Source organism: Triticum dicoccoides, chromosome 1B (assembly GCF_002162155.2).
Source record: "Triticum dicoccoides isolate Atlit2015 ecotype Zavitan chromosome 1B, WEW_v2.0, whole genome shotgun sequence".
Lineage (NCBI taxonomy): Eukaryota > Viridiplantae > Streptophyta > Magnoliopsida > Poales > Poaceae > Triticum > Triticum dicoccoides.
In genome coordinates, this window is record NC_041381.1 from 659,215,860 (window position 1) to 659,281,239 (window position 65,380).

General features: G+C 42.9%; 1 protein-coding gene and 1 long non-coding RNA gene across 2 annotated transcripts; both read right to left on the reverse strand.

Annotated features, from left to right (window-relative positions):
- Positions 1-34,515: 34,515 nt before the first annotated feature.
- Positions 34,516-35,634, reverse strand: LOC119350822 (BTB/POZ and MATH domain-containing protein 2-like). The gene has a single exon (XM_037618470.1). The coding sequence runs from the start codon at positions 35,632-35,634 to the stop codon at positions 34,516-34,518; it is 1,119 nt and encodes a 372-aa protein (XP_037474367.1).
- Positions 35,635-38,735: 3,101 nt separating this feature from the next.
- LOC119311484 lies at positions 38,736-59,982 on the reverse strand. The gene is made up of 9 exons (XR_005151083.1): positions 58,323-59,982; positions 58,162-58,227; positions 58,000-58,080; positions 56,903-57,025; positions 56,752-56,822; positions 56,368-56,465; positions 39,398-39,460; positions 39,142-39,285; positions 38,736-38,859 (listed from the first exon to the last, which is right to left on the reverse strand). It is a non-coding gene; the product is annotated as an uncharacterized LOC119311484 (long non-coding RNA).
- Between the last annotated feature and the right edge of the window lie 5,398 nt (positions 59,983-65,380).

The window sequence follows — 65,380 nt, forward strand, 5'->3', positions numbered from 1 at the left end:
GAAAATTGTATTGAAAGATGTTAGTAGCAATGATACGGATTGGATCCGTGATCTGAGGTTTATCCTCATTGCTACACAGAAGAATTATGTCCTTGATGCACCGCTAGGTGACAGACCTATTGCAGGAGCAGATGCAGACGTTATGAACATTTGGCTAGCTCAATATGATGACTACTTGATAGTTTTGTGCACCATGCTTTATGACTTAGAATCGGGACTTCAAAGACGTTTTGAACGTCATGGACCATATGAGATGTTCCAAGAATTGAAGTTAATATTTCAAGCAAATACCTGAGTTGAGAGATATGAAGTCTCCAACTAGTTCTATAGCTAAAAGATGGAGGAGAATCGCTCAACTAGTGAGCATGTGCTCAGATTGTCTGGGTACTACAATCGCTTGAATCAAGTGGGAGTTAATCTTCCAGATAAAATAGTGATTGACAGAATTCTCTAGTCACCATCACCAAGTTAGTAGAACTTCGTGATGAACTATAATACGCAAGGGATGACGAAAGTGATTCCCAAGCTCTTCGTGATGTTGAAATCGACGAAGGTAGAAATCAAGAAAGAGCATCAAGTGTTGATGATTGACAAGATCACTAGTTTCAAGAAAAGGGCAAAGGGAAAGAAAGGGAAACTTCAAGTAGAATGGCAAACAAGTTGTCACTCCCGTGAAAAAGCCCAAAGCTGGACCTAAGCCTGAAACTAAGTGCTTCTACTGCAAAGGAAATGGTCACTGGAAGTGGAACTACTCCAAATATTTGGTGGATAAGAAGGATGGCAAAGTGAACAAGGGTATATTTGATATACAGGTTATTGATGTGTGCCTTACTAGTGTTTATAGTAGCCCCTGAGTATTTGATACTTGTTCGGTTACTAAGATTAGTAACTCGAAACAGGAGTTACAGAATAAACAGAGACTAGTTGAAGGGGAAGTGACGATGAGTGTTGGAAGTAGTTCCAAGATTGATATGATCATCATTGCACACTCCCTATACTTTCAGGATTAGTGTTAAACCTAAATAAATGTTATTTGGCATTTCCGTTGAGCATGAACATGATTTGATCGTGTTTATTGCGATACGGTTATTCATTTAAAGTTAGAGAATAATTGTTATTCTGTTTACATGAATAAGACCTTCGATGGTTACACACCCAATGAAAATAGTTTGTTGGATCTCGATCATAGTGATACACATATTCATAATATTGATGCCAAAAGATGCAAAGATAATAATGATAGTGCAACTTATTTGTGGCACTGTCGTTTAGGTCATATCGGTGTAAAGCGCATGAAGAAACTCCATACTGATGGGCTTTTGGAATCACTTGATTATGAATCACTTGGTACTTGCGAACCGTGCCTCATGGGCAAGATGACTAAAACGCCGTTCTCCGGAACTATGGAGCGAGCAACTGATTTGTTGGAAATCATACATACTGATGTTTGTGGTCCAAAATGTTGAGGCTCGCGGCGGGTATCGTTATTTTCTCACATTCTCAGATGATTTGAGCAGATATGGGTATATCTACTTGATGAAACATGAGTCTGAAATAATTGAAAGGTTCAAAGAATTTTAGAGTGAAGTGGAAAAATCATCGTAACAAGAAAATAAAGTTTCTATGATCTGATTGCGGAGACGAATATTTGAGTTACGAGTTTGGTCTTCAATTAAAACAATGTGGAATAGTTTCACAGCTCACGCTACCTGGAACACCACAACGTTATGGTGTGTCCGAACGTCGTAACCGCACTTTATTGGATATGGTGCGATCTATGATGTCTCTTATCGGTTTTACCACTATCGTTTTGGGGTTGTGCATTAGAGATAGCTGCATTCACGTTTAAAAGGGCACCATCTAAATCCATTGAGACGACACCGTATGAACTATGGTTTAGCAGTAAACCTAAGCTGTCGTTTCTTAAAGTTTGGAGTTACGATGCTTATATGAAAAAAAGTTTCAACCTGATAAGCTCAAACACAAATCGGAGAAGTGCGTCTTCATAGAATACCCAAAGTTAACTATTGGGTACACCTTCTATCACAGATCCGAAGGCAAGTTATTCATTGCTAAGAATGGATCCTTTCTAGAGAAGGAGTTTCTCTCGAAAGAAGTGAGTGGGAGGAAAGCAGAACTTGATAAGGTAACTGTACCTTCTCCTGAATTGAAAAATAGTTCATCACTGAAATCAGTTCCAGTGATTCCTACACCAATTAGTGAGGAAGCTAATGATATTGATCATGAAACTTCAGATCAAATTTCTACTGAACCTCGTAGGTCTACCAGAGTAAGATCCACACCAGAATGGTACGCTAATCCTGTTCTGGAAGTCATGTTAGTAGACCATGATGAACCTATGAACTATGAGGAAGCGATGATGAGCCCAGATTCCACGAAATGGCTTGAGGCCATAAAATCTGAGATGTGATCCATCTATGAGAACAAAGTATGGACTTTGATTGACTTGCTCGATGATCAGCAAGCCATGTTAAATAAATGGATCTTCAAAAGGAAGACGGACGTTGATAGTAGTGTTACTATCTACAAAAGGCTCGACTTGTCGCAAAAAGGTTTTTGACAAGTTCAAGGTGTTGACTACAATGAGATTTTCTCAACTGTAGCGATGCTGAAGTCTATCCGAATCATGTTAGCAATTGCCACAATTTATGAAATCTGGCAAATGGATGTCAAAACTGCATTCCTTAACTGGTTTTCTTAAAGAAGAGTTGTATATGATGCAACCAGAAGGTTTTGTCAATCCTAAAGGTGCTAATAAAATGTGCAAGCTCCAGCGATCCATCTATGGACTGGTGCAAGCATCTCAGAGTTGGAATATACGTTTTGATAAGTTGATCAAAGCATATAGTTTTGTACAGACTTACAGTGAAGCCTGTATTTACAAGAAAGTGAGTGGGAGCACTACAACATTTCTGATAAGTATATGTGAATGACATATTGTTGATCGGAAATAATGTAGAATTATTCTGTAAAGCATAAAGGAGTGTTTGAAAGGAGTTCTTTAAAAGAAAGACCTCAGTAAAGCTACTTACATATTGAGCATCAAGATCTATTGAGATAGATCAAGACGCTTGATAAGATTTTCAATGAGCACATACCTTGACAAGTTTTTGAAGTAGCTCAAAATGGAACAGTCAAAGAAAGAGTTCTTGCCTGTGTTGCAAAGGTGTGAAATTGAGTAAGACTCAAATCCCAACCACGGCAGAAAATAGAAAAGAGAATGAAAGTCATTCCCTATGCCTCAGTCATAGGTTCTATAAAGTATGCTATGCTATGTACCAGACCTATTGTATGCCTTGCTCTTTATTTGGCAACGGAGTACAATAGCGATCTAGGAGTAGATCACTGGACATTGGTCAAGAATATCCTTGGTGAGGACTAAGGAAATATTTCTCGATTATGGAGGTGATAAAAGAGCCCGTCGTAAAGAGTTACATCGGTGCAAGCTTTCACACCGATCCATATGACTCTAAGTCTCAATCTGGATACATACTGAAAGTGGGAGCAATTAGCTAGAGTAGCTCCGTGCAGAGCATTGTAGACATAGAATATTTGCAAAATACATGCGGCTCTGAATGTGACAGAACCATTGACTAAGCTTCTCTCACGAGCAAAACATGATCATACCTTTGTACTCTTTGAGTGTTAATCACATAGCAATGTGAACTAGATTATTGACTCTAGTAAACCCTTTGGGTGTTGGTCACATAAAGATGTGAACTATGGGAGTTAATCATATACAGATATGAATATTGGTATTAAATCACATGGCGATGTGAACTAGATTATTGACTCTAGTGCAAGTGGGAGACTGAAGGAAATATGCCCTAGAGGCAATAATAAAGTTATTATTTATTTCCTTATTTCATGATAAATGTTTATTATTCATGCTAGAATTGTATTAACCGGAAACATAATACATGTGTGAATACATAGACAAACATAGTGTCACTAGTATGCCTCTACTTGACTAGCTCGTGAATCAAAGATGGTTAACTTTCCTAGCCATAGACATGAGTTGTCATTTGATTAACGGGATCACATCATTAGGAGAATGATGTGATTGACATGACCCATTCCGTTAGCCTAGCACTTGATCGTTTAGTATGTTGCTATTGCTTTCTTCATGACTTATACATGTTCCTGTAACTATGAGATTATGCAACTCCCGTTTGCCGGAGGAACACTTTGGGTGCTACCAAACGTCACAACGTAACTGGGTGATTATAAAGGAGTACTACAGGTGTCTCCAAAGGTACATGTTGGGTTGGCGTATTTCGAGATTAGGTTTTGTCACTCCGATTGTCGGAGAGGTATCTCTGGGCCCTCTCGGTAATGCACATCACTATAAGCCTTGCAAGCAATGTAGCTAATGAGTTAGTTACGGAATGATGCATTACGTAATGAGTAAAGAGACTTGCCGGTAACGAGATTCAACTAGGTATTGGATATCGACGATCGAATCTCGGGCAAGTAACATACCGATGACAAAGGGAACAACGTATGTTGTTATGCGGTTTGACCGATAAAGATCTTCGTAGGATATGTAGGAGCCAATATGAGCATCCAGGTTTCGCTATTGGTTATTGACCGAGAATAGTTCTAGGTCATGTCTACATAGTTCTCGAACCCGTAGGGTCCACACGCTTAAGGTTTCGATTACAGTTATATTATGAGTTTATGAGTTTTGATGTACCGAAGGAGTTCGGAGTCCCGGATGAGATCGGGGACATGACAAGGAGTCTCGAAATGGTCGAGACGTAAAGATCGATATATTGGACGACTATATTCGGAGTTCGGAAAGGTTCCGAGTGATTCGGGTATTTTTCGGAGTACCGGAGAGTTACGTGAATTCGCCGGGGGGGTACATGGGCCTTATTGGGCCATATGGGAATATAGGAGAGAGGCCAAAAGGAAGGAGGCCTGCCCCCCCCCTCTGGTCCGAATTGGACAAGGGGGCCGGCCCCCTTTTCCTTCTCCCTCTCCTCCTCTTTTCTTCTCCAACAAGGAAAGGAGGAGTCCTACTCCCGGTGGGAGTAGGACTCCCCCCTTGGTGCGCCTCCTCCATAGGCCGGCCGCCTCCCCCCTTGCTCCTATATATATGGGGGCAGGGGGGCACCCCGAAGACACAACAACAATTGATCCTTGAGATCTATTAGCCGTGTGCGGTGCCCCCCTCCACCATAGTCCTCCTCGATAATATTGTAGCGGTGCTTAGGCGAAGCCCTGCGACGGTAGAACATCAAGATCGTCACCACGCCGTCATGCTGACGGAACTCTCCCTCGACACTCGGCTGGATCGGAGTTCGAGGGACGTCATCAAGCTGAACGTGTGCTAGAACTCGGAGGTGCCGTAGTTTCGGTGCTTGATCAGTCGGACCGTGAAGACGTACGACTACATCAACCGCGTTGTTCTAATGCTTCCGCTTTCGGTCTACAAGGGTATGTAGATTACACTCTCCCCTCTTGTTGCTATGCATCACCATGATCTTGCGTGTGCGTAGGAAATTTTTGAAATTACTACATTCCCCAACAGCCCCTACCTCTCTAGGTTACATGAGATGGGGTGGGAGGGGCGCTCAGCCCCTTAGTGGGCTGATGTGCCCCCTCCCATTGGCCCATAAGGCCCCCCCAACACTTGCCGGGGCCTCCGGAACCCCTTTCGGACATGCTGGTCATCACCTGGTACCCCCGGAACAATTCCAGACTCCAATACCCTTCGTCCAATATACCGATCTTCACCTCCGGACCATTCTGGAGCTCCTCGTCGCGTCCGGGATCTCATCCGAGACTCCGAACAACCTTCGGTAACCACATACTATTTCCCATAACAACTCTAGCGTCACCGAACCTTAAGTGTGTAGACCCTACGGGTTCGGGAATCATGCAGACATGACCGAGACGTTCTCTGGCCAATAACCAATAGCGGGATTTGGATACCCATGTTGGCTCCCACATGTTCCATGATGATCTCATCAGATAACCACGATGTCGGGGATTCAATCAATCCCGTATACAATTCCCTTTGTTAATCGGTATGTTACTTGCCCGAGATTCGATCGTCGGTATCCCAATACCTCGTTCAATCTCGTTACCAGCAAGTCACTTTACTCGTTCAGTAATGCATGATCCCATGACTAACTACTTAGTCACATTGAGCTCATTATGATGATGCATTACCGAGTGGGCCCAAAGATACCTCTCCGTCATACGGAGTGACAAATCCCAGTCTTGATTCGTGCCAATCCAACAGACACTTTCGGAGATACCTGTAGTGCATCTTTATAGCCACCCAGTTACGTTGTGACATTTGGTACACCCAAAGCATTCCTACGATATTCGGGAGTTGCATAATCTCATGGTCTAAGGAAATGATACTTGACATTAGAAAAGCTTTAGCAAACGAACTACATGATCTTGTGCTATGCTTAGGATTGGGTCTTGTCCATCACATCGTTCTCCTTATAATGTGATACCGTTATCAATGACATCCAATGTCCATGGTTAGGAAACCATGACCATCTGTTGATCAACGAGCTAGTCAACTAGAGACTCACTAGGGACATGTTGTGGTCTATGTATTCACGAATGTATTACGATTTCCAGTTAATACAATTATAGCATGAACAATAGACAATTATCATGAACAAGGAAATACAATAATAACCATTTTATTATTGCCTCTAGGGCATATTTCCAACAGTCTCCCACTTGCACTAGAGTCAATAATCTAGTTCACATCACTATGTGATTGTAATGAATCCAACACCCATGGGGTTTGATCACATCTCGCTTGTGAGAGAGGTTATTCGTCAAAGGGTCTGAACCTTTCAGATCCGTGTGTGCTTTACAAATCTCTATGTCATCTTGTAGATGCAGCTACCACGCGCTACTTGGAGCTATTCCAAATAACCGCTCTACTATACGAATCCTGTTTACTACTTAGAGTCATCCGGATTAGTGTCAAAGTTTGCATCAATGTAACCCTTTACGACGAACTCTTTTACCACCTCCATAATCGAGAAAATTCCTTAGTCCACTAGTTACCAAGGATAAGTTTGACCGCTGTCATGTGATCCATTCCTGGATCACTCTTGTACCCCTTGACTGACTCATGGCAAGGCACACTTCAGGTGCGGTACACAACATAGCATACTGTAGAGCCTACGTATAAAGCATAGGGGACGACCTTCGTCCTTTCTCTCTCTTCTGCCGTGGTTAGGTCTTGAGTCTTACTCAATACTCACACCTTATAACACAACCAAGAACTCCTTCTTTGCTTTTCTATTTTGAACTCCTTCAAAATCATGTCACGGTATGTATTCATTTGAAAGTACTATTAAGCGTTTTTTGATCTATCCTTATAGATCTTGATGCTCAATGTTCAAGTAGCTTAATCCAGGTTTTCCATTGAAAACACTTTTCAAATAACCCTATATGCTTTCTAGAAATTCTACATCATTTTTGATCAACAATATGTCAACAACATATACTCATCAGAAATTCTATAGTGCTCCCACTCACTTCTTTGGAAATACAAGTTTCTCATAAACTTTGTATAAACCCAAAATCTTTGATCATCTCATCAAAGCATATATTCCAACTCCGAGATGCTTACTCCAATCCTTAGAAGGATTGATGGAGCTTTGCATACTTGTTAGCATCTTTTAGGATTGACAAAACCTTCTGGTTGTATCACATATAACCTTTCTTCAAGCAACTCGTCGAGGAAACAATGTTTTGACATCCTATCTGCAAGATTTCATAAATAATGCAGTAAGTACTAATACAATTCCAATAGACTCTTAGCATCGCTACGAGTGAGGAAGTCTCATCGTAGTCAACTCCTTGAACTTGTCGAAAAATATCTTAGCGGCAAGTCGAGCTTTCTTAATGGTGACACTTACCATCATTGTCCGTCTTCCTTTTGAAATCCATATGTACCCAATAGCCTTATGACCATCAAGTAGTTCTTCCAAAGTCTACACTTTGTTTTCATGGATCCTCTCTCGGATTTTATGGCCTCGAGCCATTTGTCGGAATCAGGGCCCACCATCGCTTCTCCATAGCTCGTAGGTTCATTGTTGTCTAGCAACATGACCTCCAAGACAGGATTACTGTACCACTCTGAAGCAATACGTGTCCTTGTCATCCTACGAGGTTTGGTAGTGACTTGATCCGAAGTTTCATGATCACTATCATTAGCTTCCACTTCAATTGGTGTAGGTGCCACAGGAACAACTTCATGTGCCCTGCTACACACTGGTTGAAGTGATGGTTCAACAACCTCATCAAGTCTCCACCATCCTCCCACTCAATTCTTTCGGGAGAAACTTTTCCTCGAGAAAGGACCCATTCCTAGAAACAATTACTTTTGCTTCCGGATCTGAATTAGGAGGTATACCCAACTGTTTTGGGTGTCCTATGAAGATGCATTTATCCGCTTTGGGTTCGAGCTTATCAGCATGAAACTTTTTCACATAAGCATCGCAGCCCCAAACTTTTAAGAAACGACAGCTTAGGTTTCTCTAAACCATAGTTCATACGGTGTCATCTCAACGGAATTACCTGGTGCCCTATTTAAAGTGAATGTGGTTGTCTCTAATGCTTAACCCATAAACGATAGTGGTAATTCGATAAGAGACATCATGGCATGCACCATATCCAATAGGGTGCAGCTATGACGTTCGGACACACCATCACACTATGGTGTTCCAGGCGGCATTAGTTGTGAAACAATTTCCACAATGTCTTAATTGTGTACCAAACACGCAACTCAGATATTCATCTCTATGATCATATCATAGACATTTTATCCTTTTGTCACAACGATCTTCAACTTCACTCTGAAATTACTTGAACCTTTCAACAATTCAGACTTTTGTTTCATCAAGTAAATACACTTGGCATCTACTCAAATCATCTGTGAAGTAAGAACATAACGATATCCACTGCGTGCCTCAGCACTCATTGGACTGTACACATCAAAATGTATTACTTCCAACAAGTTGCTTTCTTGTTCCACTTCACTGAAAACGAGGTCTTTCAGTCATATTGCCCATGTGGTATGATTTGCATGTCTCAAGTGATTCAAAACCAGGTGAGTCCAAACGATCCATTTGCATGGAGTTTCTTCATGCGTGCATACCAATAGACACGGTTCGCATGTCTCAAACTTTTCAAAAAATGAGTGAGTCCAAAGATCCATCAACATGGAGCTTCTTCATGCGTTTTATACCAATATGACTCAAATGGCAGTGCCACAAGTAGGTGGTACTATCATTACTATCTTATATCTTTTGGCATGAACATGTGTATCACTACGACCGAGATTCAATAAACCATTTATTTTAGGTGCAAGACCATTGAAGGTATTATTCAAATAAACAGAGTAACCATTATTCTCCTTAAATGAATAACCGTATTGCAATAGACATAATCCAATCATGTCTATGCTCAAAGCAAACACCAAATAACAATTATTTAGGTTTAACACCAATCCCGATGGTAGAGGGAGCGTGCGATGTTTGATAACATCAACCTTGGAAATACTTCCAACACATATCGTCACCTCGCCTCTAACTAGTCTCCGTTTATTCCGTAGTCTTTTATTTCGAGTTACTAACACTTAGCAACTGAACCGGTATCTATTACCATGGTGCTACTAGGAGTACTAGTAAAGTACACATCAATATAATGTATATCCAATATACTTATGTCGACCTTGCCAGCCTTCTCATCTACCAAGCATCTAGGGTAGTTCTGCTTCAGTGACCGTTCCCCTCATTACAGAAGCACTTTGTCTCGGGTTTGGGTTCAACCTTGGGTTTCTTCACTAGAGCAGCAACTGTTTTGCCATTTCATGAAGTATCCCTTCTTGCCCTTGCCCTTCTTGAAACTAGTGGTTTCACTAACCATCAACAACTGATGCTCCTTCTTGATTTCTACTTCCGCGGTGTCAAACATCACGAATAACTCAAAGATCATCATATCTATCCCTGATATGTTATAGTTCATCACGAAGCTCTAGTAGCTTGGTGGCAGTGACTTTGGAGAAACATCACTATCTCATCTGGAAGATTAACTCCCACTCGATTCAAGTGATTGTTGTACCCAGACAATCTGAGTACAAGCTCAATGTTTGAGCTTTTCTCCCTTAGTTTGTAGGCTAAGAAACTCGCCAGAGGTCTCATACCTCTTGACGTTGGCACTAGCCTGAAATCCCAATTTCAGCCCTGGGAACATCCCCTATGTTCCGCGACGTTTCAAAAATCGTCTTCGGCGCCTCAATTCTAAACCTTTTAACATTATTGAACTATCACGTAGTCATCAAAACGTGTATGTTAGATGTTCGCAACATCCACAGATGACATTCGAGGATCAGCACACCGAGCGGTGCATTAAGGACACAAGCCTTCTACGCAGCAATGAGGACAATCCTCAGTTTACGGACCCAGTCCGTATAATTGCTACTATCAACTTTCAACTAAATTTTCTCTAGGAACATATCTAAAATAGTAGAACGAAAACGCGAGCTACGACATAATTTACAAAGACCTTTTGACTATGTTCAGGATAATTAAGTTCATCTAATGAACTCCCACTCAGATAGACATCCCTCTAGCCATCTAAGTGATACATGATCCGAGTCAACTAGGCCGTGTCCGATCATCACGTGAGACGGACTAGTCATCATCGGTGAACATCTCTATGTTGATCGTATCTTCTATACGACTCATGTTCGACCTTTCGGTCTCTTGTGTTCCGAGGCCATGTCTGTACATGCTAGGCTCGTCAAGTCAACCTAAGTGTTTTGCATGTGTAAATCTGGCTTACACCCGTTGTATATGAACATTAGAATCTATCACACCCGATCATCATGTGGTGCTTCGAAACAACGAACTTTCGCAACGGTGCACAGTTAGGGGGAACACTTTCTTGAAATTTTAGTGAGGGATCATCTTATTTATGCTACCGTCGTTCTAAGCAAATAAGATGTAAACACATGATAAACATCTCATGCAATCAAATAGTGACATGATATGGCCAATATCATTTTGCTCCTTTTGATCTCCATCTTTGGGACACCATGATCATCATCGTCACCGGCATGACACCATGATCTCCATCATCATGATCTCCATCATCGTGTCTCCATGAAGTTGTCTCGCCAACTATTACTTCTACTACTATGGCTAACGGTTTAGCAATAAAGTAAAGTAATTACATGACGTTATTCAATGACATGCAGGTCATACAATAAATTAAGACAACTCCTATGGCTCCTGCTGGTTGTCATACTAATCGACATGCAAGTCGTGATTCCTATTACAAGAACATGATCAATCTCATACATCACATATATTTCATTCATCACATCCTTTTTGGCCATATCACATCACGCGGCATATGCTGCAAAAACAAGTTAGACGTCCTCTAATTGTTGTTGCAAGTTTTTACGTGGCTGCTATAGGTTTCTAGCAAGAACGTTTCTTACCTACGCCAAAACCACAACGTGATATGCCAATTGCTATTTACCCTTCATAAGGACCCTTTTCATCGAATCCGATCCGACTAAAGTGGGAGAGACTGGGACCCGCTAGCCACCTTGTGCAACAAGTGCATGTTAGTCGGTGGAACCCGTCTCACGTAAGTGTACGTGTAAGGTTGGTCCGGGTCGTTTCATCCCACAATACCGTCGAAACAAGATAGGACTAGTAACGGTAAGCATATTGAACAAAATCAGCGCCCACAACAACTTGTGTTCTACTCGTGCATAGAATCTACGCAATAGACCTAGCTCATGATGCCACTGTTGGGGAACGTAGTAGAAATTCAAAATTTTCTATGCATCACCAAGATCAATCTATGGAGATTCTAGCAACAATAGAGGGAGAGAGATGAGCATCTTCATACCTTTGAAGATCGCTAAGCGGAAGCCTTACAAGAACGTGGATGATGGAGTCGTACTCGCGGCGATTCAAATCGCGGAAGATCCGATCTAGCACCGAACGGACGGTGCCTCCGTGTTCAACACTCGTACAGCCCGGGGACGTCTCCTCCTTCTTGATCCAGCAAGGGGAGAGGAGAAGTTGAGGGAGAACTCCGACAGCATGACGGCGTGGTGGTGGTGGAGCTCGTGGTTCTCCAGTAGGGCTTCGCCAAGCACTACGGAGGAGGAGGAGGTGTTGGAGGATGGAGAGGGCTGCCCCAGGGGAAGGGTGTGGCTGCCCTCCCACCCCCTCACTATATATAGGAGGAAGGGAAGAGGGGGCCGTCTGTGACACTCCAAATTTTTTTGTGGTTTTTGTTTTCAGAAAGAGCCTTGCTTGGTTTGAAGAAGGTCATTTAAACCCTTCTTAAAAACCCTCTTCTAAGTTTGCCCTCTGAAAATCTTTTCTTGGATTTAGTTTCTTCTAAAAAGAAAACCTTTTTGGTTTGGGGCTTTTATTTGATTTTGATCCATTCTTATTTTACCATGCCTCTTATGGTAAAACTCCCCCAAAACCCCTCCTTCCACTTTGGAACAACCCAAACATTCTGTCCAAACTAATAAAATCCATTTTTGGATTTTATTCCAATTATTTCTTTTCCCAAAATAATTCTGTCCTTTCTTTTGAGCCAAGGTGATTTGCAAAGCAAGTACCCTAATACCTTTGATTCTTGATCCCAAACCAACTCCCCTGGATAGTCCTTAGTACCCACAACCTAGAACCATCAAGATCTACTCTTCTTCTTTTCAAAATTTTCAAATTTCACCCTCTGCAAGTTTGGACCAGATTAGCCAAATTTGGTGAAACTCATATCTCCACTCCTCCAAAAATTCCACCAAAATTCAGGCAACCTCTAGTTGCAATGAGAGACCTCTCCACCAAAAATAAGCTCAAGGAAAAATCCCTATATGCCTAGATCATTCTGTCGAACACCTGGCATGCACCATTTATGTTCATCTTCAGTAAAAATTAAGATTCAGTGTCGTTTCTCCGTCAGAATTTCAGTCACATGTCCACTGTGCATCTGGCTCGTTGCTCGCAGCCCCTTCCTCTTGTCCGAAGCACCACACACGCGCTTGGCGCCTTCCTGGCGTCGGTGACGCCCTGGCCCGCCTGCGCCGACGTGTCCCGCGGCGGCATAAACACCGTAACGGCCGACAGGGGGCAACACTGCTACATAACGCCGTTCGGCGCCGCTCAAACCTCCTGAGAGCTCCACGTGGCCACCTCCTTGCCAGCGCACGCATGCAGCACCATCGCCGTGGCCTGGCACGCGCAGAGCGCGTTCTCTGCCGCCGACGTGCCGTGCGGCCGTTCCGTCGAGGAGAGGCCGTAACCACCCCTCCCGTGCTGAGTTGGACACTGAAATGGCACCAATGCTCCGTCTAGTCGATACTCCAGCTCCTAAGCCGACCGTCCAGCCACAGTGCCGCCGTAATCACTCGCCGGACTTATCCGTTCACGGCAACCGCCTCGGGCCGGCTATAAATAGCAACCCCGAGCTTGCTCTCGCCCCCGCACAACTCCACCACCTCACCAGACCCCGCATAGCCACTAGAAGAGCCTCGAGGGGCCTTTCTTCCTCGACTCCGGCCACCTCCGTCCGCCTCGGGCTCCAGCAATGTTCTCTCCGGTGAGAACTCCTCCGCCGCCCTACTCTCGCCCGTAGCCTCGTACCACCTCCAGAAGGCTAACCCCCACTTCAATTTGACCCCCGCAGCTCCCTCCGGCGAGATCCACGACTGCCCAAACCGCCGTCCATCGGAGCAAGGGCCGCCGTCGACACAGTGCTCGCCGGCAACCACCACCACTACCCACAGACGCGGAAGGACGTGCTGATCACGAAAGTACCGTGCGATCCCCCTGCCTCGCCGTGGATCGCCGCCGGCGACCACCGCACCTCTCGGGCACCGTCGCGCCCTGTTTCCCTCGTTTGAAAATTCAAACCTGACGGGTGGAGCCCGCCTGTCAGTATCTCAACCATTTCTTTTAAACGAACCATTTTCTGGACTTTTCCGCAGAACCCCCTGGAAGTTTTCTGTTTCATTACAGATGGGTCCTTGGACCAAAACTCTTATAACTTTTAAAAAGAAAATGGTTTTTAATTGATTCTTTTTCTGTCATCTTTCTTTATCTGTCTAGTTTTTTGTCATATTTGTTTGAAAAATATTTGGAACACTTTTCTGTACACTCACGGTATTTACGTTACGTATGTATTTTTCTTATACCGTAGATACCGGAGGAGGTGACGGAGCTGCGAACTTCACACAGTTAAACTCCGACTACTCCGAACAAGGCAAGCATGTTTGAACTCTTGATATGATGAGTGGTTGTTGCATGTTTGCATTTTTGTATGGTCATGGCATGTTTATGAACATTTCTTTGAATGTTATATTTCGTGCACATAAGTGGAAAGTATGTTTCGGAAAGCATTATGTTGTTGGATACATATTTGCATGGCCATGTGATGGCATGAGGATGGGTAAGATGGCAGTGTTGTGACATGCCAGTCTTATGTCAGATTATTTGACTTCCGTGTCATCGTGAATCAAATCACATTTCCATTCATTTCCTTCCTGTACTGCCACATGTTTTCCGAAAGGAATATGGCTTAGTAAGTTGCAAATCGTTTTCCTGGTACACACCAAATAGAGAGGCCGGGATGAGGGTTCCATGGCCCTGGATTAAAGCCCGTCATCCGGTCAGGGGGCATGGGTGTTTCCGGTTGGGACCGAGAGGGGGGCACCCCTTAGAGCGCGCGTATAGAAATTTGATCCCATGCTATTCGAGGTTGTGACCTCCCCGTCTCAAAGTTTTTCTTGGACGTTGTCCAGGGTGATTCCTGGCATCGTGAGGTGAAATGGGTGTGTACTAGTTAAATGAGTTTCTACTGAAATACCGTAAACGGAACTAGTCCATCGTGACTACGGAAATCCGTTGGCTGTGGTCAGTTCATACAAACTCTGCAGAGTCTCAAATTCTTTAAATCATCTTGTACTTGTCCAAGTATTGTATTCATCTTATCTTGTCAGATATCAACCTCAGTGACAAATCTCCGGTGGACTACATGTGTGTAATCCGGTTAAAAGTTTATTCTTGTGAATGGACTAACCTGTTATTACTTTTGTTATCAAGCCCTTTCTCTGAAGTCGCTCAGACGTCCGACTGTGGTATATTTGTTATTTACTTTTGTTATAAAGCCCTTTCTGTGATGTCGCTCAGACGTCCGACTGTGACATACTTGTTATTTATTTTTGTTATCAAGCCCTGTCTGTGACGTCGCTCAGATGTCCGACTGTGGCATTTCTTTTATAAGCCCTGTCTGTGACGCCGCTCAGATGTCCGACTGTGGTATTTCTTTTAAGCCCTTTATGTGGTGTCGCTAAGACGTTCGACTGTGGTATTTCTTTTAAAGCCCTTTATGTGGTGTCGTTAAGACGCCCGACTGCGGCATTTCTTTTAAGCCCTTTATGTGGTGTCGCTAAGACGCCCGACTGTGGTATTTCTTTTAAAGCCCTTTATGTGGTGTCGCTAAGACGCCCGGCTGCGGCATTTCTTTTAAGCCCTTTATGTGGTGTCGCTTAGACGCCCGACTGCGGCATGAACTTTATTTGTTTACCTTTCGAGGCGTCGCTCCAGACACCCGATCGGTTTTGAGTTATTTATTTTATTTATCAAGTCATGCAATAATATTATTGTTGAGATGAGCATCATTATTTTTATTCATGACGCATTCATGCATTCATTTATTATATCTTTTGTCCGAACTGTCTTGTGAGTACTTTTAAAGTACTCACCTGGCTTGTTGATTTGGCCAGATGTTGATGAAGGCGAACTCATGGATGAAGAGTTTGATAGAGAGTCCGACGCCTAGAGGAGTCCCAGTCAGTCCCGTGCGATCCTGTTTTGGTCACTGTATTATCCGCTTCCGCAACCCCAGAAATAAATTCATCGAGCCTCACCTCGACGCTCGATGAGCTGCCAGTTAGGAGTCAAGTTATCCACCACCACCTTTTTCTTCGAGCTAGTAGCATGCCACCACACCCCTGTGTCATAACCGCCCTTATGTAAAATATTGGCGAGTTTGTAATAATTTGTTGAGCAGCCTCAGCTCAACCCTGTAATATATTTAATGCTACTGGTCCTCTGTTTTATCAAGTATTTGTCTACCAGTGAGGATGACTTTTTCCTATAATGGGATCTAAAGATCGATTTTCTCAATAATTATTTTATTGAAAAACCGGTCATGACAGACTTGGTAACCAGAGCCAGGCTGGCTGTAGGAAGCCACTATGTGCGATCACTAATTGGTTATTAGCATGATAGAGTTTATTCATGTTTTTACAAATGTAGTCATTTTTCTGACAGTCAGCATAAAATTTATGATCTGATCGTTCAGAATTTTTGCCTACTTTTGTAGATGGCCGGCAACGACTGTGAGTCGCAGATGTTCGCCAACGTGCCTGAGGGGTTCGTCAAACTCCTCTCCTTCATCGTTCAGGTCGCGATGTGGCCATTCGTGCGCCCAGTCTTCACACTTTATCCACACAAGATCAACGACAGTCTGACCATGCACCAGGCCGCGGTGTAATTCAGGGGAGGGCGTGTTGAGATACGCCGCTTCCGTTTCTTGGGGAGAGCCATGCCTACAGAGAGGCATGCTATGCAGATGGCTGCCCGCGAGGCGATAGCTCGTCTTCGGGATGTCCTTCCTGCAATGAAGACCCGTCGCTACCGCTACCTTCCATGCCACGTGCCATACACCTGTCACTACTCATTCTCTTGCCCCAGAGGAGAGCGAGACGAGGCCTTTGAGATGCTTGTCGAGTACCTCCGAGCCCTGGAGGCAGCCTTCGACAGCATGGTGGATGACCTCGTAGCTGCCCCGCATGGACTCAGTTCATGGCTGTGCTGCTAACAGGAGGGAACTCCTACACACCGCTCCACCGCTGACTTTTATCTCGTCCTCAGCTTCTCATTCGCCTACCATTCTCGCCACTGCTCGTCGTTTGCCTACCACTGAGGAGTTTAACCAAGCTATTGCACCCACTCCCGTTCGCACTGCACCACTTTTTGCACCCACTCCCGTTCGCGCTGCACCACTTTTTGCACCCACTCCCATACGTGCTACTCCACCTATTCCGCCCACTCATATTCAGGTTACTCCGCCTATGGCACCTGCTCCATCAGCTCAGCGCAGCGTTCCTCGTCTGGAACCTATTAGCGAGGAGGAAGTTGATTCCCCAGCGTCACTGCGTCTCACCCTCGGCAGGCCAAGAGAGATCCTCACCATCTCCGACTGAGTACGCGTAGACGACATGCGATGTACCGACTTGTGTAATATGTTTATATGTACATAGGTTGTGAGAAGTAGCCTGTTTGCGCATCATGTAGGATCTGGAGAAGTGCACTAATTTAAATAACATGTCAGGATTATGTACGCATATCCTGAGTGATGTAATGTATAATTATGCTTGAGTGTAAGATATGTAATAGTCCTTCTCCACGCGAAATCGTGTATTTTCAAAAGTATCCTGGAGTTTTAAAATTTTCTTTATGTGTGATTTTATTGACTCTTGCGACTCTCTTTATTGTCTTACGAGTTTCACAAAATATATCCCCAGAATGAAAGATGTCTTTCCTTGGACGCGCTCCATGCCAAATCAGCCAGAGGAAAATTATGGCACACCGCAAAACCACAATTTCACTCAGGGACAGACAAGTCAATAGGACTGTGAAACAACATTTACCCAAGTGTGTTGTCTGTATGAATAGAGTCAGCAACAACACCAGGAAATGATGAACCAATTCATCAATATGGGAAGTAACCGTGGTCAGTATCAACCGCAATTCAAATTATCTGAGTTACAGAAGACGCGTCCTCCAACATTCTCTCACACTGATAAGCCTATTGAGGCCGACGACTGGCTTCGGGACATGGAGAGAAAATTAATTATTGCACAGTGTTCAGACCGTGAAAAAGTATTGTATGCACCACATTATCTCACGGGAGCAGCTGCATCGTGGTGGGAAAACTTCCTGCACATGCACCCCAACAAAAATGAAATAACCTGGGAGGATTTCAAAGAAGGTTTTCGTGGGGCACACATTCCTAAGAGTGTTATGAAAATCAAGAAAAGAGAATTTGATGACCTCAAGCAAAGGACCATGACAGTGCCAGAATACAACAACCAATTTACTTTGCTGTCACGCTACGCCAATGAAGAGCGTATGACCGAGAGCAAGAAGATGGAAAAATTCTTGGAAGGCCTGGCACCCGCCCTTAAATGCCAGCTGGTTGTGCATACCTTCCCAGATTTTAAAACACTGGTGGATAAGGCCATTAATTACTCTGGAAAATGAGCGACGTAGCCTGGAAGATTTTTGCAAACGCAAAAGGGACCAGACTACTTTTGCTCGCAACCCCAGAAGCAAGACGGAATTTCAGAAGGGTGGAATACACAAAACCCCGACGGATAATTCATGCCCAATCAAGAATTTCCATGCAAGAGACAAGGAGTTCACCTATCGCCCAGGCGTTACTTGTTACGCTTGTGGAGAAGAAGGGCACTATGCCAAGCAGTGCCTCAAGCCAAGGAACTCAACCCCGAAGTCCAACAATGGTGGCAATAATTCAACGCCAAAGTGAAACAATTTCAACCCCAATAACAACCACCGGAAAGGTCACCTGAACCACGTGACCCGAGAGGAAGCACAGAACGCCCCAGATATCGTACTCGGTACGTACCCCGTCAACACAATACCTGCCATGGTTTTGTTTGATTCTGGAGCTTCTCACTCATTTATTTCGAAGAGTTTTGCTTTGCAAAATAATTTTTCGATGCTTCCCTTGGAAAAATCAATGATCATCAAGTCCCCTGGAATTAAGCAAGTGACCCAGAGTTACTGTCAAGGTGTGGTTATTGAATTTGAAGGATTGAAGTTTTACGCCAACCTTATTGTATTGGAAAGGCAAGGACTGGATGTCATCCTACGGATGGATTGGTTAACCACCAACAAAGGTTTTATTGACTGCTTCAACCGGACCGTGATTCTCACACACCATCATGGGAAGAAAATAAAAGTTTCAGCCAAAGAAAGACAAATACCTCGGCAACCAAGATTAAACAAGGTGGACGTTTCTGAGCTGAACAAGGTTCCAGTAGTATGTGAATTCCCAGACGTATTTCCAGAAGAACTACCAGGCATGCCACCGGACCGAGAGATAGAATTCAGCATTGAGCTAGCACCCGGAACCGCTCCCATTTACAAGAAACCATACAGAATGGCACCATCCGAATTGGTGGAATTGAAGAAGCAAATAAAATAATTATTGGAGAAACGATACATTCGAGCCAGTTCCTCACCTTGGGGTTCTCCAATTTTATTTGCCAAGAAAAAAGATGGAACACTGAGATTGTGTATTGACTATCGAGCTCTCAACATGGTCACAATTAAGAACAAATACCCAATGCCCCGAATAAATGATTTATTTTGATCAGCTCGCACAGCCAAAGTCTTCTCAAAAATTGACTTGAGATCAGGATACCACCAATTAAAAGTACGGACAGAAGATATTCCCAAGACAGCCTTCACTTCCAGATATGGACTGTATGAGTTCACAGTAATGCCATTTGGGCTAACCAACGCCCCCGCATATTTTGTTCACCTCATGAACAAAGTATTTATGAAGTATATGGACAAGTTTGTTGTGGTATTCATCGACGATATTTTGATATACTCCAAAACACCAGAAGAGCACGCCGAGCATCTCAGGATTGTACTAGAAAACTCAGGAAACATCAACTGTACGCCAAATTCAGCAAATGTGAATTTTGGCTAAGGCAGGTGGGTTTTCTGGGCCACGTACTCACCCAAGAAGGTATTGCAGTAGACCCGAAAAAGGTCAAAGCCGTACTTGGCTGGAAGCCACCAGCTAGCGTAACGGACGTACAGAGTTTCTTGGGAATGGCAGGCTATTATCGGAGATTTATTGATGGATTCTCCACCATAGCAAAGCCAATGACACAGTTGCTCAAGAAAGGCAAGAAGTTTGAATGGACGGAAGCATGTGAGCAGAGCTTCCAAGAGCTAAAAAGCAAATTAACAACGGCACCAGTATTAATTGTGCCAGATATACACAAGAATTTTGAGGTATTTTGTGACGCATCCCGGAAAGGCCTCTGATGCGTATTGATGCAAGAAGGCAAGGTAGTCGCGTATGTCTCCAGACAACTTCACAAGCATGAGGAGAATTATGCCACTCATGACCTAGAATTGGCAGCGGTCATCCATGCACTCAAGGAATGGAGACACTTCCTACTTGGAAATCGTTGTGAGATATACACAGACCATAAGAGTCTTAAGTATATTTTCACACAGCCGGAACTTAATTTACGGCAACGACGCTGGTTAGAGCTGGTGAAGGATTATGATGTTGGGATCCACTATCATCCCGGAAAAGCAAATGTTGTGGCAGATGCCCTTAGTCGGAATCCCAGCACGGACGACGACAGTATACCAAAGTTGAGGCCAGAATTTCAACAGGAATTCGCTAGACTCAATTTAATAATGGTTACCGAAGGCAGTGTGTCGAATCTAGAAATACAGCCTACCCTGATGGAAAAGATTAAGGAGGCTCAGCACGGACACCCCAGCATTGAGGGCATAAAAAGGAAAGTGAATATGGGCAAGGCCTCAAAATTCAACATAGACGAGCAAGGAATATTGTGGTATGGAGAGAGACTTTGTGTACCAAATATCAAGGACCTCAAACAACAGATTTTGGCTGAAAGTCACACGCCTCCGTATTCAATCCATCCTGGAGGAACAAAAATGTACAAAGACCTTCAGGGAAATTTTTGGTGGCACGGTATGAAGAGAGATATAGCCACGTTCATTGCATGCTGTGACTCTTGTCAACGTATCAAGGCCGAGCACCAGAAACCAGCCGGGCTATTACAACCAAACAAGATACCCGAGTGGAAGTGGGACGAGATTGGAATGGATTTCATTGTTGGACTGCCACGGTCACGACACGGAAACGATGCCATATGGGTCATAACCGACAGATTAACCAAAGTGGCACATTTTATTCCGGTGAAGACAATTCACACCACTTAGAGGTTGGCCAGACTTTATCTTGCCCGTATCGTCTGCCTGCATGGAGTCCCAAAGACTATCATATCTGACAGAGGCACACAGTTCGTCTCTAGATTTTGGGATCACCTACAACAGGCACTGGGAACCCAACTAGCATTCAGTACCGCATACCATCCCCAGACTGATGGGCAGACTGAACGCGTAAACCAAATCCTAGAAGACATGCTGAGAGCCTGCATTCTCACCTACGGAACCAGTTGGGAGGAAAGTTTGCCATATGCAGAGTTCGCATACAACAACAGTTATCAAGCCAGCTTGCAAATGGCACCCTTTGAAGCTCTATATGGGAGAAGATGTCGTACCCCGCTAAACTGGTCAGAGACTGGAGACAGCCATATCTTCGGCCCACATATGCTCAAGGAGGCCGAGGAGAAAGTTAAAACAATTAGAGATCGACTCAAAACAGCTCAAAGTCGGCAAAAGAGTTATTACGATCGAAAGCATCGGGAAGTCAGTTTTGAACCCGGAGAATTGGTATACCTAAGAGTTTCTCCTATGAAGGGTCTGCAGCGATTCAGGATTAAGGGAAAGCTAGCACCAAGATTCATCGGACCATTTCATATAGTGCCCCGAAGAGGCACGGTAGCCTACCAGCTAGACCTACCCGAAGATTTATCCGGTATCCACAACGTGTTTCACATCTCGTAGTTGAGAAAGTACGTGAGCAACCCAGAGAAGCAAGTATCGCATGAAAATATTGACGTGCAACCAGACCTCACCTACCGAGAGCACCCAATAAAAATATTAAAAGAGTATGAGAGGAGGACCCGACAGAAAACCATCAAGTTTTTCAGAGTTCAGTGGAGCAATCACACCGAGAATGAAGCAACTTGGGAGAACGAGGATTTTCTTCGGACAGAGCACCCACACCTGTTTAAGGATCAGCTGAAATCTCGGGGACAAGATTTTTCGTAAGGGGGTAGGTGCTGTGACACTCCAGATTTTTTTGTGGTTTTTGTTTTCAGAAAGAGCCTTACTTGGTTTGAAGAAGGTCATTTAAACCCTTCTTAAAAACCCTCTTCTAAGTTTGCCCTCTGAAAATCTTTTCTTGGATTTAGTTTCTTCTAAAAAGAAAACCTTTTTGGTTTGGGGCTTTTATTTGATTTTGATCCATTCTTATTTTACCATGCCTCTTATGGTAAAACTCCCCCAAAACCCCTCCTTCCACTTTGGAACAACCCAAACATTCTGTCCAAACTAATAAAATCCATTTTTGGATTTTATTCCAATTATTTCTTTTCCCAAAATAATTCTGTCCTTTCTTTTGAGCCAAGGTGATTTGCAAAGCAAGTACCCTAATACCTTTGATTCTTGATCCCAAACCAACTCCCCTGGATAGTCCTTAGTACCCACAACCTAGAACCATCAAGATCTACTCTTCTTCTTTTCAAAATTTTCAAATTTCACCCTCTGCAAGTTTGGACCAGATTAGCCAAATTTGGTGAAACTCATATCTCCACTCCTCCAAAAATTCCACCAAAATTCAGGCAACCTCTAGTTGCAATGAGAGACCTCTCCACCAAAAATCAGCTCAAGGAAAAATCCCTACATGTCTAGATCATTCTGTCGAACACCTGGCATGCACCATTTCTGTTCATCTTCAGTAAAAATTCAGATTCAGAGTCGTTTCTCCGTCAGAATTTCAGTCACATGTCCACTGTGCATTTGGCTTGTTGCTCGCAGCCCCTCCCTCTTGTCCGGAGCACCACACGCGCGCTTGGCGCCTTCCTGGCGTCGGTGGTGCCCTGGCCCGCCTGCGCCGGCGTGTCCCGCGGCGGCAGAAACACCGTAACGGCCGACAGGGGGCAACACTGCGACATAACGCCGTTCGGCGCCGCCCAAACCTCCTGAGAGCTCCGCGTGGCCACCTCCTTGCCAGCGCACGCATGCAGCACCGTCGCCGTGGCCTGGCACGCGCAGAGCGCGTTCTCTGCCGTCGACGTGCCGTGTGGCCGTTCCATCGAGGACAGGCCGTAACCACCCCTCCCGTGCTGAGTTGGACACTAAAATGGCACATAATGCTCCGTCTAGTCGATACTCCAGCTCCTAAGCCGACCATCCAGCCACAGCGCCGCCGTAATCACTCGCCGGACTTATCCGTTCACGGCAACCGCCTCGGGCCAGCTATAAATAGCACCCCCGAGCTTGCTCTCGCCCCCGCACAACTCCACCACCTCACCAGACCCCGCATAGCCACTGGAAGAGCCTCGAGGGGCCTTTCTTCCTCGACTCCGGCCACCTCCGTTCGCCTCGGGCTTCGGCAACGTTCTCTCCGGTGAGAACTCCTCCGCCGCCCTACTCTCGCCCGTAGCCTCGTACCACCTCCAGAAGGCTAACCCCCACTTCAATTTGACCCCCGCAGCTCCCTCCGGCGAGATCCACGACTACCCAAACCGCCGTCCGCCGGAGCAAGGGCCGCCGTCGACATAGTGCTCGCCGGCGACCACCACCACCACGCACAGACGCGGAAGGACGTGCTGATCATGAAAGTACCGTCCGATCCCACTGCCTCGCCGTGGATCGCCGCCGGCGACCACCGCACCTCTCGGGCACCGTCGCACCCTGTTTCCCTCGTTTGAAAATTCAAACCTGACGGGTGGAGCCCGCCTGTCAGTCTCTCAACCGTTTCTTTTAAACGAACCGTTTTCTGGACTTTTCCGCAGAACCCCCTGGAAGTTTTCTGTATCATTACAGATGGGTCCTTGGACCAAAACTCTTATAACTTTTAAATAGAAAATGGTTTTTGATTGATTCTTTTTCTGTCATCTTTATTTTTCTGTCTAGTTTTTTGTCATATTTGTTTGAAAAATATTTGGAATACTTTTCTGTACACTCACGGTATTTACGTTACGTACGTATTTTTCTTATACCGTAGATACCGGAGGAGGTGACGGAGCTGCGACTTCACACAGTTAAACTCCGACTACTCTGAACCAGGCAAGCATGTTTGAACTCTTGATATGATGAGTGGTTGTTGCATGTTTGCATTTTTGTATGGTCATGGCATGTTTATGAACATTTCTTTGAATGTTATATTTCGTGCACATAAGTGGAAAGTAAGTTTCGAAAGCATTATGTTGTTGGATACATATTTGCATGGCCATGTGATGGCATGAGGATGGGTAAGATGGCAGTGTTGTGACATGCCAGTCTTATGTCAGATTATTTGACTTCCGTGTCATCGTGAATCAAATCACATTTCCATTCATTTCCTTCCTGTACTGCCACATGTTTTCCGAAAGGAATATGGCTTAGTAAGTTGCAAATCGTTTTCCTTGGTACACACCAAATAGAGAGGCCGGGATGAGGGTTCCATGGCCCTGGATTAAAGCCCGTCATCCGGTCAGGGGGCATGGGTGTTTCCGGTTGGGACCGAGAGGGGGGCACCCCTTAGAGCGCGCGTATAGAAATTTGATCCCATGCTATTCGAGGTTGTGACCTCCCCGTCTCAAAGTTTTTCTTGGACGTTGTCCAGGGTGATTCCTGGCATTGTGAGGTGAAATGGGTGTGTACTAGTTAAATGAGTTTCTACTGAAATACTGTAAACGGAACAAGTCCTTCGTGACTACGGAAATCCGTTGGCTGTGGTCAGTTCATACAAACTCTGCAGAGTCTCAAATTCTTTAAATCATCTTGTACTTGTCCAAGTATTGTATTCATCTTATCTTGTCAGATATCAACCTCAGTGACAAATCTCCGGTGGACTACATGTGTGTAATCCGGTTAAAAGTTTATTCTTGTGAATGGACTAACCTGTTATTACTTTTGTTATCAAGCCCTTTCTGTGACGTCGCTCAGACGTCCGACTGTGGTATATTTGTTATTTACTTTTGTTATAAAGCCTTTTCTGTGATGTCGCTCAGACGTCCGACTGTGGCATACTTGTTATTTATTTTTGTTATCAAGCCCTGTCTGTGACGTCGCTCAGATGTCCGACTGTGGCATTTCTTTTATAAGCCCTGTCTGTGACGCCGCTCAGATGTCCGACTGTGGTATTTCTTTTAAGCCCTTTATGTGGTGTCGCTAAGACGTCCGACTGTGGTATTTCTTTTAAAGCCCTTTATGTGGTGTCGCTAAGACGCCCGACTGCGGCATTTCTTTTAAGCCCTTTATGTGGTGTCGCTAAGACGCCCGACTGTGGTATTTCTTTTAAAGCCCTTTATGTGGTGTTGCTAAGACGCCCGGCTGCGGCATTTCTTTTAAGCCCTTTATGTGGTGTCGCTTAGACGCCCGACTGCGGCATGAACTTTATTTGTTTACCTTTCGAGGCGTCGCTCCAGACACCCGATCGGTTTTGAGTTATTTATTTTATTTATCAAGTCATGCAATAATATTATTGTTGAGATGAGCATCATTATTTTTATTCATGACGCATTCATGCATTCATTTATTATATCTTTTGTCCGAACTGTCTTGTGAGTACTTTCAAAGTACTCACCTGGCTTGTTGATTTGGCCAGATGTTAATGAAGGCGAACTCATGGATGAAGAGTTTGATAGAGAGTCCGACGCCTAGAGGAGTCCCAGTCAGTCCCGTGCTAGTAGCATGCCCCAGAAATAAATTCATCGAGCCTCACCTCGACGCTCGATGAGCTGCCAGTTAGGAGTCAAGTTATCCACCACCACCTTTTTCTTCGAGCTAGTAGCATGCCATCACACCCCTGTGTCATAACCGCCCTTATGTAAAATATTGGCGAGTTTGTAATAATTTGTTGAGCAGCCTCAGCTCAACCCTGTAATATATTTAATGCTACTGGTCCTCTGTTTTATCAAGTATTTGTCTACCAGTGAGGATGACTTTTTCCTATAATGGGATCTAAAGATCGATTTTCTCAATAATTATTTTATTGAAAAACCGGTCGTGACAGACTTGGTAACCAGAGCCAGGCTGACTGTAGGAAGCCACTATGTGCGATCACTAATTGGTTATTAGCATGATAGAGTTTATTCATGTTTTTACAAATGTAGTCATTTTTCTGACAGTCAGCATAAAATTTATGATCTGATCGTTCAGAATTTTTGCCTACTTTTGTAGATGGCCGGCAACGACTGTGAGTCGCAGATGTTCGCCAACGTGCCTGAGGGGTTCGTCAAACTCCTCTCCTTCATCGTTCAGGTCGCGATGTGGCCATCCGTGCGCCCAGTCTTCACACTTTATCCACACAAGATCAACGACAGTCTGACCATGCACCAGGCCGCGGTGCAATTCAGGGGAGGGCGTGTTGAGATACGCCGCTTCCGTTTCTTGGGGAGAGCCATGCCTACAGAGAGGCATGCTATGCAGATGGCTGCCCGCGAGGCGATAGCTCGTCTTCGGGATGTCCTTCCTGCAATGAAGACCCGTCGCTACCGCTACCTTCCATGCCACGTGCCATACACCTGTCACTACTCATTCTCTTGCCCCAGAGGAGAGCGAGACGAGGCCTTTGAGATGCTTGTCGAGTACCTCCGAGCCCTGGAGGCACCTTCGACAGCATGGTGGATGACCTCGTAGCTGCCCGCATGGACTCAGTTCATGGCTGTGCTGCTAACAGGAGGGAACTCCTACACACCGCTCCACCGCTGACTTTTATCTCGTCCTCAGCTTCTCATTCGCCTACCATTCTCGCCACTTCTCGTCGTTTGCCTACCACTGAGGAGTTTAACCAAGCTATTGCACCCACTCCCGTTCGCACTGCACCACTTTTTGCACCCACTCCCGTTCGCGCTGCACCACTTTTTGCACCCACTCCCATACGTGCTACTCCACCTATTCCGCCCACTCATATTCAGGTTACTCCGCCTATGGCACCTGCTCCATCAGCTCAGCGCAGCGTTCCTCGTCTGGAACCTATTAGCGAGGAGGAAGTTGATTCCCCAGCGTCACTGCGTCTCACCCTCGGCAGGCCAAGAGAGATCCTCACCATCTCCGACTGAGTACGCGTAGACGACATGCGATGTACCGACTTGTGTAATATGTTTATATGTACATAGGTTGTGAGAAGTAGCCTGTTTGCGCATCATGTAGGATCTGGAGAAGTGCACTAGTTTAAATAACATGTCAGGATTATGTACGCATATCCTGAGTGATGTAATGTATAATTATGCTTGAGTGTAAGATATGTAATAGTCCTCCACGCGAAATCGTGTATTTTCAAAAGTATCCTGGAGTTTTAAAATTTTCTTTATGTGTGATTTTATTGACTCTTGCGACTCTCTTTATTGTCTTACGAGTTTCACAAAATATATCCCCAGAATGAAAGATGTCTTTCCTTGGACGCGCTCCATGCCAAATCAGCCAGAGGAAAATTATGGCACACCGCAAAACCACAATTTCACTCAGGGACAGACAAGTCAATAGGACAGTGAAACAACATTTACCCAAGTGTGTTGTCTGTATGAATAGAGTCAGCAACAACACCAGGAAATGATGAACCAATTCATCAATATGGGAAGTAACCGTGGTCAGTATCAACCGCAATTCAAATTATCTGAGTTACAGAAGACGCGTCCTCCAACATTCTCTCACACTGATAAGCCTATTGAGGCCGACGACTGGCTTCGAGACATGGAGAGAAAATTAATTATTGCACAATGTTCAGACCGTGAAAAAGTATTGTATGCACCACATTATCTCACGGGAGCAGCTGCATCGTGGTGGGAAAACTTCCTGCACATGCACCCCAACAAAAATAAAATAACCTGGGAGGATTTCAAAGAAGGTTTTTGTGGGGCACACATTCCTAAGAGTGTTATGAAAATCAAGAAGAGAGAATTTGATGACCTCAAGCAAAGGACCATGACAGTGCCAGAATACAACAACCAATTTACTTTGCTGTCACGCTACGCCAATGAAGAGCGTATGACCGAGAGCAAGAAGATGGAAAAATTCTTGGAAGGCCTGGCACCCGCCCTTAAATGCCAGCTGGTTGTGCATACCTTCCCAGATTTTAAAACACTGGTGGATAAGGCCATTAATTACTCTGGAAAATGAGCGACGTAGCCTGGAAGATTTTTGCAAACGCAAAAGGGACCAGACTACTTTTGCTCGCAACCCCAGAAGCAAGACGGAATTTCAGAAGGGTGGAATACACAAAACCCCGACGGATAATTCATGCCTAATCAGAAGACTACTTTTGCGGCATTTCTTTTAATCCCTTTATGTGGTGTCGTTTAGACGCCCGACTGCGGCATGAACTTTATTTGTTTACCTTTCGAGGCGTCGCTCCAGACACCCGATCGGTTTTGAGTTATTTATTTTATTTATCAAGTCATGCAATAATATTATTGTTGAGATGAGCATCATTATTTTTATTCATGACGCATTCATGCATTCATTTATTATATCTTTTGTCTGAACTGTCTTGCGAGTACTTTCAAAGTACTCACCTGGCTTGTTGATTTGGCCAGATGTTGATGAAGGCGATCTCATGGATGAAGAGTTTGATAGCGAGTCCGACGCCTAGAGGAGTCCCAGTCAGTCCCGTGCGATCCTGTTTTGGTCATTGTATTATCCGCTTCCGCAACCCCAGAAATAAATTCATCGAGCCTCACCTCGACGCTCGATGAGCTGCCAGTTAGGAGTCAAGTTATCCACCACCACCTTTTTCTTCGAGCTAGTAGCATGCCACCACACCCATGTGTCATAACCGCCCTTATGTAAAATATTGGCGAGTTTGTAATAATTTGTTGAGCAGCCTCAGCTCAACCCTGTAATATATTTAATGCTACTGGTCCTCTGTTTTATCAAGTATTTGTCTACCAGTGAGGATGACTTTTTCCTATACTGGGATCTAGAGGAGGGGGCGACGGCCAGTGGAAACCCTAGATGGGTTTTGGCGCCCCCAAGCCGGGAGGGGAGGCTGCCCTAGGGGTGGCGCCCCTACCTCTCCAAGTTACGTGAGATGGGGTGGGAGGGGCGCTCAGCCCCTTAGTGGGCTGATGTGCCCCCTCCCCTTGGCCCATAAGGCCCCCCAACACTTGCCGGGGCCTCCGAAACCCCTTTCGAACACGCTGGTCATCACCTGGTACCCCCGGAACAATTCCGGACTCCAATACCCTTCGTTCAATATACCGATCTTCACCTCCGGACCATTCCGGAGCTCCTCGTCACATCCGGGATCTCATCCGGGACTCCGAACAACCTTCGGTAACCACATACTATCTAGCGTCACCGAACCTTAAGTGTGTAGACCCTACGGGTTCGGGAATCATGCAGACATGATCGAGACGTTCTCTGGCCAATAAACAACAGCGGGATCTGGATACCCATGTTGGCTCCCACATGTTCCACGATGATGTCATCGGATGAACCACGATGTCGTGGATTCAATCAATCCCATATACAATTCCCTTTGTCAATCGGTATGTTACTTGCCCGAGATTCAATCGTCGGTATCCCAATACCTCGTTCAATGTCGTTACCGGAAAGTCACCTTACTCGTTCCGTAATGCATGATCCCGTGACTAACTACTTAGTCACATTGAGCTCATTATGATGATGCATTACCGAGTGGGCCCAGGGATACCTCTCCTTCATACGGAGTGACAAATCTCAGTCTCGATTCGTGCCAACCCAACAGACACTTTCGGAGATACCTGTAGTGCATCTTTATAGCCACCCAGTTACGTTGTAACGTTTGGTACACCCAAATCATTTCTACGGTATCCAGGAGTTGCACAATCTCATGGTCTAAGGAAATGATACTTGGCATTAGAAAAGTTTTAGCAAACGAACTACACGATCTTGTGCTATGTTTAGGATTGGATCTTGTCCATCACATCGTTCTCCTAATGATGTGATCCCGTTATCAATGACATCCAATGTCCATGGTCAGGAAACCATGACCATCTGTTGATCAACGAGCTAGTCAACTAGAGGCTCACTAGGGACATGTTGTGGTCTATGTATTCAGACATGTATTACGGGTTCCAGTTAATACAATTATAGTATAAACAATAGACAATTATCATGAACAAGGAAATACAATAATAACCATTTTATTATTGTCTCTAGGGCATATTTCCAACAATTGGGAGCTGGACGGGATTGAGCTCGAACTCAATACCGCTGAAATCTGGCTTCCAGCGCACCTGTTTGGCAGCTATGCGGTCCTGGCCATCAGCTAGTCCAGTGCTGATAGCACGTCCTTCCACGAGTTGTGCTTAGGAAATGGAGGCACCAACCGTGGCTGCAGGCTTTTTTATGTAGTGCTATATAATCCATTCAATTTTTCCATGTTAGGAAAACTAAAGGATGCAGCCTGGTACCATTTTTCAGTATGTTCTTAGGTGGTTAAGATTAAGTCTGAGTGATGTTGTTTCTTAGCAGGATGCACGTCTTTACAAAGATGGTGCTTCGTAGTTGCACACCACGTGGTACACCCGGCTAGCACAACCATGATTTTTGAATATGTCAAGACTTGAATTGAGAAACTTTATATAAAATGTTCGGTTTGTATTTCGGTACAAAAATTAACATATAACTTCATCAAGTACACACTTCTATCTTGATACAAAAATATAGATGAGTACCTACTTCATACATTTATGTAAATTATTTATATCCTGCTATAAAATGTACCGGGCACTCCTCCTTGGCGATCCATGGGGAGGTACAGTGTGAAGGAGAGAGGGCGCCATAGCGATGGTGTGATATGGCTTCATCTGATTTTAAGGGAGAGAGCTCCAGCGAGAAATGTCCTACTATGACGAGAAACTGAGCTGGGAGGGGAGTGTCCTACAGGCAAAGGAAGGGTGCGCCATGAGGGTGGGCTTTTGTGTTGGGCCCACGTGTTGAAAATAGCATGGAGGATAGTACGGAGAACCATACCCCCCTCCCTCCCCCCACACACACATGGTCTGGATTTGAGCGAGTCCGGACTATCCAGACGGTTAAATTTTGGGAAGCTTGTTGGGCGTCCGTTTGATGTCCGAACACGCGCGAACGTATGAGGAAGAAATGAGCTTCAACCTTGGAGACAACCTTAAATATTTGTTTGATTCATTTATATGCATTATAGCTCGTAGCAACACATGGGTGTTCTACTAGTAATGGATTTAGTTTTGAGATAACCGAGGAAGGTATAAGAAAAAAAAGTTACATTGTCTAGGTCAGGGCGTGTAAAACAACATGGTCATTACATGATACATAGTTACCAAGGGTGAACAACATTTCGTCGATATATTGAACAAACTACTTGATCAGGTAGGTAGTCCCTCGGATGCTGAAGTACTAGAATATAATTCCAGCACAAACCACAAAGTAAAGATATAATCATGAACAAAGAAATAATGATATCACTTGCCTAAAAAACCTATCTCTAGATGAAATATATCAATATAGACATATCATGCCTCTAAGTAATTTTTATATTACTTCCATAACCAGGTACAGTCGATATTAAAATCATTTTGCAAGTGTCAGCTGTCATAAAGCAAACTTTATCCAGTGTTGGAGTATTTCTATAATAAATTGGTTTACCATATCAATGACATCTAATTAAGTAAGTTCCATATTATTTTCAGAATAACGTATATTGTCCGGCAAGTGAGTATCGACATAAATGAAAGTTTTCTAGTTTTTCAAATCCACAGTAAAATGGTTTCATAGATCAAAGGGCCCTACTGAACCTAAAAAGTTCTGCTGTTAGATATGATACATTGTTGTAATACGAACCATTAAAATGAAAATGTGTCATTGACCAATTTTCTTTTGCAGATCATTGTTGTAAATATTGATATCTTCCAGAGCAAATGCATATTCTTATAAACATCCAACCTTGTGTACACAACCTTATGATAAGATACTTCTCTTCTTTTCTTTTCATTACAAAGCTTCTTAATCCTCACATTTTAAAATTTGACATGTCCAACATTCTAATGCTCATCCCAATGTTCTCTATTTTTCAAAGCGGGATTATATGGTGTCTTACAGTCGAGTTACCAACATATGACTTCGCTATTTTGCTTCCAACCTTGTTGGATATAGGATTGTAGTGAGGTTCGTTTGCCAATGCCACCCTTCGTTCAGGTTTGCATTGCCAAAGAAAGCTTGGAAATCTATAGCCAAAGTTAGGGCAAAGAAAAGTAAAACCATGTGCAGACAAATTGGCTACCTCAAGCTAGTGTGGGCTGGCATCAAAACATGGAGAGATGACGAGTTAAAAGGTCAATGAGCAAGTGTTGCACACTAATACTGGGTATTAATTCTAAAAATGAAACTATACTAACCATACTCTTACTGGTAGCAAATATCTCTTCTTAAAGAAGTAAACATCCTAAACAACAAAATCCATATAGTTATAATAGATATTATGATGCAACCAGATTGTATTGAACAACTAAACGGTGTATATAAAAATATGCATTATGGCTGGACGATAATTGAAACCAAATCAACCTACTTAAAGGTTCACATCGACAGATCCTTCCTACTCAATAAATCCATAATAGCCCCCAACACATGCTAGGTGTGGGGCAGATGATTTCATCACTTGCCGCTTCACTTTGGGACGTTTCGCTCATGTCCATCAAGTTTCAGCAAGATGGCGTCATATATTCCCATTAATCATAAGCATGGGACCTGTCCTTGAGGAATTTCAGCTAGCATGTTTGTTCATGCTAGTAGCTAGATTCATGCAGTGTGGAGAAGGTTGGGGGTTTAAAAAGGTTGGAGGCTGATCAATCTTCACCATGATTCGGCTTCAGAGAAGGAGATGAAGAAAACGGGGGAATGCTGAGAGCAAGAGAACCTCCAAATGGACCAATGTCCACGACACAACCAGAAACCTACAGACCATGAAGGCACAAACAGAAAACAAAACTCGCACGAGGCCCCCGCGTCGGCACGTCGTCCCCAGGGGCGACTTGAGTGATACTCATGTAAATTGCAACGAAAATGCCAATGTTAGTTTAGCTAACTTTGCGCATAATGAGGGCATAACTATGACTTGGATTGGTTTTGGCCTAGTAGAAGCAGTAGAGCTAGCTATGATTGATTGTATGAACACTATGAGTTGAGTAATGCATTATTTCACTCGCAAAAAAAAGTGTAATGTGAGGAAGAGAGATTTGAAGTACGAGACAAATCACACATGGTTTAAACCTATACTATCTCTATCTTCTTATCTTTACATTTAACATAATTATACTCCTAACATCCGTAAAAAAAAAAGAACCCTCTCCACATGCTATGTTTGTTGTTCGTAGCAACTGCATGTTACAGTAAGCTAGATTTGTCTTGAAATGTGAGTTTGTGAGACATGGGTCATCCACTCAACTTCATTCTCCCTCTAATAATATGTGAAGAAATATTAAACAAGACCACATACTGTCAGCCACATTTGACAAGCTTGTGACAGAAATGAGGTGTGTTGTGCACCACTACCACGAATTTAGAGTTGTGACGCTAGCCTACGCACCGAACTGAATGACCTGCCTTCTTGAATTTGTGTGTTATTATCGACTTCTTTTGGGGTTTATTCCCGGTTTGTATGGCTGTAATAAGTTTCTGGTGGTGTGAATACTAGATGCAGAGGCCGGCCAATGTATATTGTGGAAAATCACTAAAAATATCATTTCCAAAAAGACAAAATGAAGAAATGGAATTAGCGCAGTGACATGGAAGACATTATTGTTTGCACATATATTTCAATTTTTTTTGCGAGAGACATATATTCAAGTTTAATGACAAGTACGGCTACTTAATCAGATACTTGTATTTTTTTACAAACACTTCACAATATGATTTTTTATTTGACAATATCAAAGCATCACTTTTGTTTTAGGGAACATGACACATTTTACACTTTTGTTAGCAGAAGAATTACCGTGTACCTGTTATGTAATACACACTAGCAAAAACCCGGTTAATTGATTTGCATAGCGAATCAACGATTTATTCATCTGCTCAGCAAGATCAATGAGATTGTAATGTTCAAATTGCTTCTATTCTCCAGTATCTGTTGGAGACCCTGCTTACTCTAAGATTGTGATATCACACCTTACACCGAAAGCATCGTCTTTCAGGTAGCCGGATCCCTCCAAGACGCTCCTCGCGATGAGCTTCCCACCATGTCCTCGCCCATGGGAGAATTCGCGTGGTGAACTGCTAGCCCTACTGCACGATGGCACCGGGTTTCTGTCCTGGCCGAGCAAATTGATCTCGTACCTCGCTTTGACAACGCCTTCATCATCATCACGGGTGTAATTACGCATGATGACGATGGATATCCAGCCGGCGTCCTCTGAGGTTTGGCCGTCGGGGTAGTATTGCATACTCCAGTGACGACCACCGATGACGAACACCATGGACATGACGCATCTGCCATTACCGAGCCCTTTGGTTTGGGAGTAGCCGTCTATCTTGAGAACGTGTGACCGGATACGGCGGTGGCCTGGTCGATGATGATCTGCACGAGGGAAGGGCAGCTTGTCTTAAGGTGCTGAAAGTCATCGCTCGCCATGACGGCCTCAAGGTTGCCCGGAATCTGACTGAGGAAGTTGAAGCACGCCTCCTTGAGGCCACAACAGCCATGCTGCTCGGCTAGTGTCAGGGTGGTCGCCACCGTGCTCTTGTCAATGTTGTCGCACAACATGTCCTCGCAGATCAACTTTAGCCTTTCGAGATTATACCTATCTGCCGCCACGAGCAGGTGCTGGGCCATCTCCACCTTCTCGCCGCCGTCAATTTTGGGCAGTGAATCAGTGTAGATGAACTCGAGCATGGCCTCGAAGACTGTCGGCTCCATGTCGTCGACCTGCACCTTGCCCGCAGTGTTCTCCGACATTGGGCCGAAGAGCTCTGCCATGAAGACCGAGGAACAAGCGGCGAGCATGTACCTATGCGCCGTGAAGAGCTCGCTGCTGACCTCGAACGTCACGGCCCCTCCCCGTTCGCTCCTCAGGAGGGCGAGGAGCTGCCGTTGCAGGTCGGACGGCGGGACGACGACAGGCCGGGGGGCGTCGGCGGGCTTTGCACAGATCCTGTGGACGACAACATCGTACTTGAGTCTGAAACGATCATCTCTTAGGTATCTCTTCAATTCATGTCCGGCGATCAACCGGGGAAGGCCGTACTGGTCTTTGGAAGCGTAGGGTTTGATCTTGGAGCGGTTTCTGCTGTACGACGGCACCGGCTCCCCGTCCTGGTCGAGCAAGCTGATGCTGAACTGCGCCATGACCATCTCGCCGTCGATGTTGGTGCCACCGAGAAGCTGCAGAAACACGGAGACCCAGCCGGCGTTGGCCGAACCCTTGCGGCCGTCGGGGTAGATCTTCACGCACCAGTTGTAGCCCCCGGCGTCGAACTTGGCGGTGTGTAAACGGGTGTTGAGCCAGGGCTCGACGACGAAAGAGACGATCGAGGGCTTGTCGTACCACGCCACAATGCACGACGCAGTCTGCCATGGCATTGGCGTGCCGGTGGCGGCAGCGACACTGGCGTCACCATCCACCGAAGGAGACGCTGGACGTGACATAGGGCTACAAGATACAGAGGGACCCCGATGCCGAGCTAGAAGATGAAGACCTACCCTTCCATGGATGCCACAAAAATCACGCATTGGAATCAGGAGCTTCTGTTTAGCTTTTTTTTTTTTTTTGAGGGGAGGAGCTTCTGTTTAGCTGTTAGGCAAGATATACACGTATGGTAGGTTACAACATAAATCACGATAACACATTGAAACAATTACGGCACTAATTTGATCCCATAAGGTCAGCCATAATTACGATCGTAATTGGCTGGGTATTCTATCACGTGAAAGATAAATGACGCGAATATCCGGTGAACGTCCGCTGGGAGCAAAATTGCCGGCCAACGCCTGAGTTGCCTTGCAGAACATTTTCCAAAGCTGCGGAGAATTTTTGCAATTTGTGAACAATTCTTGAATTCATGAACATCCTTTTCAAATTTGCGTTGTAAAAAATCCACAATTTCTTAATTCATCAACATATTTTCAAATTCATGAATATTTTTCGAATTCATTATATTTTTTTGAATTTGTAAACATTTTTTAAAATTAATGAAGAAACTTTAAATTCGCGGAATTTTTGAAATTCAAGAATAGGTTTAATTCAAGAACAGTTTTTAACTCACACTTTTTTTTCAAAATCATGAACATTTTCAAATTAATTTTTGTTTGAAATCCCGAACACCGCACATGGGTTGGCCCAAAGCGCTCGCTGCAGGAGCGACAGGGTGCGCGTTTGCTAGGCGGGCATCGCACAACGCACCAGATTAGGAGGTCCAGGTAGGCCTCTGCTGCACGCCTAAGCTTCCACTCAAAGGCCCAAAAGCAACAGAGTGGTCCTTGATTCGTAACACAACATTCGCAGTTTTGCACACCGGAGGACAGAAACGCAATGCAACAACCGCTAGTCTGCCACCGCGCGCACCGGCCACGATGCTGCGATCTTTCCTTGCTCTCCGTCACCCTCGCACTCTCCTCTCCCATCGCCACGAGCGCCGCCGTCTCGGCCGCAGCGCGGATGCGATCCCGTCCCCATCCCGGAGCTACATGTCGTCGGAGTACAAGACGACGGCCACCAAAGCCGATTGCGCGGCGGCCAAATCATTACCACCTGCCTCTGCTAACCGCCATGGCCGCACATCACCCAACCACAGGCGGCAGCATCTGTACCTGGTTCTCGACGACCGGAAGAAGGGCTTCAGCATCCACAAGCTGGACCTGCACGACAGCTCGGACGGCGGCGACTTGGCCCTGCCTCCGGTCCACGACCAATCGAGTGAACAAACTAATTACTGGAGCTTCGCCGCCCTTGGCAGCAACATCATCGCCATGGGGAACCTAAGGCACTACTCGGAAAAAGATTGTGTCACCCTCGTGTACGACACGGAGACGGCGGGGCTTTCCACCCTCTCTGATGTTCCAGAGCCGTTGTGTGCTCATTGGCTCGGCTCCACACGGCGGCGGTCGGTAATGAGAGCTACTACAAAGGATGCATGCATCGCCTCGAAGATGTGCCTCCACCGACGGACACGGCGGCGCACCGGTGGGGGAACAGCAACCACTGGTCTTGGAGCAGCATACCATGGACACTCCCTTTCAACGTGTTCCAAATGCAGTCGATCACAGTGCACCGGACGAATAGAGGGGACACATTGTTTGTATCGGTTGAGGGGGGTCGAGACTCAGACCCCTGGGGCGAGGGGGGTGGTGACCCGGACCTATATCTGGCCATGGGCCGGGCCGGGCCGGGTTTGGGCCGGGCCTGAAAAAGCCCACAGCAGAAAACTGAGGCCCAGGCCCTCCCAGGCCCTAACACTGGGCCTACTTTTCAAGCCCAAGCCCGGCCCATCTGGTAAAAAGCCTTAAAAAGCCCTTAGGGCTTAGGGCCATGGGTCGGGCCTCTTCCTTAAAATGCCAATATGCCAAGCCCAAGCCCGTCCAGGCCCTACTGGTGGGCTCAAAAGTCAGGCCCAAGCCCGGCCCATGGGCAAGCCCATTGGGCCTAGGCCCTGCATTTTAGGGCCGGACCTGGATGGGCCGACAGGGCCGGGCCTGAGATGGCCAGGACTACTCGGACCCCTTGGGCCAGGAAAGCCCCTCCGGCACCTACTCCCATGACACCGAGAGCGGCAAGTGGAGGGGCCATGGCAAGTGGGGTCTACCCTTTTTTGGCCAAGTCCACTTCGACAAGGAGCTCGACGCGTGGGTTGGGCTACACAAGGCACATGAATACCCAGATGGCTACATCTGCTCCTGCGACGTCATCTCTCCCACCGAGAGCCACACAAAGCCGGCTTGGAAACTATGCAAGGAGTTGATGTTCGACCCTGATGCAGCCATGAAGCTATATATGGATAGGCACGTCCCGGCTAGTCTTGTGTACATGGGTGATAGTAGCTACTGTCTCGTCGAGGTCTTGCCGCAAGAAAGATTCAACAAGAGGCACCACTCCAGCACTGGCAGCAAGTGCATGATCCGTTGGTCCACGTTCCAACTCAAGTACGGCGAGAACGGCGAGCTCAGAACCACTGCCCACAAGCCTAACCGCTCCTTCCTCTTTTCCAAATATAATGAGGATTTTCAGGTGCGGGCATTTTGGATGTGATGGAGGTCGTATTTCTACTCCTAATATAGCAGTTGGTGAATAGTCTTCCGGTTTTTTCGCTGGTTTTTTATCGTCTATCCCCTCCCTTCGCTGGTTTTTCTTCGTCTAACGCCCCGCCCACGTTACGTCACAGATCTAACGCCAAAAAAAACGCCCGATCGATGCGTCGTGCCCAGATCTGATCTTCCGCCGCCGCCGGCCTCTCCTTCGCTCGCCCGATCCATCCCCTCGCCCCCGCCGGACATCATTGCCTTTGCCGCTGCCGATCCTAAGTTTCGCCTCCGCCGCCCTTCAGCGGACGGCGCCCGCGTTGCCGTTTTGGAGGCGCCGCCGATCACGCACAGGAACCGACGGCGCCGCGTTCCCTTCTGGACACTGCCGGGGCTGATCCCAGTTTCCCAGTTCCTGGGTAGGTATTATAACGGTTGCGCTTACAGTACATACTTTCACCAGTTCCGCGCATTGGTTCTGTCTTACATCCATTGTTGAAATATCCACAAATTGATTCTGTCTTACATCCATTGTTGAAATATCCACAAATTGATTCTGTCTTACATCCATTGTTTCAAATACATTGAATGCATTGACATCCGACTTTCGCTCCTGGACACCCAGACGGGATGCATGATCTGCATGGCATTGATTTATTTCTTCAGTATCTAGACAGCATAAGAGTTTTACTTGGATAATCAAGTATTTAGACTTTGCATGGGAACTCAAGTCAAAAAAAGCAATCCAGTTCCTTTTAACATTCATCAAATTGGAACCATTCAGTAATCACCATGATTTAGCACCCCCCAAAATACATCTGATCTAGCATATATGCATAGGTATGAATAACAGGATGAGAGAAGTATCCATTCCACATAGAAGAGCACTACAAGATGTACACACAACTGCATAGAGCGTACCTGAGATGCTCTCGACAGCTCCAATTGAGGTGCAGTGCAGGCTGGTGGGCCGTTCTCGACTCATCCGTAACAGAGACTAACACCGCATGGAGAAGAGAACACCCCAGCCGCGACATCTACCCAGCTTTCATGTGTGCCAAAAAACTGTGTAACAAATTAAAAATATGGTAAAGAGCCTGCAAATTGCTCGAGCTTTCTGATCAGTTTGTGACAAATGGGTGTCATTGTCATAAAACTCATCATTCATAAACTGTACCTTCAAATGTCTCACTGCTCCCTGAAAGTACATTGACCATCTTCTAATGGGTCTCACTGCTCCCTGAAAGTACATTTGAATGCGTCAAAAAATATCAAGCCTATATATACAATTAGATGTGAGTGTAACACCAGCATTTAAAGTAGCATGCATGCACATGACTGATTATGCAAGCACCACATACAATAGATAAGAGTGAGTGTATCATCTTAGCATGGCGGCAATTTTAGTGTTTATTAATTGTTTTCCTTTCTGATTTTGCTGTTTTTGAAGATTTAATGTGTAGATGCCGGTTAGGACACAAACCATTATGATGCATCAAGTTTTGGGTTGAGAAATCTGTGGAATGTTTGTCAAAATATAATGTTTGGCTATATTGTTCTTTTTGAAATAGAATAGAAAGAACAAATGCATAGAGAACCAATCAGTTTATATATGCAAATACATAGAGAACAATGTCTTCTACATTCTAATTGAAATTTCTGCATATCAGGAAGAAAACAAGAATAAACTTGGCAAAAAGCATTTCATAGATTTTAGTGTTTACAAAATCTGTGCTTACAGGTACGTATGGGGAATCCACAAAGCAAAGCAGCAGAAAGTATGACACCGACGGATGTACCTCCAGGTATATATTAACCTAAAAAATCTTGCTATACATGTCAAGCTAGATCCCAATTGTGATTTCATGTCATGAAGTGGTTGCAGATGAGTTGGTTGGGACATATGATGTTGAGAACTACCCAAATACCCCAATTATGCCAGTTGGGTCCACACTGCTACCTGTTGTTCCGCATAATGAGATGGATGGGACAATATTTGATGATGATAACCCTATTATTCAAGGTATGAGACTGTGCGGAGAGAATACCCATAAATTTAGTGTCTGAATTTGATTAACTGTATTTCGGTTACTTGTATGAACCAGCTTCAGATCGGGATATAACAAGTCAAACCGCACAGCCGGTTGTTCCCCAACACACTAATGGTGATATCACATATGTTCAGCCGCCTTCCGATATGGTCTCAGGTGAGAATTAAACATAAAGAATAATCGACGCATTTTGGTTAGCAGTAAACTAAACTATCGGTTATTTTTTCATCAAGCAGACAAACCGGCTAGCTCATTCATATTGAATAAGGCTTCGTTTGTGCCTCTCAGTTGTATCTCAAACGAGTCTGCCACAGCCGCAACACAAAGTGTAAATGGTATTACCTGATTCTACTTAATTTGTGAACCTTATCATGGTTTATGTTTTTATCTTGCATATGTACAAAAATCATGTTGCTCTTCTGTTGCGACAGAGACTCCTGAGTTGTCTCGTATAGATGGAAGAAGACAAGTATACATTAATGCAGCTGCTCATGTTTTACCGGCATCCGACTCAACATCCGAGAAGATGACTACACGATCTAGCAGCTATGTCCACAATCAAACTAAGAAAGTTATCTACTCTGATGAAAGAAAGCAGCAGATAAACGCCAAGAGGCGAGCTCCTTATCGAAAGAAAAAAGATGAGGAAGCTACGAAACTACATCATGAATATCAATCTTCCGTTTCAATGTCTGGTATGTTTCTTTGATTATTAAATATTATTAGTAACCATTAATACAATGTGCATTCCTAGATTCACTTCTCTCACATCTTGATGTTTCACTCAGTATTTGACAAGAGGGACCTAATAAACAATCGGAGACGGGCATCGTATCGTAAGAGCAAATCGGACGCTGGCGAAAACAAGGAGCCATTTATGGCTCCGATTCGTGGTGGACATCGAAAGAAAAATGAGAACGCCGCCAACAATCATCTCCATGAACATCTCTCTGCCCTTAACTTAGCAGGTACGAGTATGCTATATTACAGCAGTATGACACCTTCAAGGAAACAAGATGTATCTAATATGTCCGGTTGAGCGCTCCGAGTCAGAAGTATCGCCAAGTTATAGTTTTTCCTGTAGCAGTTGCTATACATATCTTCATATTTCAGGATTGTGAAAACATTTGCTGAAGTGGTTGCAGATAAGACAGAGGAATCCTTTGATGGTGATAACTACCAATGGATGATAAGTATGTGTGATGGAACAACCCCGCAACCGGTTGTACCCCAACAAACTGATGTTGATATCACATATGTTCATGGGCCTTCCCATTTGATATCAGGTGGGTATTAAACATAATTAAGAATCGATGCTGTACGGTTAGCAGTAAACTGACACATTATGTCCACTACCGGTTATTTTTTCATGTAGCAGACAACCCGGCAACCTCGATAGGGGGTAATGACACTGCGTTTGTGCCTCTCAGTTGTCTCACACGCGATTCTGGAGCCGAAATATCAAAGAGTAGTAATGGTATTACCGGTTTCGTATTTAGTTGTACAGTGCTTAAGGAGTTTTTCTTGCAGATGTTCATGACCCATATTGTATTTGTGTTGTTCCAGAGGCTCTAGATGTGAATCCTATAGATGGCAGCAGACACGCGTTAATGTGTGCAAATGCTCAAGCTTTATCGGTACCCGATGCAGCATCCGAGCAGATCGCTACATGATCTGTCGTTAATGTGTGCAAACTAACAAAGAAAGGTTTCATGTCTGACGAAAAAAGGGAACAGATAAATGCCAACAGGCGAGCTGCTTACCACAAGAAAAAAGAAGAGGAAGCACAAAAACTCTTGCATGAGTATCAACCGGACCTTACAATGTCTGGTAAGATTGTTTGATTTATAATCAATCCAATGAATAATTAGATTCAATTTGCATTCCTGCGTTTAGTACTAACATATATGGATAGCACATTTACTAGATGACAAGAGGGAGCGAGACGGGCATCGTATCGTAAGGGTAAACTGGATGCTAACGAAAACAATGAGCCTTTAAAAGCTCCGATGCGAGGTGGTTATCGAAAGAAAAATGTAGAAGCTGCCAACAAGCATCTCCATGATAATATGTCTGCCCTTGACATATCGGGTACGATTAATCTATAGTTCAGCACTACGGCTAATGGAGATACTCGTTTTGTTGTCAACTATCAGATTGTTATCGGAATATAAATGAGTACATCACCTGAGATCATCATGCAGGTACCCAAAGTGTTCCACGGATCGCTCTAGGTGATATAACTAATGGGGAACAAACATCGTCAATAAACCTTGACGATAGAAATATTATTATAAAGTCAACAACTAGGGTTGTGGATAATCACCAAGATGAAAATCTTCCCGCCCTTATGATATCAGGTTATGATGCTTTATTTTTCATCTGCATTTTATAGTACATATTTTTAATGTTTGCCATTAAGTATGGTTAATGTATTTTCATGCAAGTCAAACGTTTGAACTTCAATTTTTTAACGTTCACAAATTTCAGATTGAACTGAGCATTGTATATATACATTAGATAATTCATTGGTACCTTGGGTACCAATTACCAATTAATTTAGTGCTGATTATGTTTGTATCAACATGTATAACCAGCCGACCCAACTAGGTCCATCCACACATCATTTACACAAGGTGATGCGTTATTGCCTCATTCCACTACAATCACTTCTGATGACATTCATGATTACCACCTAGCTATGAGGCAGCGTGTTAAGGAACGCAAATGTAACTTAACTAGAGATCAAGTGGAGCAATCAAACGCGACGAGGCAAGCAACATATCGGAAACAAGTGGATGAGGGATCGAAAGATCTAGAAGGAAAAAATGATAAGCTGCGAGAATGGAGGTCATGCAGCAAAGAGAAGGGGCAGTTGAGTGCAAAGAGAAAGGCAACTTATGCTTCAAAAAAGAACACCCCGTGCAAGGAATCCCTCGCACTCCCACGTCCAGACCTAGCAAGCTCAACATCTATATGTCCATCATCCACCTACCGCGCAATACCCCTCTCTCTGTCCGCCGAAGATGATTCATATGATGACGACCCTCCGAGGGTCATGCCGAATCACATTGTTGGTACTAATGGTATGAAAATGCTATTGTTACGTTGTTATGATCACACCCAGCAACCCTCTTCTGACATGATATCGTCTATTGACACATTCGCCATGACGATAATGCAGACGACACTGATGTTTTCCGAGACCGCATCATGGGCGATGAGCCGATGCCAATCGAGTTGATGGATGAGGAGTACTACATGTTTCATGACCAAGGTATGGTCAACTAAGAACTATGAAGTTGTGGAGCTTTTTTTTTAATTATAGTTGTTAGGAAATACTTTTTTGAACATCATGTTTGAAAAAATGCCCGTAGGATCCGATAATGAAACCATGGAGGAGGACGAGGAAGCGAGCATGTCGTCTGCTATACCTAGCGAGGTTGATCCATTAGACTTTGTCTACACAAACATACCAGACACCACTCACATCCTCAAGCTCGCCGCAAACTGCAAGCACTACAATGCCAAAAAGTTTGAGTCTGAGACCGACGGGTTTTGCTGTCGTAATGGCCAGATCGAACTTACGCAACCGGAACCAATCCCAGAGCTGATGAGGCTATGGTCCAGCATGGATGCAGATTCTAGACATTTTCGTGAAAACATACGGTTCTTCAACGGGCATTTCACATTCACAACCCTGGGCGTCAGCCTTGATGAGAACTACACAAACATGAAGTCTGGGGTGTACACATTCAGGGCACACGGCACCATCTACCACAATGTGCATTCGTTCGGGCCTAGCTCACGTCCAGAACATCTGCAGTTGTACTTCTATGATGACGACCCAACCATAAGTCATCGTAAGGCGGCCACCAAGCAATTAGACCAGGATGTCGTGAAGAAGTTAGTACACATACTCAAAGAAAACCCGTACTCCCAGCAATTTAGGAGTTTGGGTGCACACAAGGACAACCTCGACTATTATAGGATAGACCTAAACACCGATAAGAGGCTTCACCAAAGAAGATATAATAGACCGTTGTCATCTGAGGTCGCTGCAATTTGGATTGAGGGCAACGACCTAGCAAAAAGGTTTGATCGGAGGATAACACTTTGTGGTAACAACAATGAAAGGCACAGTATACGTGTGACCACCGGAGCATATGACCCATTGTCTTATCCCCTATTCTATCCAAGGGGGGAACTAGGTTGGCATCCGAAGCTACCTAAACGTAATGTTCCTTGGGAGGTTGAATTAAATCCTCAATTGGGCCTTGATGATGACGATGATGCAGGTATGTCAAATGCATCCCATTTTGTTACAACTAATATCTAATTGCTTGAATATATCCTCATTTTGATGGTACTCGATCACGTGCAGAGGGGAATAGCAGGTTGTACGTCTCTGTCAGAGACTACTACTGTTACATGCTGCAGACACGGCCCGCCATTTTCAATCCCATACTCTGTGGAGCACGCCTGCTGCAGCAATGGGCGGTCGACATGTATGTCAAGATTGAGAGTTGTCGGTTGAGGTGGTTCAGGAAGAACCAGACTCAGATTCGGGCCGACTTATATAAAGGAGTTGTTGATGCGATCACATCGGGCGAGACGCGAGCAAGCGCTATTGGGACAAGAATAGTGCTCCCTGGAACATACCCTGGTGGTGACCGCGACATGAAAAAGAGGCATATGGATGCCATGGCAATTGTCCATACATACGGGAAGCCTGACATCTTCTTGACCATGACTTGCAATCCTAAATGGGAAGAGATATCGAATGAGTTGTTGCCTGGTCAGACGGCGCAAGACCGACCTGATATTGTGGCTCGCGTGTTCTACGGCAAACTAGAGGCTATGAAAGACATTTTGTTCAAGAAGCATATTCTGGGTGTTGTTGTTGCTTATGTTTACGTAGTCGAGTTCCAAAAAAGGGGCCTTCCCCATGCACATTTTTTGTTGATCATGGACTCAGCATATAAGCTTATCATCCCGGAGCAGTATGACCGACTCATTTCTGCTGAGCTCCCAGACAAGCATAAGTATCCGGAATTGTATGCAACGGTGGTAAAACATATGATGCACGGACCATGCGGTGCTCTGAACCCAAAAAATGTATGCATGCAAGAAAACGGATGCAAGTGCAGATACCCGCGGCCGTTCAATGAAAACACATCACAAGGGAAGGACTCCTACCCAATTTATCGGCGGAGAGACGATGGTAGACGTGCTAAGGTCCGAGGAAAGATGTTGGACAACAGATGGGTTGTGCCTTATAATCCATACCTTCTGCGTATGTTCAATTGCCACATCAACGTTGAGGTCTGCTCTAGCATAAAGGCTGTCAAATATCTTTACAAGTACATTTACAAGGGCCATGATAAGGCTTCTTTCAGCATCGACCAGCCCGATGCCGATGGTAACATTGATGAGATCAAGAGGCACGTTGACGTAAGGTGGATTACCCCTCCGGAGGCTATGTGGAGGATATTTGGCTTCGCACTTTGCGCCAATCACCCGCCTGTATTGCAGTTGCCTCTTCATCTCCCGAATATGCACAATGTTGCATTGAATGCGCAGGCTAACTTGAAGAATGTTGTCGCCTCCGAAAATGCTTCAAAATCCATGTTAACGGAGTATTTCAAGGCTAACCAGGAACATCCTTGGGCTAGGCATATATTGTACAAGAATTTTCCCGGAAGCTTCACGTGGCAGCTGAAAAGTAAGTCTTGGAGGCCTTGGGTCGAGCGTTTTCAAATAGGTCGCATAGTGTCTGCCAATCCTGCCGAGGGGGGGTGATACTACCTGCGTGTGTTGCTAAACCATGTTGCGGGCAAAACATCCTTTGACGACTTGCTCACCGTTGACGGTATGCTATGTGGGAGCTTTAGAGAGGCTGCTGAACGGTTGGGTCTCATTGAGGCAGACAACACGCTCGACGACTGTCTTAATGAGGCTGAGCAGTGGGCGATGCCATGTTCTCTTAGGAGGCTCTTCGCAACCATCTTGGTGCACTACGAGCCAGGCGACGTGCATGGTTTATGGGATAGGCACCTCGAGTCTATGTCAGATGACTATCGTCGAACACGCACTTCCCCTGACGAGGTGGAGAAGATGGTGTTGCTTGACATTAGGGGTATGTTGCAGTCCATGGGTAAAGACATTATTGATTTCGCTCTTCCAAGCATAGATGATGCATTTGACCCAACAGAGGGCGAGGCAAGAGAGGTCATCGAGGAATCAACCGTTGAGTTTGACATGGAAGACACTAAATTGGCATCTTCCTTGAACTTGGAGCAGAGGGCCGCATTCGACGAGATACTAGGGGCTGTTGAACACGGTGATGGTGGTGTATTCTTTATTGATGGCCCTGGAGGTACAGGGAAGACCTTCCTATACAGGGCGATGCTTGCCAAGGTGAGGAGCGAGGGCAAGATTGGTATCGCTACCGCGACGTCAGGCGTCACCGCTTCTATCATGCCTGGCGGCAGGACTGCCCACTCGAGGTTCAAGATCCCATTAAGCTGCGATGATGGAGCCTCGTGCAGCTTCACCAAGCAGAGTGGAACCGCCAAGCTGCTAAGGATGGCGTCATTGATAATATGGGACGAGGCCAGCATGACGAAGCGACAAGCGGTCAAGGCATTGGACAATAGCATGCGCGACATCATGGGAATACGCAACCGACCCTTTGGAGGAAAGACTGTTGTTTTTGGCGGGGACTTTAGGCAGGTGCTTCCGATCGTCAGAAGGGGGTCGCGGGGCCAGATAATTGATGCAACCCTGCGAAGTTCTCATCTATGGAAGGGTATGCGGCAACTGAAACTCATCACCAACATGAGGGCTCATAATGACACGTGGTTTGCAGATTATTTGCTAAGGGTCGGCAATGGCACTGAGGATGGTGACGATCAAGGCAACATACTACTCCCAGAAGACATTTGTCTGCCGTCTTCAGGCGAGGTTGACGACCTAGAGAAGCTTATTGACCACGTGTTCCCGAGTCTAGATGACAACATGTCTGATTCAAATTACATGACATCTCGAGCAATCCTTTCCACTACAAACGACAATGTCGACAAGATAAACATCCGCATGATAGAGCGTTTTCATGGAGATGAAGTAATCTACCATAGCTTTGACAGTGCGGAGGACGACCCGTATGGCTACTATGCTCAGGAGTTTCTGAATGGATTGACTCCTAATGGTCTTCCTCCGCATGCACTCAAGCTAAAGCTGAACTGCCCTGTCATACTTCTAAGGAACATTGATCCAGCTAATGTACTGTGTAACGGCACTAGGCTTGTTGTAAGAGGTTTTGAGAGGAACACCATTGATGCAGAAATCGTGATTGGACAACACGCTGGCAGAAGGGTCTTCCTTCCTCGAATACCTCTCTGCCCATCTGAAAACGACATGTTTCCGTTCAAGTTTAAGAGAAAGCAATTTCCAATAAGGCTTAGCTTTGCTATGACCATTAACAAGGCTCAAGGGCAGACCATCCCGATTGTTGGTGTCTATCTACCCAATCCCGTGTTCTCTCATGGTCAGCTATATGTTCCTTTGTCTCGAGCCACTGCGAAGAGAAACATAAAGATACTCATTCAGAAGGAGAAGCCGAAGGAGAAGGCCAACAAGCTAAAGGACAATCCAAAGAAGCGAAAAAGACCGACTGTGTCCTTACTGACCTCGATGAAGAACATCGTCTACAAGGAAGTCCTTACAGGCTGAAGTTTGGTCTTAATATACTGGCAAGTTTAGTAATGACAAAGCATTTACTCTTGCGATGGTCAAGATAAACTGTAATTCGTTTTTTACATATATATTTCTTTTTTGAGACTTTGAAATTCGCAGTTAAAGATATTCTACAAGCGTACTTTTTCATGCTTACTATGTGATTCAGATATAATGATTGGCAGGATAAAGACCGGGTGTATGTTGTGAAGATATATTTTGCATATGTACTTCAAATAGATAATAAAATGATCGCTGAAGTGTACAATATTTGGGAAAAAATTAGAATAGTTGGATGTTTATCTTATCCAAACTAATTACTTAACAGTTCAGTTCAGGTTAAATATAATTTTTTTGCATTGGTTCATTTACCCTCATGAATTTACTGCGCATCTTCAATAGTTCAGACCTAACAAATAGTTCAGACCCCGTGTTCATGGCACCTCCGCACAACCGATCTGCACCCACAAAGTTGCTACATGTAGCAAGGCTGCAGGTAATCACTTTGGTGAGTGTAATAAAGTAAGATGGATGCTCACTTGCTTCTTTTGCTATGTACTCGCTTATTCTTTTATAACTGTGTGATCTAAGGGTCGGATCGTCGTTCTTCTAACTGATTAAGGTAGCTGCTTGTTTGCTTTTTTATGCTCGCTCAGTTGCCTTTTTTTTATCTCAGGATGCAAGTTTTGTGTGTACCAAGTTTTGTATGCACCTACCTTCTGTATGACATCAATTGTTAGCAACTAGAATGCAAGGAAAGAAAGATAGTAATTATCTTAAGAATAGGAGACACCCATAAAAGCGTCGTCGGCCAGACCTCGGCGAGGCGTTAGGCTAGCTCTAGATTTCTTGTTATATCTTTTATCCTGCCTTGTAAGAGAGCCTTCTTGCCACATTGTATTGCTCAGTCGTGCACTGTATTGTGTTGAGTTGCTTTATATATAAAACGAAACGAAAGCCTGTTTTGGTCCGGAAAGAAAGGCTTTGAAGGAAGCAGACACATTGCAACACACTGTATGTTGCTGCGATGCCAGTTCATTTTCTAATGGCACATGCTACTGTTCCAGCTTCTACTGTCTAGAGAGTTGTGAGATCTTTGAAGATCTAATATATGTTTAGTCTCTTTAAATAATGATACACAACCTTCATCTGTTTCATCTCTTTGCAATTTCCTTCCAGAGTTTAACTATACAAAATTCACGTCGTTGTTTTATTAGTATTTCAAATAACCACATCCGGAATGTTGGAAACATACTCTACCGTGTGTGCTAAGTTAATTAATTTTCCGTTGAAATATTTCTGCCTTCATAATGTATTTTTTGTTATGTACGCTGAAAATAACATACAGAAACAAGACAACATTGTACTAAAAATATAAAAGAAGATATTCTAAAACTAACAAACGTTTTGTCCATACAAACAGCTATTTAATAACAGAATCGTCTGGTGTGTAAAATTATAATTAATTATGAAATTATAGGCAGATATTTCGCGAATCTCTGATATCCTATCACTAAAACAATACGTGCATGTTAACTATCTTATTTGCTTCCTTTATAAAAAAATTCCTATTCGGTTTATCAGGAATGAAATCTTAAGACAGGATATCTTTTTTGTCTTGTAATCATATAGTAAGTTTTACTCACCGAATCGCACAATTGATCCTATTAATTAATATTGATCGTGACCAAATCGGTGGATTTGATTACCGATTTCCTAATCAGAGCTTCCTATAAACGCTTATATATTGATCAACCGTTCGAGCGACCTTACCAGACCTCTCTTGAACAAGTTAAACTATTTCTTGACACTCCATCCTCCTCTCACATGGCGTCATCCAACAGTTCAATTCGCTTCAGCGATGATGCTGTTGAGGATATTCGTTGGCAGGAAGATCTCGGTGTACTGGAAGATGATGACGGCACTACGCCTATGCTTCCCTTTGCTGAGGGTAACACGCCAAAGTCAAAATGTCTTAGGATGCATAATCACGTCGAGCCTATTAGTAGTAGTTATCCCGTTAGGAAAGAATGATTGGGGGACGGTTGGGCTACTACAAACGATCAAATTCTGCAGGCAACCAAGGAGAGCAACAAGCTCATGCAAACTCTCGTAAAGAAGATCGAGAAGTTGGAATATATGGTTGTGAAGCACATGCAAGCATGTGACAAGAAGACGGAAATGCCTTGAAAAGAGCAATCATGAGGAGTTATACATTATTCTTTACAGCTTTTTATGTTTTATGTTTGAACGCTCCTTAAGAGCATTTTGCATTGTAATCGATTTGGAGTCAAACTATGTAAGTATGAATAAAGAACATACATTGTTTCATGCTTGGTTTCTTACTCTCTGTTTTTGATCTTCCCTTTGATTTTTGTCGCCTAACATGCTATGTTTTTCTTTTTCTTATATGAATACACGGAGAGCAACAAGCTGATGCAAACTCTCATAAAGAATAGATATTTATCTTGTTCTTATATGAATACACGCTACCATCGAAATTGTGACTATTCTAAAATGCCTGTAAAATAGTGTTGCAAAGTAACACAACGACGTCTCATCACATGTACTAAAAACAAATATCCTGGGGTATTATAAATAAACAGATAGTGTAATCAAAGCTGAGTAAACAATCGATTTTTTAATTGATTACATGTTTGTAATTAATGCTAACATTTTTAATCGATGAAATATTAGTGAATCCATGGTAATAATATTAATTGCGTGAATATAGCTAAATACAAACTGAGTAAATAATCGATATTTAATTGATTACATGTTTGTAATTAATGGTAATATATTTATTGCGTGAATACACTTACCTTAACGCACTATCACCTTAATTATTACAATATATATCCAATTATTGTGTTTCTAACTAAAGATCTGAAGTCATCATTAGGAGTAGAGATATAGCGTATTAACAGGCGAAAAGGAATCATTGATACTGGTGAGATAATTGACATGATTTTTATCAGATTTAGAATCTCAAATATCTATAAATAATTAATTGATTCAAAAAGTTTTAGCAATAAATATTTTGTTGCCAAAGAACACTCATAACTTACTATTTATAATCATTTCGATATTGGAGTGTTCTTTTCGCTATACGACCACATGCAAATATTGAAAGAATTTTGATTTTCCCGCCTATGGGCCCCTTGGACTATATATGCCCATGCGCCCCTCTATCATTCTTTAACACTTCATCCATTAGCTCCTTGACCATGGTGATATCGTACAGCTCGAGGCCCTCGAGGAGGGTGATGGCGAATCCACCGGATCCCATCATCCCTCCGATGAACAGGCAAGTGTACCGATCTACGTGCACGCTTATCTGACATCACCGTTTGTTTATCCCATCATTTTGTATTATTTTATGTAGGTACCTGAATTTTTAAAGTGTACGGATGGAACATATCTATCACAGATGTTGGATCATTCGAGCTAAGGTGATGTGGAAGTCCCATATCAGGGTGCATGCAATGGGAAACCCATACTTTCGTTGCATACTTCTGGACCAGGAAGTATGAGATTAGTGATCACTAAATATATCAACCTTTTTTAATGTATATACACATGTGTTCTAAAGTCTTGTTATCTGAATTATTAAAAATTTCTAGGGAACAAAGATTGAAGCAATTGCCTTCAACAACCAAGCTTATCGATTCAACGACAATCTGCAGACTGGGCTAACATATGACTTCACTAGCGTTGGGATAAACCCCACGGAAATGCTAGATGGTCACTTCTGGTATCTATGCATGGAGTTCGTCATTGAACTAAATGCTATGACCATGGTTAGGACATCGGTGCACAGTATTGCATCGACAATCTGTCCACCTTTTTTCCCACAACTTGGTGCCATATCCTTGCTACGAGACAAAACCATTACCGGTGCAACATCTTTTAGTTTGTTTTTGCATATTTATCCATTCAACATTTTGTCTCACCCAGACTTAATTTTCTCCAGATGTTCTTGGTATTATTGTCTATGCTGGTAGGATACAACATAGGTGGGATTCATTATATAGACGGCAGGTCCATTTTGTTGAGATAGGCATCATGAATTTTCGGTAAACTCCAATCAGTACTTGAGGTTTTATATGATTATTGTTATTTGATAGTTGACTACCATCAACATATCTTTATCATTCCACACGGGAGATACTTTTTATACGCCTAAGTCAAGAGCATGCTGGTCGTCACTTGAAACACTTGCAGTGCACTGAAAATTTATTTGAGAAAATTGCAGTCACGTACATACAGCTAAACCGGAGGGATAAGTGCCTGGACACTATGAGGGAGAGCACATTCTTGTTCTCCCCCGACATGGATGATGATGTTCATCATCTTCAAGGTAAGTTCTTTAAACTATTTTGATTTTTATGGCCTTTTGTTCGTTTTTGTATTACAATGATATTAGTACTAACAAATTGTTTTTTCGTAGATATCCACGAAGCCTGCTTAACGACACTTGACGAAACACTATCATACGTCAATGCTGCAGTGGTAGCCAGGAAAAATGGACAGTAGATGAGTTTGTTTTTCAAGACGGCTCGTTAAATAGCTCTTTTCCCTCGGTCCTTTTATCTACATTTGGAATAATAATGTATTCACACAGAACAATCATTTGTGTTAAAGTGTGTTTTCTTTTTGCTTATCAACTCTATGTGTAGCCATTATGGCAGTGTGTATATTTTGTACGCGAGCTTAATTCGGCATATCTGGTTTTATACAAAGGTTGATTTTTTTCAATTCATTGATGTTGAACTGTAAGTATGGCAATCCTTAGGAACAAAATATTCAACTATAAAAAGGAGAAATATCTGATACGCCACCGTCATGATTTGTTATATTTGGCAGGCAATAAAAAGCAGTAAAAACGCTTTGATATATTTGGCAGGCAATAAATAGCATTGAAAATATATCCGTTTATATATATGCTGCATCGACATCCTAATTGCCAAGACACCTCAGCGAACGATCACTCACGCGTATCGATCAGCGATGGAGCCTATCATTGGAAACAATGCGCCAGCGACCCTGGATGCCGCTGCCCCCAACCCCAATGAGGCTGCCCTCGAGCTCCACGATGCTGTGGCCGACCCCTAGGAGGATTTGCCCGCACCCCTGCATCTTCTGCCCCCACCACGGCATTTCGTGGAAGATGCTCTCGAATATATATTCGGCTTTATGAACGGCGTTCATGATGAGCAGACACTAGAGTAAGTTATGCTATTCTATGTTTATTTTCTCTAAAGAAATCTCATTAGAGCTAGGTTGTACACATCAGACTCTGTTTGATCTAGTAGTATGATATTGCTTGATTTGTTTTTCTTTAGATTAAATCTTACTTTTTGTGGCCATCAGTACAAAATCATTTTTGTTAAATGTTTTGGCAGTATTGCCGTTGAACATCAACCGTATTATTTGCAATACAAATGTTGAAAAACTTAATGTCGTTAGTTTATTGTACAACCATTTAATTTTGTTTTTAAACAGCCAGCAAACTTGGTATAATGGTTTCTACCTAAATTTTCCTTCTATTAATTTCTAGCAAATTAATATTGTTCTTACAGAGAAATTATTATTTAATTTTAGCTTTTGCTAGAAGGTGCTGCAACAAGTTTCATGCTCTATAGTTTATCAAAATATTACGTTCTGCTCGTAGCTATTAGATTATCTAGAAAATATTACCATATGAAAAAAATTTGTTTTAAAGTACCACTCATAGTGCTAACCATTTTTTATATTTTTACGTGCAGCTCAATCTGGATAAGAAGCGATGCACCGTACCGGATCGAAATCAGCCTCAGAATGCTGAAAGACACACTATTTGTTACTTCAACAAGCCTACATCCCGACTGCTTCAACCTCGCTGTTCGAAAGCTTGCGAGCGCTGAAGTAGAGAGGCATGCAGGCACCAACATGGTTGGAGGAAAACATTATTTTGACTTGCAGTTTCATGCTCAATCACGAGCTCTAAGGTATTCCTGGATGCCGCAAGGGCAGCACACCTCGACGCTGATCAACAATGCTGTTCTACAGCCCTTTCCTAGATATGATGTGTTCAACTCCACAATTGTAAGATTCTTTAATTCCTAAATTATTTTTTCTTTCTTGATAGCAATTAACCTGTGTTGACCTTCTGTAGTATCTACTTCCGTTGTCTATCCTGGATTCCTCGTATGGTCTACTCGTGGTAAATCGGATGAGGAGAAGGGTTATCATATTTAATCCATCACTAGACGGACGACAAGTGGGAAATAGCACTCACAACAAAGAGATGATGAAGGAGATCACTATTTTGAAGCAAGAACTCAATGAAGTGTTGCAGGCTAGGGTCCTTGGATGGAACACCGAACTCATGGATTGGCGTCATGACAACATGTCATTCAATTTTCGACGGTAATTTAATAATTTTTTTAGATGAATAAGATGCAGTATGTAGAAATCTCAAGTTTTTATTCTGTTTGTCACAGCAAAGACTCGGGTTTCTTAGTTCTACAAGAGATGGCCCACCAGCTCGGTTCTTTGCGTAGCATAACCTGGATGAACACTACAGTAATTATCTATACGACGAGTTTTAATGTGCCATTTATAATCCAACTACTACAACATTTAATGGTGAATTTGTTTCATTCTCTCTAGGATCCAATTATGCTCAGGAGCCAAGTGGTAGTCCAGATGCTCATGGTGAAAGACAATCTAGCTGCTGGAAACATCCCTCAGGAGATTACGGCGGCCTTGAGGGTTTTGAACAACTAAATATGCTTCTATGCATGCAGAACCGTCAGGATTACTTCACTCATCTTGTCATGTTTGGTTATGGATGGAAACTATAATTTTTTTGGGGTTTGGAATATTTAAGAACTATTTGTAGTTTTGGTACTACTACAAGTTGGTTTCGCTTTTATATTTGTTGTTTTGGTAATTTCTGTTTGTTAAGCGCTCGCCTTTGGGCGGTTAAGCCCTGGGCATTGGCCTAGCACCTAGCTTTCGCCGTAGACGCTAAAAAATAAGCTAACATCCATGTCCTTCGGAGATAAATCAGCTTAACCGGTGAGGGGTCGAGCGAATCAGCCGATAAAACAATCGCACCCACAAACATATCTCCTACCCTATGAGGATTCAACCGCTCCGACGACAAAGCAACTTATTCGGGCAAGGGGTCTAGCTTCTCAAACTAGAAATCGAGCTTGACATTCCGGTTCCCGATCAGTGCTGCAATCAAGAGAGGATAAGGGAGAGAGGCGGCATGATGCATCAAGGATAGAGGATGAGGGGGAGAGGCGGCATGAGTAGACTGTGCACATACTGATCTTTAGTATGTGATGGAACGGTGCGGGCACCTACTCGGCTGCTTCAGCTTACGCGATTATGTGTGAGGGATGGGTGCAATTTCAGCTTGCCGGCGTGATATGGAAAAGCGGGGCACCTCATGCAAGCTACTTATGTGGTTGGCCGTCCAATATAGGATCTGGACGTCGGATAGGCGAGTTCGACACGGTTTGCAAGATACGATATCTTCATGCTTCTTGTGTGATCAGGAGCAGGACACGGTGGATCACATCCTTGCACGCGTCTATGCCAGACAGGTCTGGTTCGAATGCTTTTCCAAGGTAGGGATACCTCTGCAGCTGATACCCAATGGGCATGAAAAGGTGGAAGAGTGGTGGGTGGCTTCGAGTGAGAGGATGCCCAAGACACACTGAAAGGACTTCGACTCTTTTGTCATGTTGATTTGCTGGAGTATATCGAAGCAAGAATGGTAGAGTTTTAGTTAGGAATAATCTGTCTAATGAGCAATAACTGGCCGGGAACATTTTCATGGAGCGCCACCTGTGGGCTCTAGCTAGAGGGAGTGGAGTTCTACATTTTTGTGAATAGTAGCCTAGGAGGGTTTTCAGGAGATGGCAGGCACGTCGTGGGCAATGCCTGCAGCCATGTAAATCTTGTACATATTGTTTGTCCCCTTCTCTAAAGCTAAGGGACGCCTTTCGCGTGCTCTCGATAAAAATCTTTAGTAGGAGAGCCACAAGATGTCCCTGTGTTTAAGTGGGGCAGGGCAGACCATTTGGGCTTTTTCGTCACACTAAAGTTCTAAAGCCTAATCTCGTATCGTATAACTTCATACATACACGCACTGTTATACGATACGATGTATACACTCATTTTTTCAGTGAACTATTTAAGTGAACAAATTAATTAATTAACATTTCATCGTTATTGTGCACGTCATTAATTTTCTTTTGCAGTAGCTAATCTCGTATCGTATAACTTCATCCATACACGCACTATTATACGATACGATGTATACTTTAAACCAGCAATCGAACGGTCATAGGGCACGTACCTTCAATTGTCACCAATCTTCAAGTTCACACAGGATCCACAGTTCTCTGTCTTGCTCAAGATGTTTCTGATAAAGCAATGATTATCTTGTATGTGTTCCTGAATATAGTAGACAAAATTGGTCCCCTCCAAACTGTTTTCTTATTGACTACATAAAGTACAAGTCTGTCCCAGGATGTTCCGACAATTATTATTCGTTACCAACATTTTCCAATTATATTTGGTGAGGAAGAAAATTATTATAAAGTTACCCTAAGGTAGTCACATCTCATTCTAATATAATGTAATTCAAAATATAATGTGTTCAATGTATTAACTATATTTAAACAGAATAGACATATGTGGTAAGTAAAATTGGAGCTAATATACAATTGGAGCAACATACCTGTTTCCACTTGCTTAGGTACTGTCACTATGTAGCCCTCCACACCCCGAACAACGTCCCTTTGAAAAATGCTGGCAAAAGATGCCAATGTTTTAAATCCAAAGGAAACAATGTAGAAAGAAAAGAGACGATGAAATTGTGTTACTAATACTTTGGCAGCACGAGTGGATAAGTAAAGTTTCTCCAATCTCTGATGTAGTTTAACTTCTTGCTCTTCTGTGAATGCATTATCAGAATTTAACTAGCCACCAGCCCCAAAGTGCTTAAACACTTCCTGCAACAGTATATACATGTTACAATATTGTTTTACTCATACGAAAATTGGAAAGTTATATGTTTTGATGCCACTGGCAGGGATATATATTAATTTTATTATTATTTAAGTATATACAATGTAAAATGTGTGGCCAATTATAGCTAATCTTGGCATGCAAATCAATGATAAGTTGATTATTTAATGAATACAATAACAATTTACCTATTTAGAAAGTTATAAATATTGACATATTTTCTAATATATTAACAGGTGGGCATTTGATCTCGAAAGGAAATAGATCTGCACCATACAGTAATATATGGTGGGACTAGAACAAGCCATGATTTCCTACCCAGTTATCCGGCGCATGGCCTATCTATATATGTTAACCTATGCCATCCCTCCTCCCCCTCCTTTCTCTCCCTTCGCCCATCACAGATAGCAAAAGATCAAATTAGCCAGTCCTAGAGGAAAAATTTCCGAGGAGGATCAAGAAGGCGAGTTCATCTAGGTATGAAGATTTCTTGATCTGTCTCTTCTCTAAAAGTATAAAAGTTATTTTATTATGATCATGTCCTATTAGGTGAGGTACAACTGAAGAAAATAGATTCATCATATATTCTAGACTGCATAGGCAACCAAACTAATTATTGTCATTAGATGACTCTAAGGAGTTGTAGTGTCTCTAACTCATGAAGATAGGGTCACATCATTGACCTCTCTTATTAGATGACTCTAATGTACAAGTGAAGATAAATAATATTATTTGGCATTAGATGCCTCATTGACTTGTAAGCACAATGCAAATTTCAGACATGAAGCTCACCACACACATGTACATATGTACTAAAAAACGAAACATGACAAAGCAGTAGACAAGAAGTTTTTATGGCAAACAGTAGACACTGAGTTTTGATAGCAAGCAGTAGATAAGAAGTTTTGAGGTCAAGTAGTTTTACTTATAATTTGCCTTCACAACTCTATCCCCTCACCTCACATAATTGATATATATGTCGTCCCTCAAAAAAGAGTTGACATGTATGCCCAACTTGATTGTAAGTGTCCAGGATTTCCTTGTAGCACCAAAAACATAACTCAATTTATATTGAATCCAACAACACTGAAGCTAAGCAAACTATTTTCAGAAACAGTACCTTGACTATCAAAAATTGGCACATCGATGAGCTTTCAACAAAGTATACTTCTAGCAACTACTCCTACTGCGCAATAAAGTTTAGTCAAAATCAAAGTGAGGAAATGAGCGTATCATACCTATGTACATAAAATGCATACAGATTATGCTGCTTTTACTTACTTTGATTGCAGTACTTGTGTGGGTTGTTCTGCTTACTTTGCACTCCCAAGAAGCAGCCTCTCCAATAAGCATAGTCTCCAAGTTGTCTCCAAGTTCACGAACGGAAGTGCATGAAACCACAAAATACATCAACAGCATGAAGAAATTAGTTTAAGCTCAACTCCAACAAATATAGTTTTCATCTTCTAGCTGACCATATAATAGTACAATATATCACAACAAGAAGAAGCAAAAGTGAATTTATTAAACATGTTTAAACTACCTTTAGCTTATCATGGTTAAATACCATGATCCCAGTTCAGCCCAGTTTGTGTATAGTTAGCACAAATTCAATATTGGGTGGTAAGACACAAAATTGTTTCCAGAAATTGCAAGAAAGATCGAACATTGACTATTTCATGATTAAAATGACAGCTTCATAACCAGATGACTATTGACATCGTAGCACTGTCTGCTATTTAGTTTATTATATTTCCATAAAGTGCAGCTGGAATAAATGTGTCTCCTAAAAACGTTAAGAAACCAAAATTACTAAGTAAAAAAACTGGGCCATAACTTGTGCACAAGGCCAAGCCCAGCAATCATTAAAAGATTGGTGATGTTAGCTTAACTAAAACCAAAAGCAATATATAGTAGCATGCAAAAGCAGAAGGACAATACCCGTGAGTTGCAACGGGGCATGCCTATTCTGTGCAACACCAATCAGTTGCAAATAAGAAGTAATTTTGACAACATGACTTATCTCCAAACTAAAATAAAATGCAGTAGTCATAATAGTCCTACGGTGATGGATAAATGAGGAAACTGACTTTGATTTCCTGCCATAATCGACTTGCACTGGCTCTATATCTACATACAAGTCACTTGAAACGTGTTGAATGCATCCGTTGCACCCCGGCCCAACACAGCTATCACTACGAAAGGATGGCAAAACTTAGGACTGGATAACACAAACCAAGCCACTTGTTAGTATGAAATCCAGAAAAGATTGTTTGAGAAAAGTAAAAATAATACTGTAGGATATAAGCAAGGTGCGCTATCAATTCATAAACAGTACCCAGATGCCTACTAAAATTAAACTGGATCAACAAATCATCTAGCAAAAATCCCTGAACATTACACCTTTTCATCATTCGCCAATTCAATTATGAAAAAACAATGCATCAATCAATGATATGAAATAGTAGCAGTATGCTGATGGAGCAAGTGCAAAAGATACCCAACACTGCACACGGCAACACTCGATCTGTTGTCTCAAATCCCTCTCTCTTCTCCTAAAGCTAACGTTCTCGCAGTACACGCTCACGTAGCTAGCCCTAAACTACAGCAAACCGCTGACTTACGGCCATTAGCGGGGACGGGGGACGGGGGAGGGGTCGTTTGTCTCACCTTGCCACGGAAGTGGGGATGGGTTGCGGAAGACGGCGGAGTGGTAGACCACCGTGACTACACCTCGTGGGGTTGCTTCTTGCCGGCGATGAAGACGACATGATGCACCACTATGGCAGTGTCTTGGCCGTCGGGGAGCCGCCTCGAAACAGAAGGCGAGGAGGAGATCAAGCCAGGGATTCCACAAATGGAAGAAGTAGAGGAGGAAAGTGTTCGGACGCGCGTACCGTAGCTTCTGTCGTTGCAGATCGATGCACCCCGCCTCGGTTCGACCTTGACATCGCCGGAGACCAGCAATGTGGCGGATCTGAACGGACCGCCACCGGATCCAGCCGCACACGTGTCGTTGCAGATTGATGCGCAATGAAGCTCGATGCGTGCATCCCCTCAGCCGCACACGGCTCGCCGGAGACGCAGCTGTCGCCGGGCGGAGTCTTGGTGGTTGCGTTCTCGGCGAGGTGCGCGGTGATGCGTCGGGGGTGAGGTGAAAGGGCGATAGGTTGCCACTGAGTGGAGAGGAGAGGGCCTGATGCGGCGGTCGCCGGGCGGAGCCGCGCGGATGCCAGCCCATGGACGCACGCGGCGACGCGGCGGCGGAGGGGAAACTGGGGCGACGGGGGAGTGAGTGGAGGGGAGAGGAGCGAGTGGAGGGGAGTGGAGCGGAGGGATTGGATAAGGTGGGCGGCGGGGTAGGTGGAGAGGCGGGGAGGTGGGCCGACGGGCGGGTAGGTGGAACGCCAAGCGCGAACACAGCGGGGGAGGTGGGCCGTCGCGCGGCGGGGGGCTGGGCACGCAAAGGCTTCGTCCCGACTGGGCCGGCCCAAAATATTATTCTTTTTTATTTATTTTTCTTTCTTTCTGCTTCATCACCTTATTTCTCTTTTGAAAACATGAATGTTTTTGAAAATAGATAGCAAAAATGAAAAAGCGAACAAATTTTCCAAACATATTTTTTTATGAATTTTGAGAAGAAACTTTTAAACAAATACAAAATTTGATAAATTTGTACAGTTTTTTGACCACAAACAGTTTTTGAATATTTAAAAAAAATTCGAAAATGACATCCATTTTTTTAAAATGAACAATTTTGGAAGTGTGAACAGTTCTTTACAAGCACAATTTTTTTTTGAATATTAAGAACAAACTTTGAAAATTGTAACCTCTTTAAAAAATCCATAATATTTTCATAAACTTGAACAAGTTTTTAAGATATTAACATTGTATTGAATCTGATAACTAATTTCAATAAATAATAACTATTTTTTAAAATCCAGGTCAATTTTTGAAAAGTCAGAACCTTTATTGGTAAATCCATAAAAAAATTCTAAAAAGCAAATACATTTTTTTGAATTTGAGGAACAATTTTTGAAAATACCTAACATTTTTTGATAATATATATCATTTTTCTTTAACAAACAACAGCACCTGCATAATTTGAAAAAAAACATTATGAAATATCAAATTATCAAGAACATTTATGTAAATAGCAAAAATATTTTTCAAATATCATGAACATTTTTTGAAAATATGTAAAAAAATTAGGAACATGGCGTATGACATTTATTTAAACAACATATATTTCTAATAATATGAAATTGGTTTTCTTTTTTGCATACCAATAAGTTGTGTTACAAATATTTTTTATTAGGAAATATAATATAAAATTAATTTGGTTTCTCATAATAATTATTTAAACAACATTTTTTGCATACGAATAGGTTGTGTTACATATAATTATAATAATATCAAATTCGTAATATGATGCAGTAGGAAATATCATTTATATTTCATCATAGTATACTTTTTATTAATGCTGGGATGATTGTGTTTGTAATTTTTTTTATACCTCACAAAATGATATTAAACAAAAAAATCGTAATTATTGATTTGTAAATAAACAAAATTCTATATATATAAACCTGGTTCATGAAAATAAATATTTTTATGCTTGTTACATATATTAAGGGTATCACAAAAAAATATAGATGAAACAAATAAACTTTGTTAATGTTGGGTTGTTTGTTTTAATTTCTGTTTGTCAATTTTCCATAGCCTATCATTTAATTTAAAATAGTTTAAGCAATTTTAAACGCCTACTAACTTATAGGAACATTATAGATAACCAAATGCTTTTCTTATTATCAGATAAAACTTGTTTTGTATTATATATTATATATAGTTTTATGATGTAGTAAAAATTATTAAATATATTTTAGCATAGACATAAATTGATGGGTTCCGACATACGCACGGATGCAACGATGACAAACCGCACTGAAACACCGCGAGAAGAGGTGCATATAGCTAACCTTACTCTGTATCTATGTTATATACGATAAAATGAATGGTGTATTTATATTTTTGTTTTTTCAGGATATAGTATACATGGATATGGACTCTGGAGATGCACGGAAAGAATCCATTGAGGGTTCAGATGCAATGTCGCTGCAAGGGGCCGGAAATTCACAACATAATCACGTCGAAGAGGTTATATCTCATAATAAACCAAAAAAGGATGCTAATTTACATGTTATTCCACAATGTATTTTTTTATATTATTATCATCATTTTTTGTGATATTGTCTTTTGTATTCAACTAATTTGGCTTTTATTGTTTACTAAGCTGGCTCACTTTTTTATGAATTTCATAGACTATGTTTGTACCTCTAGAGATATTACAGTCATCGAATCAATCAAGTCTGCCTCTAAGAATACCCAGTTTGTGGACATTGGAGATGCCTTGTTAGCAACTGACGATTTGGAATGCCTTATTAAAAATGATATGTTCTTACATGACGGTGTAAGACCAATTGCATAATCTTTGTAATTAATTGATTATATATAATATCATAATGTATAAATATAATTTAAATATTGTTTGCAGGTGATAAATGCTTACATATATTGCATGCTTGCTCACGAGCATTTACAAGACAGGGCGGGTGAAAAGGTACACATTATTAGCACGTTTGTATCGGGGCAAATAAAAGAAGACGGGGAAAGAGACATAGACCCATCAAAATATCGTCGCATCGTGCGTCATGTTAATAGTTATCTACAACAAGATATGGTTAGTTTTTGTCTCGTAATCCATGCATATAATTATAGACTGTTTTTATTTAGTTCATATGTTTAATGATTTATTAATAACTATATCTAATTGTGACTGTGACTTGTATCTTATTTACACCAGTTATTCATTCCGATTAACATGCCGGGCTACCATTGGTATCTAGCAGTTGCCAACGCCAAAAAACGAGAGATCCAAGTATTGGACTCACTTGGTGAGAATGTCAAACGCAATGACCTTGCTACTACGGTAACTATCTATTTCTTTTCTCATCTTAGCATTTATTTTGTTTGACTTCATCCTTAACATATCTCGTATATATATAAAAGTTATTAGGGCTCGAGAAATGGCTGAAACTTGCAGAGCATAGTTCGGAGTTTATCAAAGGTCATAAATGGCCTGATCTTAATGTTACAAAATGGACGGTTGTAGAGCAAATTCAGGAGGCAATACAAACCGATGGGTAAGCACTTGTTTTAATAGTTTGTTTTTAGATTCATCTATCTGATATTCTAAAGCATTATTTTATAATATTATAGCGTATCATGTGGATTGTTTATGCTAAATTATATGGAATACTGAACACCACATGGACTATCAGACCAGTTTACATAGGTATTTCAATTTTATACATTATCTCATAATGTTTAATCAAAATATCTTATAAACTGTTTTCATATTTGTTTTGTAGGAGGATATGAAACATTTTCGACAAAAAATATTTTGCTCGATTCAGAGCTTAATAAGTTAAAAGGATGTCCCATGTACCATCAGCCTCTCAATGAAGAAACTTTAGCTAATTCTGATCTTGAGATCCTGGATAATCCATCTGACGTAGTCCAAGAGAAACGTCCCGCCCCAAACACTATCATTCCCACGGACCAACGTGAAATACTTGCCGGCCTCTGCAACTACATCATGTCGAACAATGATGCTGGATGTTTGAAGTAAGTATCATGTATCAATATTTAATGTGCGGATGTATATTATTGTTCTTCTAACCATCCAAATTACAGGAAGGTATGGGTCCGGAGCTCCACACCCGATCCAATGAGCTTAAGTCTTAAGAAACTTCAGTGCATACTTAACATGGAGCAGCCCATGGACAATGATTGCTTCAACACCGCCGTGCATATGCTGGCATGTGACGAGGGAGTATTGTTCACAGACCCTCCTATACACTACATGGATCTACGATTTTGTGTAAGTTACCGTAACTCTTCATTCTAGGTGCCATTAGTATCAACATGTTGAAACCAAATTTTATTTCTTTTACTTAGTCCATGCTGCTAGAGTCAACACGAGGTCAGAAGTTTTGTGAGAAGGAAACTATCCAGACGTTGGCAACATTATTTGATAGCTAGCCTGGGATGGAGACCGACATCTCATCTTGCAATAAGGTAAATAAAATATTTTGACCATTGTTATCATGGTTTGTTTTTGTTTCTAATAGCTCCACTTGTAGATTTATCTTCCCTATGTATCCATCGGCCGATACATCCTGTACATCATCGACAAAGAGGCACGTCGTCTATATATTATGGATCCTATTCAATCATCACAATCATCAGAGGATAAAAACTTGAGGCATTCACTGAAATTAAAAAGTTTTTCAAGGGATTTCAAAGAAGCACTCGAAATAAAGCTACTTGGGTGGAATTCTGATATATCTAAATGGCGTCGTTTATTTCCGGTCGGTGTTCCAACGAGTACAGACGGGTAATGAATTCATAACAAGAATATTTACTTTTTTTATCATTCTATTATTTATAATATTAATTGAAAGTTTTCCAGGAATGTGTCTGGCTATTTTGTTTTTCATTTTATGCTCTGGTGGAACGGTAAAGAATTGGTCAAGACGGTTTGCGCGGTTAGTATTGTGGGTTACATGTTTTAAGACCTTCTCCGTGAATTTTTCATACTAACTGCATTTATTTTTTCTGCAGGATGGGTATGAATTGAGGAATCATTTTTTATTATACTTGCTAAAACATCGCGGGAATGAAGCTAGAGGAAACTTTCCTGATATTGTCAAAGAATTTCTTAAACGCATCATCTAGATATTAATATTTTTGTAATAGATGTTAAGTTGTAACATCACTCAACTTGTGACATTGCAATAATGGACTTCAGTTTGTGTTATATTGTTTGTACGTGTGGATTTTAACATGTAACTCTGGTAAAATATTTCAAGAGACCGTGGTAACGCACGGGCACTCTACTAGTGGTACTAGTGCTGGAAGCAATATGGGGCCACATAGCTATAATTAAGTTGAGTCCCATGCGGATTGCTACAATATTTACGAGGTTGTTTGGCCGGTGCTTGTTAAATGCTTAAATTTCCAAATCATTACATATGTTCTAGCCGTACACTTTAAGCTTGACTATACAAACTTTAAGTTGGACTACACGAGTTTGTGGTGTCTCAAAAGCTGTGAAACTTGTATGACCTGTTTATTGTTATTAGTACAAAGTTGAGTCATCTATTTTGAAACGGAGGGACTATATTGCAGTTAACAAAACTAGAAGTGTAAGTGCGCTTCACTGCACTGCTTACAGTGTGACAGTTTGTCTAGTGTGCTTGCATGGTCCCCCCCTC

Coding starts and splice junctions, on each gene's coding strand:
- LOC119350822 (XM_037618470.1), bottom strand. CDS start 35,634: ATGTCACGTCCAGCGTCTCCTTCGGTGGATGGTGACGCCAGTGTCGCT.